The sequence below is a fragment of the Falco rusticolus genome, chromosome 7 (assembly GCF_015220075.1).
Source record: "Falco rusticolus isolate bFalRus1 chromosome 7, bFalRus1.pri, whole genome shotgun sequence".
Taxonomy (NCBI): domain Eukaryota; kingdom Metazoa; phylum Chordata; class Aves; order Falconiformes; family Falconidae; genus Falco; species Falco rusticolus.
In genome coordinates this window covers 1,769,445-1,838,579 of record NC_051193.1, presented here as the reverse complement: position 1 = coordinate 1,838,579, position 69,135 = coordinate 1,769,445, and the positions used below count along the sequence as shown (strand labels likewise).

The following is a 69,135-nucleotide window of genomic DNA, read 5'->3' as shown; positions in this document are numbered from 1 at the left end:
AGCAACACAACTTGATTTGCAGAGGAGCAACCCCGCGGTTTAATCTCAGTCCATCCTCATGGAGTGAAAATGGATTTTTTTTTTTATTATTCTTTTTTTCTCCCATCCTGTAGGTGAGACTTTGCATTTAGAGGAAAGAGCAGATTGTAGCTTTTAATTAAAAACTCTAAGCCTTTTCCTGCTTTGAGTTGCACTAGAAGCAATCTCTACACCACGTTCAGCAGAGAGGAAACAGCACTGACTGCTGCTCTGCTTTAAAAAAAAATAATTAAAAAATAAAATAGCACAAGCCACAGAACAGGGAGTTCTTCCAACAATCTGTTTTCTGTACCCTGGAAAATAATAGCAACCCATATGGAAAGCCCACACAGCTATTTTCCAGGTGCTTTGTGCGACGTGAAATCCACGGAATAAATTACCTGTGTAACAGGGGGGGGCGACGACACTGGGGCTGTGTTTATTTGCTGCATCTCATTCCCTTCAGATGCAAACATGCGGCATGGTGCAGGATTTCCTCCTCCATGGGAAATGTCACCCTAAATATCAGCAGCATGGGGCATCATCACAGCAGAGCCCTGTTTCCAGCCCAGCTGGGAGTAGTCAAGGAGGAGGAAAAAGAAAAAGGCTGAGAAATATGTTCCAGGTATATCTGATCACAGAACTGTCAAATGTAATGTTTTTCTCCATGTTGCTTATTTGAAGTGTTTATGGGGTGCCTGGATCCTGCAGCTGAGCTGGCATTGCTGGGTACCTTTATGGGGCTGGGGCGAGGGAGAAAACCTAGCACTAAAAGGGACACTGAGGCACTGTGACAGCAACAGATTTGCTTCAGGACGATGCTTAAGTCACATACATGAAGGAGACCAGAGCAGCCAAATAAGTGATGAAAATATTCCAGTTGTGGAGATGCCAGCAAGATTTTTGGCTGGTCCATGAACACGAACCTGAAGCCCCTTGCAGGCACGTTCTCACATCCAAAAAAGCCCCTCAGCACTCCCCTGCACAGCCAACCAGCCCTGCTATTCCATGAGGAGATGAAGGACGTGGGGACATGCTCCCAACGAGGATGCTCTCCTTGGCTGGACATTTCCCAAACACCTTGGAAAGCTATTTTCACTCAGAAAGCACCAAAAGGCATACGGTAATTCTGTTCTTCTGTCTCAGCTCTTAAACCATTGGGGTTTTTTTATTATTTTATTTCTTTCCTGGCCAAAACAACATCAGTTTGGGTACATGCTGAGGCTGTCTGAATCTCCCCTTCAAGGACATGCAGGACCTGCAGCAGGTCCTGGCATGGGGTCACCACCTTCTTACAGCATTGTGCACACCCTAAAAATCCTCTGCATCTCCCTTTGAGCCCCCTAAACTGCCTCTGAAAGGTGCAATCCCTTCTTCCTCCTGCTTTTAACCCAGAGCAAGCAGATCTCCATGGCTGGAGCCTCCAGGACAGGCTCTGCTCCAGGTCCTGGAATGATTTCATCTCCTGGACATCAGACATGTACGGCAAGGACAGAGCCAGGCTCCCACATCCCAAAAATTTATTAGGGTTACCCCCACAGAGACTGCTCCGGTGGGATGCAAAATATATGTAATTAAACGGGAAATCAAAGGCTTTTCAACCCAATGGGAAGAAAAATAAGCCTTGCTTTCTGCAGAGCAGGTGCCAGCATCTTCTCAGGTGAAGATGAATGAGATGGTTTGATTTCTTCCCTTTCCTTGAAAGCAAAGCACCCAAGAGACATCTCAGCAAAGACCTGCACAAACTGAACACAGAGTCTTGAGCTCCCACTCCTCCTCCTGAACTGCATCGACATGTTTTTCCCACCTCCCCACCCTTAAGCCGCTTACTTACAGAAAGATGTAAGCAAATCCAGACAGAAAATGAAAATGCTGTAAAAAAAAAAGTAAGACTAATTAAAGCTACAATCATTCCACGCTGCAAAATCATTTCAGGTTTTCCTAGCCGATAAATCAGAGGGGGATGGTGCCTGGGATGCTCGTCCACCTGGTTGAGCTCTTAGAGCCATTTACCAAGCATTGCAAAGAGATTATGTGATTAGGAGGGAATAATTAGGAAGCTGGACCATAAACTTTTATAATTTATGAGCTCTTTTCCTCCCTTCATGTCTGCTTCTACCTCAAAGGCATCGCCCAGTGCTACCTTTGATCCCATCTCCTCAAGCCCTGGATTTTTCTTTTAAACTCTCTACCCCTGGCCTGATAATCCATCCTTGCACCGTGTCAGCTCCGTTCTCACCCTCTGCTGTTCTTTCAAGCCTTCCTAAACTGCAGGCAGAAGAGCGGAGCAGGTGGTTTTGTCCCTCCTTCCCCTCCTCATAGGATATCACAGTCCCTGCCAGGGCTAAAATGGGGGGGGGGGGGGCATGCGCAGCTCCAGCATGTCCCTCGGGCCATGCTTTTGGGGAGCCCTATCTCATTGTAAGGTCTACAGGGAATTAACAAATCCTCCAAAACCTGGCCAGCAAGGAGGGTGTTCTGCCTCAAAATGGGGGCAACTATGGGTACCCCAGTTTGTTGCAGCAGGATGCTTATGGGTAGGATGCCAAGCTCAGCCCAAGCCAGCCTGGTCCCTCACCCCCATGCTGCCTGCGAGCGGGTCCTGCCCCATCGTGTCCACCCTCCCTAGATCCTTCCTGCCACAGAGGCACAGCACCCAGCACCATGAGGAGCATCCCTGCAGAGCTGGCACAGGGCAGCATCACCCTGCTCTGTGCCCACCCTGACTATCTCAGCCCAGCAGGCACCTGCTTAAGCAGGGACCCCACTCCCACAGATCCAAATTTGGGGTCCAGTTCCCATGTCCCAGTCAGGAAAGCCATGCCCCAGAAGTACTAATAAGCCCCCGTGCCTGGCAGCAGCCACGTGTGGGGGATGTTCATCCCCAGCCTGCTCCCCAGGGAGATGTTAGTAACACTAAAGGGCTCTCTAAGGTCTTCAGACCCCCCCAGACAGTAAGAAAAGCAGGTTACAAGGTCAGCCCACACCCAGATGGAAGAGCAGGGCGTTCCAATGCATCAGGGTTTCCCCCCACCCCAGAGGAAGGGATGCACAGCAGCATCAGGACAAGCCACAGAGGGGGACATCCCATTCCAGGGTAGGGCTACTATCGGGGATGCCCAGCAGCCTACAACCCACCACCACCCCCAACCCAACATGTCCCCGCACCCCACAACAGCCAGCACCAGCCCTGCCCCCCACCACCTACACCACACTCACCACATGATGTCCTGGCTTTAGGGGATTGGTGATGGCACATGGGGGGTGGGGGGTGGTCCCTGCAAGGACACACACTCCTGAGGTCACCATAGCACTACAGTTCCTCCAAAAATACAGCTGCCCCCAACTTCCCCAGCCCTCTAATTAAGCCTCAGCAGCACCCACAGGTGCCAACAGTTGTGGTCCTGCCTCAAGCCCACCCCAGATGCCCTACCAACAGCAGCAATTAGAAAACCCCAATTAGAAAACTCGATTTCAGGGTATTAAGCACACCAACAGGGATGTGGTGGCAGTGGGAAGAGCCTGGGTCTGCATCCAGAGAGGCAAAGCTGAGGGATGCTGAAAGCCCTTGCACGAGCCAAGGACCAGACCAGAGGATGGACAAAGACTAAGTTTTCTTTCTACTAAAGTGACTTTTTCTGTTCTTGATGAATTGAAAATGTGTGAGTGCTGGTTTTTTAAACACAGGCAAGAGCCTGTACCAGCCCTGAATCCATGTGGAAAAGGCTCAGGTGCATCATTTTGGGCACCACCCCTCCCTGAAATGTCTTCCTTTGGAGCCATCCTGCTGTGAATAAGCAGCACCCAAGAGCCATTTCTCCCTGAGATACCAGCTTCTCTCCTAAATTTGATTAAAATCAGGCAGTTGAATAACCTCCCAGATGGGAGGATGGGACAGACAGATGGATGTATGCAGAGCACCCTATTTCTTCCAGAAGTCCCCCAAAAAAGCCACTAAGCAGCCCCTGCTCCCATCACCTCACTGGGGACAGACCAGCACGTATCTTCAGGGTTAATATTATTCCCATTTTTGGGTGCTGGCTACCAAAAACACATTGTTTGAGCCTGGGGGGACCCTCCAAGCCCTCGCCATGAGCAGACCCTAGGGAAGACGCTCATCTCCAAGTTGCCTGTCAGCCTCAGCACCGAATTTACAGAATAAAACCAGCCCAGGGTGTGAAGAACTGAATAATACAAGCTGTTGGATGACAAAGCCTGGAGAGTAATATCCATATTATGGTTATTATTAACTCAGAGAACTTCCTATGTTTTGTCCTGCCTGTAATTTAAACAGATCCTTGGTTATATTTGGGTCCTTTCACAGGGGAAAAAGCCACGAGTTATACCCAAGGAACCACTAGAAGTGTCTGATGAGCAACATTTCTCTTTCTAGACCAAAATCTAAATATGAAAAAAATGTATTTAAAATATTATATAGGTTTTTTGCAACCTCCTAGCACTGGCAAAGGCTTTGCCACCACCTTGCTGGGTGTCCTTGGCCTGGCAAAGCAGGCATGTCCCCATGTCCCCATGCAATGGGACATCTCACGTGGGGAGCGGACAGTTTCACCAGGGGTTCCCCTGAGACATTTCAGTTCTCATCTGATGGAATTTCTTTCCTTTTTTTCTGTCCTTTCAATGTCCCTGCTTATTTGCTCAGCTGTTGCTCCTGAGTTCTAATGGCTGGCAGCATTTGATGAATGCCACAGAGCTCCTTCCTCATTAAAATCCGAAGTTCTAAAGTTTAGTACCAAGGAAAGAAAAAAAAAAGAAAGAAAGAAAGAAAGAAAGAAAGAAAGAAAGAAAAAACCCACCTCACCGATTCCCCCAACTTCAAAGCGCTTTTGAAGATCAGTCGGGAGAGCACCAGTGGAGTTACAGCCTCTCCCATCAGCCTTCCCTCCTGGGAAGCAGTCAGTCCACAGAGCCGGTGGATGATGGAGCCAGATCAGGGGGTGCTCTGCAAGGGCCACAGGGTGCGGGTTGGGCTGGATAACATCACGCGACAGAGCCTGAAGTCCACACTTGGCATTTGCAAGGGCTTCGTGGCTGGCTGTGTTTAACTGTACCTATTTCACCTTCTCCAGTACCAAGGATGCTGCTTCTCATGGAGGGTGCTGCTGCAAGGAGCTGGTCCCCAGCACTTTGCTTTCCCTGAGCGGAAAAGCACTCTAAAATTCAGTATTCCATGCAAATACTGTGCAAAGACTGCAAGGAAAAGGGAAGTTTTCTTTCTGGATCACTGGAAATACCTCACTCACCAGGCCTGATGAGGAGTTGACGGCCGCTGGCTGCAACGGTGCAAATGCCTGAGTTGGGCAGCTGACCAGGCTGGCCCTGCGTTCCAAGCCAAGGGTCAACACCATTCCAAGTCAAGGGTCAACACCATGCGCTCTGGCGGTGCTGAGTTAGCAAAGCAGTGCTGAATTAGCAAAGTGGTGCTGAGTTAGCAAAGCCGGGCTCAGGGCAGAGGCCACAACTCGGCACAGGAGCCGGTGTGACAACAGCATGACTGTGGCCAGGGCTATTTATAGAAAAGCTGAACTTGGCTCTTCCCTGGGCAATTTTGCAGAGGGGAAATAACTTCTTGGCTTCGCTGCCGGGTTTTTCATGGGGAATATCAAACAGTGATGTGACAGCTGGGTCGGAAACGGGGCTGGTGGTTCTGTGCTGAAGCAAGCTGCTGCAGGGGACCACAAGTGAAATGAATTGTGTTGGGTCCATGCGATTCCCAGCACTGGATCGCCTGTCCCGCTAGACCCTGGGGCTTTCACACCCCTTTGGGGGAGTGGAGCCCTGGGGCTGGACCGTCCCCAGTGTCAGGGCTGGGTTGTTCCCACTGGGATGTCTGAGACAGCACAGACCAGGTGCCACCCGACCTCCGTGGTGACCGAGGTGCTCCTGGCCTCGTGCTTCAGTTTCCCCTTCTGCTGCAATGGTGCAAGCAATGGAGGGAGTCGTTGATACAGGAGCTCAGCTAAGCAGGAACCATACCAGGGGAATGATGCCTGCCTCTACACACACCAAAATAAACCTTAAAACACAAGAGGGGACCTAAATAAAATTAAATGGAGATGCTGCATGATGAAACCAGGTGAAATGCCCAGCTAGGGTCCTTGGGCAGACTGAGAGCCAAAGCTAATGGAGCCCTTGGGCTGGCTCCAAGGCTCTCTGAAGGGACTGGAGAAAAGCAAACAACTCCCCTCGAATCCCTACACAGCACTTTGCAGGATCAAACTACCCTCCGGAGCCAGGCCTGCCTCTCTGTAAAACACTCAGCTCTCTCAGCCCACCAAATTTAAAAGAAGAAAAGAAAATATGTTTCCCAGTAGGTGAAAATGAGTTTGCTTCTGGGAGGTAGGAATCACCTTTTCCTGGTAATTATGAACAAAGAGCATCATTTACTAAATGCCTGCAAGGTGGTTAATTAGCAGAGAAGTGAGTGTCTAGCAATTAAGAGGCATTTTTCCAACGATTCAGGGTGGCAGGGTCAGGAAACAAGAGAAGCAGAGTATCAGAGAGAGCACTTGGCTTCAGCATTCACAGCTGTGCAGGGACATGGAAAGCTCAGCCCCAGGGGCAGCCCTGGATCCACACTCCAAAAAAAATAAAAAGCAGAGTTATTGCATGATTTTGGGTTGGAGAAACCATCTCCATGCAGTCCTTATGCTGCGGGGCTGCCCTGTGCCTCAGTTTCCCCACCAGCACCGATAACAGGTATAGATGCTGGGGACATGATGTGTTGGTGCTGGTCCTGACTGAAGACCATCTGCTTTGAGATATCCCCTTCCCCTCCCTGTGAGCACCTCCAGCCTGACTAATCCCCCCCCACCGAGGCTCTTCCCTGGGGACACAGATGTCACATCCTCTCCTGTTTGTCCACAGCATCCCTGGGGCTGCCTCGGTAGTTCAACAGCAGATGGATTTCGGCAAAGCCCCAGCTCTCCACACCACTGGGGCCATCCCTATTTAACGGGTTATTTGCTTCCCCTTTCTGCTTCACCACATTTCAGCATCTGCAAATATGTCCAGCACTTATTTTATATCGTTTTTCAGCTCAGTGACAAATATAGCAAAGAGCAAGAAGAGCAACACTGACGATCTCTCCATTAACCGGCTTTTAAACCATTTAACACAGGCTGCACAGGGCTGGTGCAGTGCTGGATTTTTATCAGACTGGGATGCATGATTAAGTCAAATGCCTCACAGAAGTCAAAGTGCATTAAGTCAAGTTATCTTTATCAGCTGACCTGATGATCTAATAAAAAAAATAGTCTCGAGGTTGCTTGGCAAAAGCAGGCTCCAGCATTGCTGCAGGTTTGAGGTAGCAATAACCCTCCGTCCTCCCTGCTCTGGGATGGAGAAACATGTGCTATACCCTTGCCTTCATCCCATGATGTGTTCTTGTCATTCAGCAGCATCACTTTAGCACATGGAGAGGATTTAAATAACCCTCTGGGGAGAAAGGAGCCTTGGAAAGGGAACTCCTTCGGCCCCATGGACCAGGTATTGTTGAGCCAAGGAGGTCCAGGATGCTGGGAGAGGGCAGCATCCCTGGGGGAGCCCAGGAGGGGACCAGATCCCCTCTCCTCAAAGCCATACAGGCTGGGGACAAAAGGTGGGTGGCAGATGGGGACACCTTGGGTACAAGAGGAGGGCACAGTGCTGGCGGGAGCTGCTGGGGACGTTCTGCAAACACCATGGGTCAGGATGCTGTGCTGCCCATTTGGGATCTCCGAGGATGTGTAAGGGGTACCGGTGAGCACACGAGGGGGGCCGTGGCTGCAATTAGAGCTGACTGTGGGGGCACTACCTTCCCTCCAGCCTCCCCATCCTTGCTGGAGCAAATTGAGGCCAATTCTTATGGAGGATCCCACAGCACCTGCCCGTGAGTCACTGGTTGCCAGTCTGTGAGTCACCACATCCCCAGAGTCAGCAGCCACCCATTTCCAGGGATGCACAAGGATCCATTTCCAGGGTCACAAGGGTGACCATACCAGCCTTGCATCCCCCTCAGGAGCCTCCAGGTGTGGCTGCCCAAAGGGCCTCATCAGCTCTAAACCATTCTGACTGCCAGGACTCTCCTTCCCCAGGCTTCCCAAGCCCTGAGGATGGCCAGAGCAAGGAGAAGGGGAGGGATGAGAGAGAGGGCAGGCTATGGAGGAGAAAGCAGGTTTATCCTGTTGGATAAAGCTGGGAATGATGAATATTCAGACAGGAGATGGGGACACCTTCCCATCCCAGAAGGCTAAGGTTTCTGCTCTGCCCTAAGAAAACAACACCAAAATGTGTTGTTCTGGGTGGTTTGAAAGTATTAAAATTATGAATAAACCCAGGATGCACCAAAGAAAAGAGGAACAGCAAAACCCATGCACTCTCAGTCACGTTTCTCCAGCTTCATCTCATTCCTATGTCATCGCTGATACCCTCCCTGAAGTCCTCCAATCCCCAGGACAGAGCAAGGACCAAATCCCTAAATCCCTTTTTTGCATTTGTCATCTCAGTCCTGCCCAAGCACCCCCAGCTCCCTCCAAGCACATTTTTGCTGGTTTTGACTTTTTTTGTTTACTTTTTCATAAGCTCAGTGCAGAGTTTAAGCTCAGACTGTCAAGAGCAGGAATTAGGGGGGAAGGTAGGTACCCTAGCAGCCCTACCTCGGATGGCATTCTTATCTGATCATAATAATTTGAAACAGATAAAAGTTGATGCTTGGAGTGTGACAATGACCCTCTGAATGATTTTTTTTCCCCTTCCCTTTTTAAATATTCCACTTTAAGGAAACATGTGTGCATAATGAAATCAAAACAGCTCTGCCTGCCCATTGATGCTGCGATGTAGCTGTTCAGCTGCAACCGGACTTGCTCCGATGGGCCTCTCCAGGGCTGGGTACCACAGCAGCGGATTTGGGCATCTCTGTGTTGGGTGGTCTGGACTACTGTGGGTCCTGTTTTCTATCTGAGAAATGGGGACAGCATTAATTTTTCACTCTGTTATGGGGGAAAAATTGGTTAGCCTGCTGTTTCCAAAGTGCTTGCACGGCTGGGTGCCTCCACGTGCTAAAGGATGCTCAATCATCGTACGATGCAAGCAGTGCTTTGAAGACCATCAACATGCAGCCAGCATCAACCTCTGAACCAGCTTTTAGTTCTTTCTTCCTTCACCAGCCAGATTTTCTGTTCTCAAGAGCCCATCACGAACCAGAGAAGGTCTCACGCTGGTCCAGCATCAGCAGAGAAACCCGATTGCAACCACTGGCAGCAAACAAGCCGCTCCTTCAACCCCAGCAACCCTGGCTGAGATTCAGAGTCTATTTCCCCTTGCTTGGTCCTTGCAAGAGCATGGTGTGGGACTCTGCACAGACCTACCTCAGCAGACATAGCCTCCTAGGTGCTCCTATGGCTTGCGGTGGCTCTGATGCAGACGATGGATGGATAGTGGGAGCTTGAAGAGCAGAGTTTGAACATGCAGCATGGTGGGATGCACAGTTGTTCTTCATGTTGTTCAGCTGGGTGACAAAAGAGAGAAAGTACCAGTGAAGGTCTGTGTCTGCCCCTACATGGAGCAGGTAACAGCGTGGAGAGTTAATTCAGGGAACAAAGCAAAAACTTGAGAAAAAAAATATTTAGGTTAGTGCAAAACAGAAACTTTTGTAGAAAGCTTCAGCAAAATCAAAGAGAAAAAAAAATGGTTTGAGGACAAGCAGAGATATTTTCTTTGCCTTGGAACAACGTGTGCTTTTTGCCCCAGCATGGCATGTGTTGTTTCAGGCTTTTATATCCTCTATCTAGATCCATTTTTAAATTTAAAAAAACCCACCAAAATTTAAAAGGCAAAAGTCAAACCAGTTGTTTTGGTTTTTTTAATTAGCAGCGTGCCAGGATGCCTGAAACAAAGATATTTCATTAAAAAGAAAACAAAAAGGCAAAGTGAAAGATCTCAGAAGTTCCTCCTTCACTTCCCCAAGGGGGAAGGTGGACCCAGTGCTCCCCACACTCCTGAAACACCAGTGCCCACCTACCATACTCATGGAAAAGCTGCATGGATGGCCACATACAGGCTTTTCTGAGCATCCATCCCCGGGGTGGGACCTGGCTGGGGGGACCACTGCGAGGATGGGCACCCAAGCGGCTCCCAGATCCTGCTCCTTGGTCCATATGGTTCTTCTAAATTGTGCCACCTCCATCCAGGCTCAGGTTTGCAGGATCCTCATCCGAGCAACATCCAGGCCCCCTTGGGAAGGGCCCAGGACATCACCTCTGCTTGGTTTTGGGGTAAACCTGGAGGAAGCCCCTGCCCTGGAGCAGGGACTGACTCCTCCGCTGGAGGCCTGGCAGCTGGGAGGGACCTCACCCCTCACAGGGACGGCATCTGCATCTCACCAGCTCCCTTGTTTATCGGTGAGTTTATTGCGGGAAATCTAATCACCATTTTGGAGTTAATCCCTCTAACAAACCCTTGCAAATCCTTTCATCCAGAAGTTTATTAATATTAGCTCCTCTCGAGCAGAAGTGAATTAAGCGCCTTTACCTCCCGTTTGGCTTTTTGTTCCTTTTCTCCTCGCCTCTGTTAACGGGAGCAATTCAATTAAGGAACAAACGATTTCCCAATAAAAATCCCTCCTTGCCGCCTCCTTCCTCCTTTTGCTCAAAGACTAATAATGTTTAATTGGGGAAATGAGCTTGGCTGATGGTGCTGGTGGGGGTGAGGACAAGCCCCGGCAAGTGCAGCCCCCGCAGGCTCTGGGCATGGGGCAGAGGGGCTCAGCTCATCCCAGGGAAGGGGAAACACCTAAAACCCCATCATTTGCAAAAGAAAGATCTCCCAGCCCCAGAGAGGCTCTCACAGTGCCCAGCTGATGCCAGCCTGCTTGAACACGATGGTTCATGGAGAGGAAAACACTTGAAAGCCGAAGAAAATTGGGACTGAGGATGGCAAGCAATGCTCTCCAGCTGCCCAGCATCTCACTGGTGTTCAAAAAAGCCCTGAGATTTCCTCCACTTTGATGTAAAACCCCGTCCATCTCAGCAGGCACTGCTGCAGGTCCACTGGGATGCAGGTGTGAACCCAGCACCGGTTGAGCTCACTGCAGTGGGGGGCTCAAGACCCACGTCCAGCACTGAGCAAATGGGGAAAGGGGATAAAAGCAGCAACAAGGCTTGAAAAGGGGACAACAAGGTATGGGTGTAGTTTGCACCCTGTATGCAAAAGTACAAGCCCCATCCAAGGGGGGCTCCAAGGGGTTCCAAGCCCCCCTCCAAGGGGTCCAAGCCTGCCTTTGCTGACTCCATCTCCAAGCATCATGCCACTGCAGGCACGGTCCCTGCCGAGCAGCGCTGGAAGAGGAGGCTCAGCCTGCCCAGGGAGTCGTGCCGCCCGTCAGCTCAGCTCCATCGCAAAGGCCACGGCATTTCCCGGCTGTCAGAAAGGATTTGTTCAGCACTGCACACTCCCTCCTCCACCTCCTGCAGTAACAGAGTGGCTCGTCCCTCAGACCTTTGCATTTGAGAAGGTTTGGGAAGGCAGGTTGCATCTCTCTGTCCAGCCCAGGCTCCTTCCATGCATTCGGCTTGTACCCATCTGCATCAGTGGCAGGAGGACAGGATGGACCAGAGATGCTCAGCCACAAGCTGAGGTACCACCTGCAAGAAGACACTTGTAAGCAGGGACACGAAGCAGATCCATGGCACAGAAAATGCATCAGCCTGGGAGAGCTGGCTTGGGGGGAAACATTAAACACCAGCTCCACTGATATATACCCATCATCTCCCTAGACCTCCTGCTGAAGCTGAGGACAGCCAGACCCAGTGACCCCCCTCCCTTTTGGGCTGCCTCTGCCAGGCCCACTCCAACTGAGACCCAGGAGGCTGTACCACACCTTCACCAGGACTGAAGCTTTTTAATGAACTGATGTGAGAAAAGTCATGGCATGGTCTGGGGTGACCTCTTGATGTGCTCCACTCACACATCACCCCAGGGCCTGCCTAGCAACCCAGCAATGGAGACCATCCCCACGCTTTCATCCACATTTTCCCTTGGTTTTCCTTCCAAATTATCCCCTTTCCCACCCTTCTGAGTCATTCATCACAATGCTTTCTTACCTTGCCCAGGGATGTGTTGAGCAGCATCCCCCTGCCCTGACTGCCAGCAAGGGAGGATGAGGGACGGGCACCCAGCCTCACTGGTGGCCACGGTTCAGCAGCAGCAGCTGAAGTGATCCAGGAATCCCTTTGGGAAGAAACGTGCTACTGAAATGTCAGTGGCAGTTATCCTAATGGGGGAGATGGGTCTGTGGCCAGAGGAAGGTTCAGACCAGGATAGATACCTGTGGGGTTTTGACAAGGGCGTTTCAACCCAAGCAAAGATCTGGTCCCAGTCTCGGGGCTGGTGGCCCTGCACCCTTACCAGTGGACTTTGGGCTGGCAGAGATGGTACTGCCAGCAAGGAAAGGGCCATGGGATGCTCTGGCAAGGGTCGCGTCACCTGGACTGAGCCATCTTTAGGCAGGAAGACAAGCAGAGCTGCACAGCTCCACCTCCAGCTTAATCTTGTTGACCAGGGACCCTGCCTCTTCTTGGAGCTGCTGGAAAGCCTCCAAGACTGGGCTGCAGCAAGGACAGAGCTGCTTTAAGAAGATGATTTCCATGAAGCAAAGTGGATTGAGCATACTAGTGGTGAAAGAGGTTTCATTTCCCCTCCCTGCTTCTTTAGATTCCCCAGAAGTCACATTCACAGTGGTCACATCATCACCAGGATCTGCACCTGGGTCTCCCCCAGACCCACGTTCCTTCCAGACTATTAAGTTTGGACACCAGAGTTACCCACACAGAGAGGGTCCCATCCTTATTCCATCAGGGTTGTTGCATCCAGCCCAACCCTCCAGTAAATTGGGTCGGTCTCACCTTAGCATGGTCAAAGTGATGGAGTAGCAAGTGTGCTCATCCAGGAACGCCTGCACAAGGGTCATCATCTGAACAACAACAGAAGCTTGAGATTAATACGCCACCAAGCATACAATGGCATCCTTGGGGGGATGGGAAAAGGGACTATCCCACCTCCTGAGGCTGAAAACAGTAAAAAAAGCCCCAGGGATGAAGCTCTCTGCAGGGACATTTTTTTTCTCCCATGCAAGTAGAAGACACCAAGCTGCTCCACAGGGCAGGTAATACAGCTAACAGCCCCCCCTTGCCCCTCCTCGGGCTTTGCTGAAGGGATAGCTGCTCATTAGTGAGTGGCATTAAGAGGAATGAACCTAATTTGCAAGAGTGGAGCGAAGAGCCTCCACCTGTTCTCCTTTGCACCTGGAAGCAGCTTTGCAGGGGATTATTCAGCCACTGCACCATGCTGAGGGCAGTAAATGCTGGACACAAGTATGTCCCACCTAGGGTGAAACAGCTCCTCTGGGGCACACAGACACTCGCAGACCCAGATCACAGGAGTTTCAGCAGAAAACAGACTTTTTTTTTTTTTAATAACACTCACAGAAAAGCACAGTTGAAAGTCTTTCCAAACCTTGATGTGCCTGCCTTTGATTTCTTCAAAACAAAATGAGGTTTCCACAAATAAATTAATTTCTTTTAAACAAAGAGTTTCTTGTCAGGTCCTCTGACACCTGCTGACCCAAAATGTAAACTCTAAAAAATGTTTTTTCCCCCAAAAAAGATTCAGTTCACATTGACCCAGATTTGGAGCTTATTATTAATTTTTACTCTGGACAGTGAATGGAAGCATCCAGCACTCTCCCATCACCAGAGGACACCCAGCTGATGGTATCAAGCATTATGAGAACAGGAATGTTATAAAACTTCCAGGTGGGATCAGTAATTCCCACCTCCAAAGAAGACCAAGAGGAGATGTGGAAGCTTGCAAGCAGCAAAACAAGTGTGCAGAGATGTTCTTCCTGGATTTGGACACTCATTTCTGGCTTTTAGCATGCCCTGGGCACAGGGATGCCAGAGGCTGAACACAGACAGTGCTTAAAAGCCCCTTGAAACCTCTTCTCACAAGCTGGCAAAGCCCATTTTGTCCTCCGGAACATCCTGCAGCAAGGAGTCCCACAAGTGAACATCCCATTGCAATGAAATGGTATGAAAAATCAGGTGATTTGGATTTTCTTTTAAATTAAATTAAAAGACAAACCAAGTTATATAGGACAAGCTCAACCTTGGACCTGCCAGGGAGCTTGGCAAGACCTGGCTTGCAGATGCAAATGGGGAAGGAGGAGAAAGCTGAGCCACCAGCGGTTCCTTGAAGCTCTAGATTTCACCTTTAATGTATTTCAGTGCATGATTCAAGCACATTATCTGCATGAAATGCTGCATTAGCATCAAAATGAGGGGAGTTCTGTTCAATATATTAAAGTGTCTCTGATGGGTTTGAAGGTAGCTTAGCGCAAGAGAGGCATTAAGGAAGTAAATGCCACATTTGTATTCAAAAGAGCTTTCTTTTTTTCATTTAAAGCCATTGATGTAAGAAGTGGTGCTTAAGATGGGCTTATAAAAGCAAGAGTGCATCTTTGCTATGAGACAAAAAGCTGTGTTTATGGCAAATGGTAAAGGAAAGCAAATAGCCCATTTAGAAAATATATTTCTTTGGAGTTTTGTCACATCAGCTGGAGGAGGGAGGGTTGGCAGGGACAGGGCCTTCAGGTGGCATCTCTGCCTAGAGCCGTTTTCTTCCCTGCTATCTCCTGTGATGGCTTTTTTTGGTTTGAGCTTGGATTTAGAAATGGCTTGTCCAGGCTGGCCACCGCCACCATCCTTTTTCCTGGAAGGAAAAAAAAAAAAAAAAAAGAGATTTATTGACCCAACTTCCTGGCAAACACCCAGTTTGCCTTTTTCTGCTAAATTTCAAACAAAACAAAAAATAGGGCCTATTTAGGCATTTTATTATTTTTTTTAGGATGGCTTTCTGCTTGAAAAAACAGTTTCAAACTTTTCATTTGAACATTAGAAATTGAAGTCCCGTCAATGCAAACAGCATATCAACTAGGACAATTTCAGTGGTGTTGTTCATCAAGAATTTTAACAAAATAATGTTAATTCTGCTTCAGAATATTCTTTATATCTTTATGCCACTGAACTAAAAAAAAGTCTATATTGCAACCAGCTCTGAGAAAAGCAGGTTTTGCTCCCCCACCCCTCAAATAAAAATAAAATAGATTAAAAATGTCAGACTCCACACCACAGTCCTGCTTAGACCACAAGGAATCTTTACTTGCTCTTAGTGCTAGATAAGGAGAATTTTAGCTAAAACCACCAGGATTTCTGCTAAGTTTGGGGGATCAAACTGGTTTAGTTTCATTATCTGAAGCAAACAGAAACTGTACTGAAAGCTCAGGGCAAGCGTTAACTGGCTTCATCCATCTTTGCCACCTCCAAGGGCAATTAATAATCCCTTGTCTTTCCAAATGGAGAAAGTGAGGGGTTAAATTAATTGCTTCTGACCACTTAATGAGTCAGGGAGAGACCCTGAGAAGCTTGTCTTGCCACTGCCTGCAAATCGGCCGGAGGAAAAATATACTTCTCTTGGCCGAGGAGCATCACCTATAGAAATATTTATGCCTTGGAGCTGGCACAGGCGCTATCACCCCCCCAGACATGGGTCTGCTGGAGGTCGTCACCCTGTGAAATTCAACCACATGTGGCTTCCCTGGCCCTCGAGGTGAACTGAATAAATCAGAATATTTGTTCTGAGGGGAGCTGTGAGCAGCACGGCTGGGGAAAGCTGCTGGCACTGTGAGATTTTGGGGTTGTCCAGCCTAGAACACACCTGAGGCTGGATACCCACCAGGACCTCCAATGACCACGCTACCAAACCTGTCACCAATGTCATCCCTCCCTGGAGAGCCATGCCAAGAGGAAAACATACCGAAAAAAAAAGCTGGACATCTTGCAAGTCTTAATAAATTAACAGCCCCTTCCTGCCAACGGCACTAAATCACAGCCTGGAGGATGGTTGGTTTTAATCACTCAGCCTCCAGCATTCCTCCCTGCACCCATCCCTCCCATTCCTCCATCATCCTACAAAGCAAAACTAGGTGTCTGGGGGACATCTCAGCACTCCCCACCTTTCCATCCAGCTCCCCCAAACCACAAGCTGTCCCAGTGGATACCCAGCCCATGGAGCATCCCCCGAGCCCACCCATGAGGATGGGCTGTTAGCTGGAAAAGCATCACCCAGTCTGGGAGGCAGACCCTGCTCCCACTCAGGAATCTCCCACTCCCAACTTTCTTTCCCATCACAGCTCATTTTCTCCCTCCTCCCCACAGCAGATTGACATGTCGCAGAAGAAGGGACGGAAACAATGCAGAGAAAATTGATAAGCATGGCTTGAAACCCAGAGAAAGGGAACATTTGCCTGGGAGAAGCTGTGATTAGATCCGTGTGTGTGTGTGTGTGTGTCCTTTGCCAGCACTCCTAAAAATAGAGCTTGGCTGCACAGACTGTCACACGCATGCAGACATGCTCCCGCTGCAGCTATATTTACCAGTCTCAGAGACAGCCAGATTCCCATATATGAGCCGTACATCCCCCCCAGGACTGTCATGCAGGGTTCACGCAGCCAGGCAGAGACCACAGTGGTGGTAAGGGACGTCCCCGAGCATCCCTGGGAGTGTGGGGACACAAAGAGAAGTGAGGTGGAGAGCACAGGAGTGGAGAAATTAAATTTCTGGAAGGTCCTCAAGACCATCTAGAAAAGCAAAGATCTCAATTTGGAGTCACGCATGTGGGGCAAACACCAGAAGCCACCCAGATGGCCAGCATGCTGGTCTTACCCCTCTGCAGAACTCCCAAGGAAGCAGCCCCCAAGAGAGGCACCTATACCCCAACCCATCTTGCCATATCTGCCCAAAAGCCAGCACTCATGGCCCAAAAGCCAGTGCTCGTGGCCAAGCCCTCCAAGCCTGTTCTCTGGACAGCACAAATATCTACAGCCGTGGGCTGAGGAAGGTTCCGTGAGCTCCACTGCTTCTCCAGTTCATGCTGCCGCTGCTCGGTGCCATCAGGCACGGTGCTGCATCCCCGGGTCGGGGACTGAATAGGTTTGGAAAGAAGAAGGTCCCACAGCTGCTTACTGGAGAAAGAAAAACTGGAGCACGACCTACATCGCCTGCTGGAAACCAGCTTCTCCGCCCACCACCACGCTCATTAGCCTCGTGATAAAGCAGGGAGTGTTTAAAGGGACAAAAATGATGCATTTTAGTTATATTCATGAGTTCCGAAGAGGATATTTGAAGACCAAGGTATTATTAACTACATATGTCTTCACAGAGGTTGTGTGCAATTAACATTATTCAGAGATGTGCAATTAGCATTATCCAGAGATATGTATTTTGGGTGGGAAAATAATTGGGTTTCTTCCTGAACTTGTTTTGTGCTCAGTTTTCTCAGCTCCAAGCATTTTGGTTCAATTGGAAAAGTGCCAGCTGACCCAGCTTGCCCCTGGAAACAGCCACCAGCAGCAGAGGATGGTCCTGTGACTGTGGCTTTTGCTTAACTAGTGAATTTTGGACAAGCTCAAAGTGCCTGCAGATCCAGTGGGCACCTACGCTACAGATTGGCCCAATGCCACCTGCAGCATCATCCCCTGGTGACCAGCACCACATCCCCAGTAGCTTTGCTCCCCATCCTGCCCAGTGCAGAGCATCTGCCCCAGTCCTGTGCTGTCTCCGGGAAAATGAGTCTCATCTTCAGATCAAGGACCCGAGTCATGGTTTTGGTCATGACCCCCACCCTCTGGGGGTGATGCTTGGGTGGACCTGGGCTGCAGGTGGGTCCCCATGGGGGGAGCAGGAATGGCAGCTCCAAGGGTGGGTTCATATTCATGGCCTCTTACCAAAATAAAACGATCTTCCCACACACAGAGAGCAGCAGATGCCTTCTGGGACTCATCTCCAATTTTCAATTCAAATATCCTCTGTTTAATCAGATGGTTGTAATATCATCTCGTGAAATGTTGTTAGCAGAGGGTGAGAGGTGAGCTCCATCCTGTTGTTGAAATGCGGCCATGGAGGGGTGGCTCGTCCTGAGCACACAGGTGTGGGTGCCTGTGGGCACAGGGAGAACGTCTCCCCACCAGCCTCACAGCACAGCACTGAAGGTGGCAGCAGAAGAGACTCTCCAACAGGGAAAGATCGACTAGGTTCACTGTGCTAACAGCCACTGGGTTTGATAGCGAGCTGCAGTACCCTAAATCATAACAATAAACACTAAAACAACAAAAAAAAAAATCAGCTTTGATTTAGCTTGGTGAAGATCTGAGCTGTATATAAAGAAGCATTGTGTAAATCAGGAATTTGAGGGTCATTTAGTGAGGACAGCTCCATAAATCTAGTCTTTTCCCCCCCTCTAGCTTTACATTTCAAAGCCTAGGCAAGGGCAAGGTCTAGACCTACCCAGATACTCCCAGCACAACTTCACCACTTGCAGGAGTTGTCCTTGACACGAGGGCTCCGGACAATCACTCACTCCCAACCAGGCTACAGACACCACCTGTCTCACCTCAGGTAGGTCCTTCCTCCATCACTGACAGTTTGGTCCCTCTGAACTGCCAGCTGGAGATGTTAGTGCCCTCAGGAGCTGACTGACCCCGGCAAGTGATGTTTCACAGAGCTTTTTTGGGTGCCTGCCTTAAAATTGCTTGAAGGGACCAGTCACTTGGACATAGCAGAGTACCTTGATATATAGCAGGTGGCTTGAGATGGGACTGCAGAGCACAGCCCAGGAGCACCCCCCGTCACAGCCACGCAAGGCTGTGGGAGAACTCATTCCCAAATCCTCCCCCCATCCTCCTGGGAGGCGGGTTAGCCTGACGACACAAGCAGAGAGAAACCGCAAGGTTAGACATGGGCTGATGGCCAAGCCAAGAGCAGACCCCAATGCCCTGACCCCACCACGAGCTCTGAGAGCAGCCAGGTGCCACTGCACATCCAGCCCTGCTTCTCAGCTCCAAGGGACCACCACACAGTCCTGGTTTTCATTTCAGAAAGAGCCCAGCCCTGCAAAAACACCTCATTTGTCACCAGCAGTGCTTGCTACAGGGCATCCCATGCCAGGTGGCTGCATACTGTGCTGGTCCCCAGTGACACTCCCTGCTCTCCCTCACTGCAGCCAAGGACCTTTACAAATAAATAATGTTCCACTCCAATCTGTTTGAACAAGCTGGCCTCCTCGATGCCACCGGGGAGGGTAGCAGATGAGAAAGAGTGGAGAAGCTGCATGAAAAACACCTGCTTATTGCCCAGAAATGCTTGTAAAAAGCAAACAGGCTGCCTGGGTGCTCTAAAAATATCAGAAATTAGGAAATCTTGACATTGCATATATTGGCGTTGCAACCAGCACCAGCTTCCAAAACTTCGCGGCAACCCCAAGAAAGACGCCAAAGAGCCCACAGCCTCCTGCTAAGGGCATGAAGGCTTTCCAAGGGCTGGTGGCTCAGGGTGAGGGGTTGCTCGCAGTGGCTGGTGGCCAGAGGCAAGCGCCAGGATGAGTTCAGCCCTGCTGCAGAAGGAACTGTTCACTCAAGGCAGCTCCAGGCTGGGCAGGCGCTCGCTCGGTTGAGCACAGATGGCTTTGCATCCATCCTCAGGGCTGATAAACCCCTTCATTTCCCCAGCAAGAGCATCACTTAAGTGTAAGCTACTAGCAAAGCCACAAGTGGGCTCTGGAGCTAATGCACAAATTATATTTTGAAAGCACTTCTCCCCAACACCAACTATGTAATACAGGGAAATTGCTGTAATAAAAAGCCATGCTCTCTAGATGCAAAAGGGGGCAAGAGGGGAAGGAGGGAGCAGGGGCCTCACTTGCAGGGCCAGCAGCAGGGCAGTCCTTTGGAATGGGATTACAAAGCATCCTTCACCTCCAAGTACCAGGTGATGCTCCCCCCCAGGCACATGGCCAGCACAGGGCTTTCCCAGCATGATTGCTGAGACATGGAGATACAAAACTCTCTGGACAGGAAGGAACCAAGTGTGAGGAACCCGCCCTATTAAAAAAACCCACAGGGTACAGGTCCTATTGCTATACCAAAAAACTCCAGGGTGGGCTCTGGGGCAGCACCCCCAGGGCACAGTTTTCTCTTTAGCCTCTTTCTGCTGTGGGCTTTCTAAATCTGAGGGTAAGCATCTGATGATGCAGGTCATGGCTCTATGGTCACAGGTTAAGCATGTGCGATCAGTGGCAAACTAGCACAAAGCTCAGGCTCACTGAGTCTGAGAGCAGAAACCTGCTGCTGGGCCCTTCATGGTGAACCCAGGCACTCCAGAGCAGGGTTGTCCCAATAAGTCATTTATAAATGAGCACTAGAAAAAGGATTACTCATGCAAGAAGAGTAATTTCCAAGAGCAGGGTGCACTGCTAGTAACACTCACTATCTTTTTTTCACAACAAGGTACAAAACCTGCTGGAAACGAGCTGTTCCAGCCAGGACCCTGAGATGAGAAGGTGCAGGGTGAGACACCTCAACCACTTGTTCTTGCCTGGCCATGATGCCTCACTGCTGACCGCCGCACCCAGCCACAGAAGATGTGAACCACTATGGCCCTCCTACACGTACAACCTAGTGTGGCACATCATCACCCCAGCAGAGCCAGCCCGGGGGAGCATCTGGAGAGAAAAGCAAGCTGGAGGACCCCTAATGCCCACACTCCCCCTAGGTTGACACCTACAAAGGTCACTTTTCACGCTGAGGGCAACTGAGGGGCTGCAAGGACCTGTCACCCATGCTGATAACACCCCCCTCCTCACCAACTGGTTACATGCTACGATTTGTCATCATTGGCACAAATCACCCCACAAGCCCAGCTTCTGAAAAACCACTAGTGCTCAGGAGGGGCTCGCCCTGCCACTCCCCCCAGGCAAAGCTGAAGTGCCATCAGTCTGACATGCAATTTGATATGATCAGGCTGATTCTTGTTCGGGTTCATTTCAGCCCAGAATTGGACACATCAGTGTACAAATTTTCAAGACAATCAGCCAGCCACAACCATCCACCTACCCAGAGCTGGCGAGAAGACACAGGAGCCCCAGAACCCCCCTATTTGCTTTATTTATTTATTTTTTTTGTGCCTATGCACCATGCTCTGCTCCACACACAGGAGCCACGGCTACAAAAGGCTAAAAGCAGCTCCCTGCCCTGACTGCTGCCACTTCCAGCAAAGCAGTGTTTAAACTTGAGGAAGCAAAGAGGAGGATCAAACAGCATCATCAGTGTTAACCAGAAAGCCCCTGCTCCTCTCCACCCTGTTCTCAGCTCATGTTGCTGTGCAACCCCTCTGGTTTGGGGATTGCTCTGCAATCACAGCTGAGAGTCAGAGAGGTGCGGAGAGGATGCAGAAGGCGGTTGCAGCAGGCTCTCCAGCTCCCAGCACCTTCCCAGTAGCCCAATGGAGGAGTTCAAACCCCTTCTACTGCCCCCATAACACATGGGATCCCTCCAGCCCATCCTTGCAGCATTCAGAGATTGTGCTGGGATCCTTGCTCCCAAAAAGCCTGGAAAACACAATGTGGATGGACTTTCAGGATGCAGGACAGAAACCACCCAACATTTTGGCAAAGTCTCCAAAGGCTCAAGAGGTGGAGGAGAATAACTCAGCCAGGGCTTGGCAGAGCAGAGCTGCCCAGCTGCAAGAACAACCAAAGACCCATCTAAAGGCAAACCCATCCTCTGCTCCGCCCCATGGGGCGCAGAATCAGGTCAGCCCTTTCCCCTGTGGGTTAAGGCAAGGCCAGCAGGACACCCCAGATAAGTCCTGCAGGACTTGATGCATGGGGAAAACCTGATGAAGAAGGCCACCAGGGACCCCACGCACATACCAACCAGGTCCTGTGAAAACTATCAGAGAACTGGGTTCTCTACCTCAGATAAAAGCCCAGGGCACAAAAAGACTAAATTGTCATGGAAAAGGGAAATTCCAAAGCTGCCTGAAGGTCGTAGTGGTTCTTCCACCCAGCTCATGCTTCCAAACTCATTAGCCACCATCCAATTCTTCCCCGACAGCAGGATCTCTAATTTTGCACATCTTAAAATAATATTTTCCAAGCAGCACTCCTCGCTATGATTAAAACAATATCAGGCACTAAAAATATACAGCTCCTGGGGGAATCCTGCCTGCCCAAGACAACAAGTTATTTAAGACACATCAAGGAGGAGCTTTTTCCCTATTAAAGGCAAAGCGGGTCCATGGTCCACAAAGGGGAGATTGGGGGGCTGATGGGCAGTGAGGGAGGGACAACAAGGGGTGGAAGAGGTTGCTTCAAGCATGAGATACCTGTGATGGGAGAGCCAAGGCTGGGAAGGGTGTAGTGGACATCCACCAGTGATGAAGCCCAAGACCTGGAGATGACCCCAAGTATCATCTCAGTACTCTCCTATATGGCTCCTGTCTGCAGGTGCTCCCATCGCTTGTCAAATCGCCTTCCCAAATAGGTTACACTGCTAATAGCTCTTGCCAGCTAATGGATAAAATATCTATGTGTAAGCAGTTCGTTATTCAACCAGCCTCCATGTCCAGACACAATTCATCAAGGCAAATATTTGCCTTTTTATTCCATCAACTAGCAAATGAATTATCAGGCATACCTTCTCCCAGTCCTCAGCAGTGAGGAAGCATTTGAGAGCATCTCTCCATTGCCGCAGCTTTACATGTTTGCCAACCTGTCCACCCTCTGTACATTTGCTCCCCGTTTCCAAGACATATTTCCCATTTGGTTTTGTGCCAATATTGTCTTTTAACTTAACCTTTGCCCAGTCCCTTGGTCCTCTTCTTCTCCAGGGCATTTCCCAGTGCCTGTGGGCTGCACAACCTCCTTGGAGCAAACACTGTGTTTCTGGGCCAATGCAAACCACGAGCTGCAAAGCCCTGTGCCCTTCCCCAGCTAAATAATTAATAATCACTTCTCTGATCCTATGATTAGCATGGCTGGCAGCCAAGGTCACACCACAGAGTGCTTTCTGGTGGAGATCAGCCTCTGACGGATGCCCCATCACCTCCGACAGTCCAGACGACAGCAAGGACCTTCTCAGTAGGTGCTGGGGCAGGTCCCTGCAGAGCAGTCCCCACAGTGAGCTCTGGTTTTGAACTCAGCCTGCTTGCTGCTCCCTTTGATCTCCCCTTCATTAGTCTTTCTCCTTTGCTTTCGAGCGTAATTAATACTTCCCTGATCAAAAGCCCCAGTGCAAGGAGAGCTTTAACAACTCTTGTTTCACGGTGTGTTCCCATTAAAGGAGAGCTCGGGCAGAGGGGAGGAACAAGACCTCATTTGAAGCCTCAAAACTGCAGCCGTTTCCCCTCCCTCTGCCCCATCCCCAGGATCTTGCTGCCAGGACTATCAGCAGAGCCGGAGCACACCATGTCCCAGTTCTTCCCAGCACCCAGCCACCGGTTCTCCAGGTGACTCAGGACCTCTGTGATGGCTGCATGGGATCTGGCCAAATACCCACCCAACCCGTCAGCAGCTCCCAGAGGAGAGGACCAGGGAGACGTACAGATTTCCCCCCAGCACCCAGGTGCTCTCACCTCACTCCCAAGCTGGTGGAGGACCATGTCCTACATAACCTTCACCGGATTTCCACATCCAGCCCTGGCCTGCCCCAGTTCTTACCACTCAGCATCAAACTCCAGCCCAAGCTCTGAGTAACGCTGATCTGCCCCCAGCACCCTTATAACTCAATCAACAGCTTTGCTGCTGGGCCACTTGACCCACAATCAGATAATCCAAGAGCCACATGAAAAAAACCCCTTGGTTTAACCTCTTCCACTGCCATAAACCCCCAGCAGACATCCCATAACTCTTAACTGGCTCATGGGGCTGTGAAAAGCAGCCACAATTTTTGACATTGCAGGGGGGAACAGCGAACAGCACAGAGCAGGAGGTGGTTTCTGAGATAATTGAAAGTATTGAGCACTCACAAAGCCCAGCTTGGTCCCTCCATCCCAGCGCAGACTTTCTCTGGACCATTAGATGCTGTTTGCAAGGGCCACAACACATTGCATGTCTCTTCTGTCGGCCACATGCCTCTCACTGACCAAAACACCCACCCAGGATAAGCCAGCGCTGAGCTGCAGCCTGAGGCACCGGGAGGAAGGTGCTGCTCCAACCCCCATCCCTAACTGTGCACTGAGGGTCTCCAGAGCCCCAGCTCCTCCCCACGCAGGGTGAAACAAGGCAAGCTGGGGAAGGAATTGCAGATCTTACATTTTCATCCATCAGGTCTCAATTTTACAGAGAGGAAAAGAAAACAAAACCACCATCCAACTCATGTTCAGCCCTGGCCAGGTACGTTTTCCCCAAGACACATGAATTTTGATAAAAGGGTGTCGCCTGCACACAGCATCCCCTGCCACAGACTCCTCCCCTCCTGCTTCCCCTGCAACTCAAAGACAAAAGGAACCAAAGACATTTTTTACATCAAACGTTGCATTTTGGCCTCGTCAGAGCTTTGCTAACCTGCTCATGTCCCAGCCTTTGCACCAGCCAGGACAGCAGTGCCTCATGCAGGGATCGGCTGCCACTGGAGCCAAGGTCACTGCACCCAAGTGACATTACCCAGCAGGCACATCCAAGGGGTTGGCTTTGCTCCCTGGCACTGTCAGCCTGGCCAGACCTTGCAAAGTCACATAAGGTGAGATTTTCCAAAGATTTTAACTCACACCGTAAAAAAGTCGGTTAAAAATTCCTCCTGTCTGTACATATCCCTGCAGGGAAATCCTGTTCTGGGGGAACAGACTGATTTTACTGGCATTTACTAGGGGGAAGGAAAGGAGCACTTCCCAAGGTAGGAACCACACCAGAAGATTATTTCCTTTGAAAAGGCATTTGGTTGGACTTTTTTTTATTTATTTTGCGTTGCAGCAGACACAATAATGCATATCTGTTCAAACGCAAAAGGAGAACACAACGCTCTGATCCTCTCAGACAACTCCAACTGCCCTTGCCACCCCCTGTATTCATGGTTCAACTTTACTCTCACTGAAAACATTGGCTTTTATTCCACCTGCAAACGAGAAGGAAACCGAGCAGCCAAACACCCGGTGATGCTGACCCCTGGCAGCCCTCAGGCATTTTGGGACTGAGCCTCTGCCCCCTAAGACATGGAATATTTTTTCCCCCTCCTTTTCATCCTTGCAGCAAGCAGGAGGAAGATACGCACTTCAGGGTAAAGAGCAGGGAAAAGACTGAAACTTCTCACATCAGGGAAACTACAAAAAAAGTGTTATTTCAAGATGTTTTCACAACCTCCCCCTTGCCTAAAGCTGCTGCCACAGACACAAATCACAGCCCCCTGCACGGGCAGGCCAGCAACTGGAAAACATGGCTTAGGAGCAAAGATTTTATTTGCCTTGCCTTCGCCTTGCGCTGTTAACAGAAGAGGGTGGGAATGGGGTGATGTGGCACCTGGGGGGTATCTCCTGGGGAGCTGCCTGCCCAGCTCCGGGAGCTCCCATGGCTGGAGAAGGGTCTCGGCGGGGCTGGTCCTTATATTTAGCACAGGGAAGGAGCAAATTAAAAGGAGATGCAGTATTCATGCTGAGGACTGGGGAACTCAAATGCAAAACAAACCCCAAAACATGGAAAGAATAGACCAGCAAGGCAGAGGGGCGCTGGGTGCATGCTGCAGCCCAGGACAGTCTGGTCCTGTTGCCACCACTGCTTGCCCAAACTGTCCCCTCCAGCAGAGCAAGGATCGAGCCCAGTGGCCACAAACACAACTGGGCAGCCAGAATCTCACCCAGCCCTCTTGCCAGCAGAGGATTACTGCAACAGAGGGGTTTTTGTCTGGCTGGTTGTTCTTGCATCCCTGAAGACACTACACCATAGTTCAGATAACAGCCCATACCAGGTTCCAGCTGCTTCGCTCCTGCCTAAGCTCAAGCTGCCAGCAGCAAATGCCTTCTACTACTTAAAAGCCATTTTAATACCACATAAGAGTAATTCAGAGTTACTCTCAACTTCTTTACCAGTGAGGAAAAGTACCTTCTCAAAGAAAGCCCAGGATAGCTGTCCCCATACAGGGCAGCCTGTTCAGCATCTGTCCCAGGCAAATTAGCGCCTGCAGCAGGCTGGAAAAATTCATCCAGCTCTGAACACCATCAGGAAGCATGACCGAAAAAAAACATAGAGACAGATTTAGTGTCTCTGGACAGGGAAAAACCTGTAAAATTTTTTTTTTTTTTTTAATGCACCCAGCAGCAGAAACTGGGGAATATTAAAACAAGTAGACTGAGCACGGGACATTAGGAAGAGTTTTTACAGGCTCATTTTATTACAGTTCCTCTTCTTACTGTCCAGTACATTTATTTCTTGCTGTTCCACTGTGCCTTTTGAAAACAGGGAAGGCATGACCTCAGGATAAATCTCCTACAAGGGATGCACAGAGATGGGGATACAGGCTCAGGGAATAACCATCAGAGTCAGGGCTGGACGCACTAAGTTATGGAGGTTGCGCAGGTTGTGGCTTCCCCCCACCCCCCCTTCTTCATTTTCTAGTGGTATGACATAACCCTCTCAAAGCTATTTTTAAGCCCTCATGACTTTTTTTCATCTCAGGACAGATGCTGATCCTGGTAGCTGGGGGTAATTCCTGCACAGTGGTATTATTCTGGGAGAGATGGCACAGCCTCAGCTGGTCACCTTTTATACATGCCGAAACAGTTTCTAAAAATACCTGAGTTTTTTGTAACAGAAACAAGGGAGCTGGAGAAGAGGTCAGGGGGAATATTCCAGTTTGGCTTTCCTGATGCATTTCCTCACCCCTGAGCTCACCAGAGGACATTGCTGGGTTCAAACAGCCCAATTTCTCCTTCCCAGAGCCCATCCCAGATGCTGTCATTTTGGGATGCATCACCGGAGCTGAGGGTTCTGACCACTTTTGGATAGCAGAGAAGACCAGGACTGCCCCTTTCTTGGGTGCCCTCTTCCCAGGGCACCTCTTTGAGCAGGGAGGAGCATCCTGCATCCAGAGCTACCACAGGGGCAAGAGATGGGCAAGGACAAGGTTCAGGAGGCATCTCACAGGCTTTGGCCCCAGGGTTGCCACAACAGCAGGAAGGGCAGCATGTCCTCTGAGGTCCTCCTCTGCCTCAGAGCTCCCATCTCTCCCCATCACTCTCCCACTTCTTTGCATGAAAGAAGTCTGAGGGATCACAGCCTCAAAAACCACACAGTGAGGGCTGAGGAGGTTTTGTGGGACATTTCCAACCTGTTGGATTTGCAAAGTAACTGTACATTTACATCCTGGGTACACCAGGGAGCGTGCAAATGTTGCTGGATCAGCCACGGTCCCAGCATCAGGGTCCAAATGGAGGCTGTGGCGCTCTGCCCCCACGGCCTCAGCATCCCTGGGGTGTCCCATTGGGCAGATGTGCCTCCAAAATAAAGTCAGCCCTCCTGCCTGGTCTCAGCACCTCCTCTCCCTTCTTACAGCTGGGAAGGGAGGGTTTAAGGTGGGGGTTTCAGGTGGGAGAGCAAGGAAAGAAAACCCTGGGGAGGTGGCAATCTGCAGCCAAAGCCAACCATAAGCACCCCCCAACCCACCACCCCCAGCCAGCACCCAAACCCTGTGGCAGGATGGCTGTCCCCTGTCATGCCCAGGTGCATCCCTCCAGGGGATGCAACGCTTTCAGGAGGGGATGTCATACCAAGGTGCAAGACCCACCCATAGCACCTGGGGCTTTACGGGGTGCTGTGCACACCAAACAACCGAAAACTGCCCAACCACAGCTCCAAAGCCTCAGCACATGTTGGGGGAGACGGGGGAGGGCACAGCCTGGAGCTTGCAGCACTGTCACAGGGCACCAGCCAGCAGCTACACACACAAGGGTTAATTTTGTCTGACTCTCAGTATGAGGAAAGCTGGTGCTTTCCCTTTGCTGTGCAGAAGTGGAACAGATAATGCTGCTACAGGGTGGGGAGTGCATCCTCCAGATGCACCAGCAGCACTGAGACCCCACGGCAGCCGCTCATCACCCCAGAGCTGAAGCTCAGCCACAGCCAAAACTCGAGGTGATCCAAGCACACACACTTGTGCAATTTTACACACCCACCCCACAAGCGGGAGCTCAGACGCTCCAGCAATACATCCCCACCTCACCCAAACACACAGCACCCTCCCTCGCTCCTGCCCACGCACCCGCAAAGCTGTTTAAACAAACCATCTTTTTTTTTTTTTTTTTGTCCCCTGATGAGCTTTAAGGGAAGCAATATATATATATTGCAGTTGCTTCGATACTTAAGCACTTGGCTCTTACCAGAGAGAGGGAGCAAGGCAGACAGCGAGGGGTAATCCCAGCCTTGCAGCAGATGTCTTTGAGTCAGAAAGGTTGAACCCGTGTAACTGAAGGGATGCCTTCTGAAGTTGCAGGCATGGCACATGCATCTCGCCATCATCTCTGAAGCAAAGAAGGTTTCAGGAAAATTTGTCTAATCCTTTCCAAGTTATGAAGATTTAAATACTTCGGATTTCCATCAAGTGTATTCCCGCTCACAAGAAGGAATGGATTCTCTCTAAGCACACTGAGAAGAGTGGAGTCAGGCACGCATGGGGTTCAGAGCACTTTTTCCATAGTGTCCTATCCCCATTCCATCCCTCACAGGACTTTTCAGGAAAAAAAAAAAAAATAGTCAGTCACAGAATTATTTATGTCTATTTTCCCCAAAGCTCAGGAGCAGCCAGCTGTATTTTGTTCAGCCTGTCCCAAAAGGCTCCTAACAAAGAGGAGCCCAAAGCTGGAGTATGTGCCAGATGATTTTGAAAGCTACGAACAATGGCAGCAGGGAAGCAGCTGGGACGTCCCCAGGCAGACACAGCCCACTGGGGTGCCCCATGCCCTGCAGGGTCCCCATTTCTTCTTGGAAGGAGTCATGAAGAGGGAAGGAGAGGGAGAAGAAGCCACATGTTTTTCTGGTGAGCTCTTAGCATCATCTAGACCTGCTCATCCAGCTCTCTATCCCAGCCTCTCCTCCACAGGCAGTGCTGGAGTAAGAAAGGCTTTGAGACACAGCACAACTCTGGCAGGGGCTGTTAAACCCTCCCAGACTCACCAACAGAGGAATTAAATTCCTCCTTCGCACCATTCATGGAGAGCACGCATCCTCAAGCAGCTCACCTGGCCCCAGGAACACCAGCTTTTGCTTTTAAACCAACAAACCAGGGGCAGAAATTCTGGGTAACCACAGCCAAGCGAGCGTCGAGACCCAACAGCAGTTGGTAGGAAGGATCTACTGGTGGAAGAGCTGTAAACCCAGGACAAGAAGCAAAGCGAGTATATTTAAAGCCCATTTTTCTGGTTCCTTGCCAAGCTGAACTCAACACAACCCTGTCTGCACCTCTTCATGTTTTTTCCAATGGGCTGAGGTGACATTCTTTGCCACAGACCTTGCCTAGGAGCACCCCACCAGGGCAGAGGACACCCAAGTGAACAGTTCTTAGTGGAAGGAAGAAGAAAACCATCAACCAAAAGAGGAACTGCAAAAAAGCAGCAAAATAAAAATAATAAAGAAAAAAAAAAAAAAGCCCTTCAGTCAGCTCCTCAAGGTTTGAAGGAACACAGCCTTAATTTTATCAGCTGTGAAAACCTATTAGCATCTTACTAAAGTCCATTTAAAATATTCATCTGGAGGATATTTTATGCAAAACTGCCGCTGTGTCTGGAAAGCTGCTGCAAAACATTAACAGCCACACTGAAATTCCCCCCCCCTGCGGCAGTCACCTCCTGGTGGGTTTAGTGCAAGTGGCAGCAGGGACAGCAGCATAACGTTAGCCAATGGAAGGGACAAGCAGTGCAAGCAGCACCTTGCCAGCTTTGGAGGGATAAATTCCAGAGCAAATTTTGGCCTCACCGATGCTGGTTTTCCAGCCTGGTTGCATCCATGGGTCCTCCCAGCATGGTGCAGGGTGATGTGCAAACCCTGCAGCATCAAAAGGTCACAGCCCAAATCCAAGAGGGATGCACAAGCCCCTTCCTCCTCCTCCTCCTCCTCCTCACCAGCTTGCCGGAGATTTTAGGGGCAATTCTTGGCTTTTTCTTCCCCCTCAAAAGCACCACGGCTATTTATTCAACAAGCCCTAGCTCTGCCACGGCAGGGAATTAGAAGGCAAGAAGTTCTCTGCTGTGGCCTCTGATTAACAAAATATATTATTAGCATCCCAAAGTGAGCTTTGCCAGTGCCTATAAATACAAGCCAGCAGTGACTCAGCTAAGCTGTAGCTATTTCCCCCCTCCTCTAATTTCCCAGGTAGTTGCATCTTGGGGTGTGCATGTGTGAGCAGCCCTGGCTCCCAGGATGCTGCACAGGTTGTCATGGAAACCCAACGCTGCTGAAATCATCCCTACTCCAGGAGAATCCTGTGCTAAATGTCCCCCCAGCCTGGCCAGGGATGCCCCAAGCAGATATGGGACCAGGCTGTGGCATAAGTTGGCAGCACAGAAAGGAGGAAAATGGGGCTGGAGCTTTTTTGTTTAAACTGTTCCTGGTCCTTAAAGCCACCCATGCAGAGGGAAGATTCTCTGTTGTATAAGGCTGTGCTGGGCACCCTGCCCTTGTCCGGCACCCAGCTCACATGCTAAGTCACAGCCAGGGCATATCGTGCCTTTTTTTTTTTTTTTTTAATTACCAAGTTTACCTGGGCAAAAGCAATCAAGGGATATGACATGAAAAAGCATGTTATCACATGGATTTTCCACCGCCGGGCAGTTCTGTCTACCACTAACTAATCCTGCCATGAAACCCAGCAGATTTAATACATCTAGCCCCAAAAGCTATCAAGGAAAGTAACATTTGGGGTTTCTAACAGCCTTTCATAACATCACATTAGTGGACTCACCCAGCCCCAAGGTACAAAATCCTTCCTTGTTACTGAGCTTAAAGGATTTTCATTTGCAAATTCACCATGCTAAGCAGGGCCCTGGAGCAGAGACAGCCAAAGTTTTCCAGGAAAAAAAAAAATCAGCCCAAAACCCCCACAGAATGCTTGGCAACCCCCAAATTTCCATGCTTTTGTCCAAGTTTCAGAGTTGTTTGTGCCTGGAGGATGCCAGCGCCATTTCGCTGCAGCATTTAAACAAGCCGCTGCACAGAAAAGGAGATTTGCATTTGGAAACTCCCTGTGATTGTGCTTTTCCGTTCCTATTGCAAAAAAGATTTAGTTTGAAAGAAATTTTGATAGAAATTTCCGTTTTATCTAACCAGTGAATCACAACTGGAACACCACAGGATGGCTCAGACCCTCCTGGACCAGATGCCACAAGGACAGGAGCTGCTGGGTGGGACAGGAGCAGTAACCAACTCCATTAATATTAACATTTCTAAGTAGGCAGCAGCAGCTTCTGATCAGTGAAGTAAGGAGGAGGTGGTGGCCAAAATGAGCAGCATTTTCCCCCATCCTAAGTCCTGCCCCAGAAGCAGCCACATCCCTGTGCCCGCAGCCAGTTCTGCAGCAGCCCATTCACCGCACTGCCGCCCTCTGGGGCCAGAGGTCCCCCTGATTAATTATTTATCATTGCACACCATAAATCATGAAGAATTTGAAATGGAAACCTTCCTATGCAACATAAGCAAGGTCACCTTTCCCCTGCCAGGGCTCAGCTCTCACATTTAACACCAAGGTACCAGCCTAGCAGGAAAAGATGCTGTAATTACATCCAGCCCTTGTGATGGTCACATATAGCAGCTGGAGGTGTGGTCTCCCCATCCCAGCACCACGATGATCCAAACAAACAAAGAACCAAATGGGATCTGGGCTGAAGTTATCAGGAAACATCAGGAAAGCCTTAAATCCAAGTTGTCTCAACAGGCATTGCTGTGGCTGGGCTCTGCCAGGACCGCTGGTCCCAAGGGATGTGCAGATGGCACTTGCAGACTTGGCCCTGCAAATCTAACTTTGCTTTTCCAGACCCCCTAAATCATTTGGGGTCTTCAAAGTCAACAAGGCAGCACATCCCAAATCCCACTGATTTTATCCTTCCCATTTACAGCCATCTCCCCAGCCTGGCCATGCCAGAGCATCTCTGAGCACTCGCCAGCACAACTTGGTCCCCACAGAACTACAGAAGACGGATGAGAGCCAGAGACTCGGATAAGGTCATGGACAAGGCTTTTAAAAATGTAAATGAAGCCCAAGGAGTCGGCCTAATCCTGCAGGCAGGCACTCTGCAACATGCAGAAATGAGATTAGCACAAGGTCCCCTTGGCATGGGTCAGGTCCATCTGCTTGGTATTCTCCTTGCAGAGGGTCTCCCCAAGGACAGGACCAAGCCCAGAGCTCCCAAGGACATCTCCTGTCCCAGCACTGTACTACCCGGGTGTAATTGTCCTGGCAGGTGTCAAATGGAGGGCGGGGAAAGATGCAGTTTTGGGCCAAATCAGCATTTCATTCACAGAACATCACTGCTGATGCTGCATCCCTCCAAGGGAAAGGAAAGTGCAAGAGAAGCTGGAAAACCCTCTTCCAAAGCTTTGGGGAAAGGCTTATTTTTCCTTTCAGCATTTATTTGGGTAGGTTTCTTTTGAAAAGCAGCTGGAAAAATCTGCTTTGCTGTCGAGCTCCAGCACTGGCCCACAGCCCTTGGCTGCTGCTGGGGCTGCTCCAAGCCCAGCCTTGCTGCATCCCTGGTACCTCCCAGCCCTCCCCACCGGGCAGCCCCAGAGGAGCCCAGAGCCTGCTGAGCCACACTTCTGACTGGCCTTTATGAAAGACTGCCACTTAAAATATGGCATACCAAACTCAAACGAGACAGCCATGTACAAGCTCAGGATGGCAGAAAAAGATGCTTTAACGCTTAATCTCAGCAGGTGCTTTCCAGGGGCTCAAGTCTGAGCCCAGGCTAAGGCCCAGAATAACTTTTATTCACCCCAGTCCTTGGTGCCACCTGCCTGCTGCCCACCAGCCTCTCGATAGCTCCTGTGCTCTCCTGGAGCACTTTCAGTCCAAACACAGAAACCAAAGGGAAACTGAGGCACAGAGCATTGATGCCACCTGCCAGCTCAGCAGGAGGCATCATCCAGTGGTTCTCAGCCCCATGCTCCCCAGCAGACACCTCTACCTCTCTAGCACAGCCAAAAATGTGCATTTTTAAGGCTTCCTATTTGGGGAAGCTGGCACCCCCAGCTCTGCAAGACCCCAAGCTCACTCCCCACACGAGCCCCAGCACAGATGGTGGGAGGTCTCCCTCCTGCTCATTTCCAGTGCTGTTTGCAGACAGGAGCTATCCCTGAGAAGGCTCGGCATCCCTCGCTGGGGTGATTAATAGCGGTTTTGCTAGTAAAACAAAAGGCCATTAAGAACGCTAATATTTGCTCTCCCTACTCCCTGCCTACTTCATTTCATACTTCAGTGCAAGCCCGGCGCACTTTCCCCGACAAGAAATTAATAAGGGCATGAAGCCACATTGATTTCCCCCGCTACGGGGGATCAGATACGTCTGCCTGAACCCAGAGACATCCAGATCCACTGGCTGTTAAAGCAACAATGCTCCTAGCTCCATCCATCCAAGTAACCAATAAATCCCAGAACAAGATGGAAACGATAGGGATGACCTGTCTCCACAACCAGGTTTTCTAATATTAAAAAGAAGAGCAATGTTTCTACAGGGCTTTTAGCTGACCTAGTGATGGAGAGGATCCCACATCCATCCCCATCCCAGCTTTGCAGCAACAGGGAACCCTTTAACATAGAAAAGCTTCATTAAAAGCACCTCCAAGCTGCCCAGAGCTCAGCCTCTACGGTTAGAAAATCAGGATAGAAACCCCAAGGGGCCAAATCCTGGGGAGAAGAGCCCTACTTTGGGGTTAATCACTGCTCACCAGTACCAGCTCCTCCACAGCTTACATGGGGACAATCCCCCCCTTGCCAAAACCCTCAGAACCAGAAGAAACCCCCTTACTCTAAAGCCCTGTAGATGGCTGCTGAGGCCGCTTAAATCCTTCTATGATGGTCCCACCCTCCCCAGGTGGGATGTAGCTGGGCTAAAAGCCCTGGGGAGGGAGGCTGGGTGCCTCAGGTTTATTTGGGCTGTGTTGGTGACTTCCTCTAGTGCTTTGTTCAAGAGCTGGATGGGTCAGTATAATGCAGGCCAACAGCCCCATGTGATAGGGTACATATTTTCCATCAGGATACACAAGTTCATTAAAATATAACCTTTTTCTCAAGGTAGGAGCAGTTTCCCATTTTGAAAGCATCTTTGGAAAGCAGTTGTGGGTTTTCCCATGTCCCATTCCCAACAAATTGGATGGTTTTGCAGATCACACCTACACTGTTGCTCCATTTTAATAGGCTTTTTTTCTTCCTACCCACTTAAGAGCTGCAAGTTGACCTAAAATTGCCTGTCTTCAACACATGGCCTGAGCACTCTGGCTGAGCAAAACCAGCACTGCTCAACACCAGCAACAGTTTCTGCTCCTTATCCTCACCATGGCCAGGCTGTGATTCGAAATATCAGGATGCTCTGCTCACTGGGATCAGTAGCCACTGGGAATTTGGACCCTCCATGACATGACTTTGAGCTGGAGCAAAGTGCTGAGGGTACCAACTGCAACACCAACGCCAGGCAGAGCAGGCAGCACTGGAGCTGCCAGGCTTTACTGGCGGGCAACAGACTGAAGCCCCCCCAAAAAGCCTGTTATGGTCCATCTCACCAAAAAATCCCTAATTATCACTGAGTGAGATGATTTTGATTTCACCCCAGCCCTTGCCCTGGGTGGCTGAGACCCCAGCAGGGAAGGGAGCCCCATTCTCCCCCAGACCATGAGCTGAGCATCAAGGACCACATTTTGGAGCACCTCAGATGAATTTCCAAGTCCCATGTTTCAAATGTCCCAAGGATAAAGTCCATCCAGGAGAAGGATGTTTCATCATGAGCATCCCGTGGGCTTTCCTCTGGAAGTCACCATTTGCTGCCACCAGGAACGTGGCAGGATGGGACTTGTGGGTCCGCAGGTCAGGGAAGGGTGATGGAGATGGGGAAGAAAACAGATCTTCAGACATTGCTCTAAACAGGCTTTCTCAGGGATTATTTTCTTTCTCCTTCTCAGTTACTTACTGTATTCTCTGCAGGTTTTCTCAGGGTGGCTGGGACCCGAGGCGCTCCCGGGCTCGGCGCTGCTAACATGTATTTCTGTATTCTCACATCTCTCCTCGCTAATCTTCAGGGAAAGAGGAATTGACAAACTGGTGAAAAACTGACTGACACTCCAATCAAAATACAAAAGAAACAGAAATAAATGGCTCTGAAAAGAATCGCTATTTAATTAGAAATTAGATCTGTGCCAGTGAGTCACGGCGGGGAAGCGATACATCAGCGGGCTCGGCAGCAAAGGGCACCTGCCAGCAGCATGACAATGGGGACCGGCTCCATCCCAGGGCCATGACGGGAGATTTCAGGGGGACGGAGGGGACTCCCCGCTGTGGGGGTCCCCTGCTAAGCCTTGCCAAGCCAAGAGCCACCCTGCAGGAACCAGCCTGGCACGACCCTGGAAAATAAAACGCCCGTGAGCCTGAAAGCTTTGCAGAGAAATCCCCTCCCGGCAGTTTTCCTGCTGGAATGGGAAAATCCCCAGTAAATCAGATCTAACGAAAAGCATAAATAAAGATTGCAGAATGAGGGAGGGAGTGATATTAGGGAGGTGGGAATAAAACCGCTCCTCTCTCCCCATCACACTTCAGCCGTGTCTCTCCTGCCTGGAAACCCCAACCCTCCATCAGTGGGGTACCAAAGCTAGGCAGCATTTGGGGATCCCCCCCAACTCCTCTGGGAGACCCTGAGGAAGGTGGGATGGGATAGGAGAGGATCTGGAAGGGAGGTGGGGAACACAGATCCGTCACATGGATACTGAAAGCGGGGTGTTCCATGACTCCCCAGACCTGGGCTGTGATGCGCAGGTGGGAAGCAGCATCCTTGGGGAAGCTCCTGTTGAAGACTGTCCTTCACCGAGTTCTTCATGGGGAAGAGTTCAGGCTTTGCAAAACAGCAGATAAAAACAGAAAATAGATTTTAAAAATACCAAACCACCCTGTTTCTAGTCTTCCTCCAGAAATGATGAACCCACCAGCCGCCAGGTTGCCCACCAGCAGCCAGAACATGGTGGCTTTCACAGCAGGACCCAGGCAGGACAGATGGACATCCCCCCCCACAGCCACTGTCTTGTGCCCATAGAGGGGGGGGCTCGGGGCCAGGGGTGCCCCTCAGCACAGGACCAGCTGAGGATGTCCATCCAGGGCGTTGGAACATAGGTAAGCTGGGGCGAAGGGTGAGGGGTGCTGCAGGCTTGGCTTCTCGTGTGTCTCGTAAAGGCTGAGCCTTTCTGTCCCCTTTTCAGGGTAAAGCTGACTGGCACCCCTTTATTTCACACCCTCAAGACACCATCCAGAGGGTTTCAGAAAGTCATAGGAAACATGGCTGGGGCCTCTCACCTCATGATGGAAGCTTTGGACGTTCCTGCAGGGCCATTTCTGCTGCTTAGCTTCACCGTCATGGACAAGACTTTCCAAAACAGGCTTTTGGCAGTGCCGACACCCAAGGTCGGGCTCTCCAGCGCTGGCAATGGGTATTTGCGAGCATTTGTTACCAACTGGCTCAGACCAAAACTCCCTGGGCTGCCGTTACCCACCACAGAGGTGGCGAGCAGATTCTTGTGGGAGAGGGGAAGAGCAGGTCATGGATGGGGCGTGTTTCCTCCTCAGCCCACGTCTTGTCTTGGCCACTCATTTGATCCCCCACTGTAGTTTATTCAGGTCCTCCTCTGGCCAAAATAATTCAAAATCTTTTATCACCTTTCCACGCCAGATCCACTGCGCGTGTTCGGAGACGAAACCGCATCACTGGTCCAAGGTGGATTTCCCAGGAGCAGCACCTCCATCTCAGTTTTACCACCTCCACTCTTTCCCCAAATTACTGTCCTAAGCTCCCTGATGATTTTCGGCTCTGCCTGCTTAATGGCAGAGGCAGAGCAGGAGCTGGCATTAACCTGCTATCAGAGGAAATCAGAGCCTGGGAGCAGAGGAGAGAGTGCCGTGGCTGTCGGGAACCCAGGTGGCCACGTTGTCACCAGCTGAGCTTCGGGTGCGAATTATTGCATGGAGCAGGTTCCTGCTGAAAACATCCCACCAGCCATACGGTTACCCTGGAAAATATCCTTGCAATAAAGCTGTGCACGGCGGGGTTGCTCGCCAGTGTCTGCCACACGCCCCGGCGCTCCTGCCATCCCCAGGATCCACCGCTGAACCCCAACCCGACTGTTCCGCGAGAAGCAGAAGAGCCCCCAAAACATCACCTCATGACAAGCTGCTCACTTAAGGATGAGTCAGTTCAGGTCCATGCCAAGAAGTGTGTTCAGCACTTTTGAACACACCCGGTAGGAGGCAATAACTAACACGTATGCGCACACGCCGCACACGCCGCACATGCCGCCTCATCTCCTGCAGACCTGGGATTGCCACCTATCGTCACGGTTCAACCCTGGGACAAGAATTCCTCCTTGTTCCCAGCGCTGACAGCCCCACGCTGCATCCCTGCTGCCGGCCCATTGCCTCCCCGTGTTGGGGGGCCCCCAGAGCAGCCCCCCACCACACACAAGCACGTACAGGCCGTGGCTACTGTTTTCCTACTGCCCAGGCAGGTCCTGCAGCAGGGCCCTTTGCTGAGGTGCTGCTGCTGCACCCCGGGTGCCGGTGCCTTGTGACAGATCCTGCAGGAACTGGCCCCAGATATGACCCCCAGGACCGGGAGGGGCTTCTGCGTTGGGAAGGGACCAGCCTTAATAAGGCTATTATTTTTTTGTGGGGGAGATTGGGGAAACTGAGGCAGAGACACCCCCCCAGGCAAGCCCCTCCCCCCCCGGCGCTGCCTCAGTTTCCCTCGGCGCTGCCCCCTCCCCGCTCCGCGCCGTGCAAAGGGGCTCCCGGCCCCTTTAAGCCCCCCCCGCCCGGCGGAGGCTCGGCCCCTTTCTCTGACACAGCAGCCGCCGGGGCGAGCCGAGCCGGGAGCCGCGGGGAGCGGGGAGGCTGCGGCCGGGGCCGGGGGCCGGCGCCCACCGCCGCTCCGCCCGCCCCATGGCTCTGCCCGGGGCGCCGGGCGCCCCCCGCCCCGCTCCGCCCGCCCGGCGCCCAGGGGGCGGCCGGCCCTGAGCCCGCACCGCTGCCGCCGGTCGGTCCCGGGGGCACGGGGGAGGCTGCGGGGGTGCGGGCAGCGGGGGCACCGGGGAGGAGGGAGGAGGGGGGAGGAGGAGGAGGAGGAGGGGGTGATGCGGGCACCGGGGAGGGAGGATGCGAGCAGCCGGGAGGGAGGGTGCGGGGAGCGGGGATGGAAGATGCGGGTACCGACATCCTCCATCCCCGGTGCCCCGGAGGATGCGGGTACCAGGGATGAAGGATGCGAGCAGCGGGGATGGAGGATGCGGGTACCGGGGATGGAAATGTAAGCATGCCAGGACCCCCCCTCCCTGTGCGCACCCCTGAGCTGAGGGGATGCGCCCCCCCAGCCACATTCCGCCTCCACCCGTGCTGTTTGCCCCCCCCTCGCGGAAAGATGGGGGGGGCATTTGGGGGCAAGGTGGGTTTTTCCCCCTCCTGGGCCAAGGCGGGGTTGGGGCTTGAGCCCGGGAGGAGGATGGCTGTGGGAAGGCCCCTGCGGGGGGAAGAGGCTGCCTGACCCCCCCTCAAAGCAGAGGAGTCCCCCCGGGACGTGTCCCCCATCCATGGCAAGCTGTCACCTCTGGTAACGTCTCACCCCTTCCAACAGCGACCGAAGGAAAGTGGCCCCCGGACTCCTCTTGTGCCACACAAAACCCTGAGGGAGGAGGAAGAGGAGGAGGAGGAGGGGGAGGAAGTAAGAAAAGAAGAAGGGAAAAAAAAGGACAAGGAAGAGCTTGGAGTGAAGCCAAGGGGGGTCTGGATCGTGACGGTAAGTTCCTGAGCCGCCACGGCTCCCTGGCTGTCACCTATCCACCCATCTGGCTCGGTGAGACCCCACTGTGCCCAGTCTCCAGGTCTCAAACTGGGGGGGGGGGGGGGGAGAGAAAAGAGGGGGTGCCAGGAACAGTGCCAGGCTCCATCCTCCCCCCCCTCAACTGGGGGGGAGCACTGTGGGGGTACCTGGGGGCTTGTCTTCATGCTGGGGTTGAGATCAAGGCAAGGCAGGAGTGGGCAGAGCCCACCCCAGCTTTCTGGCTCCAGAAGGGATGGCACTGTCACATTGCCTGTCTGTCTGTCCTTGCAGGAGGGGACTCTGGGCTCCTCAGGACACCTGTGGCCAGCTGGGAGACACCCACCCCCACCACCCAACGCTGGAGCTGGTGACCCCAGAGTGAGGGCCCGACGTGGGGGGCAGCATCACACCCTGGGGACATCCAGCCCCGTGTACCCCTCCCCAGCACTGGGGAGCAGGCAAGGCGTGACCTGCTGGATTTTATCTTCCTGGGACATCCAAGGGACTCTTCCTCCTCCTCCTCCTCCTGCTGGCTTGACCAGGCAGCACTCGCCTCCTTCGCTCACCCCATGGCCACCCCACATCTCCCCACTGCCACTGGCTAAGCCCTCTTTGCAGCACTCCCAGCTCCGCATGCTGCATCCCAACCCTGCTCCCCGCTCCGAACCAGAGCCCCCCGACCTTGCAGGGAGGCAAGCGTGTGGCTGGGACTTTCTTGGAGGCAGGGGAACGTTAAGATGTTGAAAGCTCCCCAGCCGAGAGGGGCTGCGTGGACGCCAGGCCACCCGGCTAGAGGGGAGCAGGATGGACAGAGCTGTTGGGGCCGGGAACCGAGGCCGGTAGGGAAGGATGGACTCCCGGACCTGCCAGGACAGGCAGCCCAGTGACCACCCCAGCAGCAGCAGCAGCAATTGTAGCAGCAGCAAGAGTAATTGTGAAAGGGAAAGGATCCGGAGTCGGATGAAAATGGTGATCGGGCAACTGGAAGGCATCTTACAGGAGCTCAAGGAGGTGGCCAAGGAGCTTCGGGAGGTAGGAAAGCCCTGGGGGACCATCGCATCCCTGCGCGGGTCGTGGTAGCTGCTGGCCCCAGAGTGGGGTGCCCTGTCCCTGTCCCTCTGCCTGGTTCCTGCCTCCACGGCCAGGCTGGAGGAGCAGAGCCAGCTCAGCACCCGCAACCCATCAGCTCCAGGAGGGACTTGGGGTGGCAGAGCCCAGCTGATATGCAATAGGATTTTCAAAAAGAAAGGGGAGAAAAACATAGACATGGTTTGCAGAATTGCTCTTGACCTTGACACCAGGGTTTGCTTGGGGTCAGGGGGACCGGCCGAGGCATCGTCCCTGTGGGTGCTGGTGGTGGGAGAAGCACCATGGGATCACACACTGGGGCTGGGGGAACTGGTGCCATGGGCACCATGCCACAGTCAGCTCTGCTCTCCTTTGGTGGGCTTGGGACTGTTTTTCAGGCCCCTTTCAAACAAGAGGGGTGGATGGAAAGGGGATGGTGGGTTCCTCTGGCATTGCAGAGAGCACCGAAAATATGGCATCAGCCTTGGGTGTGATAAGGAGGGGGGTCCACATGGTGCAGAGGGGGCCAAAGCGACTGGCTGTCCCATAGCCTGGCTGTCAGGGTCCATTACTCCTGGAAAAAAAAAAAAAAAAAGTATATATTTATATACACACATATAAAGTGTGGTTGGAGTTTCGTTCCAGTGCAGAGGATGGCAGAGTTGGTTTGGTGGGGAATTTAATATCTCTGTGACTCAAGTGTTTGGGCCACACATCTCCAAGGTAGGGGGCAAGGGAACCTGGCTGGGGCTGGTAATTTAGGACATCTCTGCAGGTGGTGGGAGAAGTGATGGGTGGGAAGAGCATGGTTGCCTTGAGTGCAGTGCGGCAGCTCGCTTTTGCAATAGGGCAGGAGGGCATTTGCGTCCTTTCCGTGGCCTGAGCTGAGCATGGAGTTCTATCCAGAGCCACGTGAAACCTTGTCTGCCCCCAGGAAGGGCAGAATTCAGCGGAGGTTTTGCCACGGGGCCACCATGGAGCAGCTCCGCATGGGTCGGTGACATTTGCCTGCCGAGAGTGCTGATGCAGGGGGACCAACGTCATCCTCAGTGCAGACACGGCAGTGGTCAGGGAGGTGACATCTTCTAGCCTGAAGCATCCCTTGGGATGCTGTGTCCTCCTTTGGGATGGCTCTGCTCTATCTGGGAGATTTTAGGGGGGCCATCCCACCGGGAAAGCCAGCACCAGGCAGATGCCACGTCCTGCCACACTGCCCCACTGGGTTCCCGCAAGGGCGCAACCTGATGGTGGCATCCCTAGAGATTTTCCTTTCTCTCATGGCCTTGCCGGTCTTTCCTGCAGCAGAAAACAAACCTGGCCACCCAAAGCAAAAAGCCCCCCCCCGATTCCTGCAACGCCAATGGGGGAGCCCAAAACCCCTTTGAAAAATCTCTGCTGGATTAAATAGTCATAATGGTAATAATCAGGAGGCAGAGCTATTTTCCGTTTAGCCCAAGATCACTTCGTGCTCCTCCAGGAGCCTAAAGAGGGCTTTAAAATGAGGATGATGGCAATTGTCCCCCTTTATTGGGCCCATGGATTTAAGGCCAGGTGGGACCACTACGAGCATCCCTTCTGCCGAGGATGTGGAGGGATAAGGAGGACTGGGATGGGGTAAATCTCTGACCGTTTCACAGAGAAGGCTGGGTTGTTCTTTCCAGCAAGCTTCAGGTGGCTCTACAAGGTCCCTGTCCAGGTCCAGCTCTTGAGGCCAGAAGGACCTTGAGCATCCCTGCAGCATCCTTGGTAAGCTGCCCAAGTCAAGCTCTACCAGTGTGTCTCAGAGCAGAGAAGAGGAGCAAGTGGCCTGAGGGCACAGGGGAGGGGTAAAGGGCTCCTGGCATTCCCTGGGGACGGGTTTTGGGAAGCAGGTTCAAAAGAGGAGTAATAACTTTGGAAGGTGGAAGGGCTGAGCTGGGCACAGCAGGACCCTGTGCCTTGAGGAGCAGAGGGTGGCCAGAGGACACCCATCCTCTGCCCCTCACCCTAGGGAGACCCTGCTCTTGTGCCAGGGAGGGAGTCCATGCCCCATGAGACCCCCACCGTCAGCTGGGTCCTAAACTTCGACCCTTCTCAACAACTCCTACAACATACCCGTCTAACTTTGCAGCAATTAGTTGAATTTATACAAAACGGTGTAGAACTCAGTACAAGAGCAGGCTCCAGAGCTAAAATGCTGCTCCAACCGGGCTAAACTAGGCTCCAGAGACTCCAAAGAAAGAGAGGTCCAGTTTTCCCCAAACCAGGGACGTTGGGTGTTAGAGGCTTTGCAAATTCAACTCCTTGTCCTCTGGACCCCTCAGAGCAAGCTCGATGGGAGCACGTTATGCATAACTCTCTTTCAAACCCACCCGGAAAAGAATGTAGCAGACACCAGGCTGGCAAATCGTAAGCTTTAGGATATCGGTGAAAGAGAAGTAAAAAAAATAATCCCTTGTGGCAGTCTGCCTTGCACGTGGTGGTGCTTTTCCTTGGCTGGAAGTGCGGGCTGGGACATGGGGACAAGGCTGGCTCAGGCAGCCCTAGGCAGGGACTGACGGCCCCGAGCTTAGGTGGGATCATGGGTGGGGGTACGAGGTGGGGCTGCTTGGGGCCATTGATGCCCTTCAGTGCCACCAGGGCCCTGGCACTTGTGACGTTGGTGTATTCTCCAGTGGAGCCACCACGGGGGCTTTGGAAATGTCCATCCCTGCGGCCGTCTCCTCTGCTTGGGGCTTTGCCAGTGGGTTGCGGCATGAGGTTGGATGTGCTCAGGGAGGACAGTGGTGGGCCCGATCCTGCTGTGTCAAACACACCCATGGAGCTGGAAGACCTTCACAGGATAATGCTGGAGGGCACTGGGTGATGCTGGACCTGCTCCTTCCAGGTTCTGCTTGCAAGAGGAGCTGGGTACTGAGACTTTACAGATCTGGAAGAAGGAGACAGGTTATAACCACCCTGACAAAAATAACCCCCAAAGCCATCAAAATCCCTGTGCAGGCACAAGGGCTTTCACCCAGGGATCATTCCTGCTCCAAAACCAGTCACCAGCTCCAAGCACAGCCGGCTCTAGCTCACATAAGGCTTTTCTCTCCATGTTGTCCCTGCTCCAGCAGAGATTTTGAGTCCCTGACTCAGCCGGGATTGCAGGATGCTCAGGGGGGTGGTTTCAGTGGGGGACCCCAGGGCATTCCAGCTCTGCTGGCCCATCCCTGGGGATGTGACATGGGAGCAGACCCTGGTTCAGGCTCCATCCCTGGCTCCCTGGAGCAGTTCCCACCTGAAGGCTGTCATTCCAGATGTCCGTTTGATTCAGGATGCTGTTTTACCAGTTTCTCTGCTCCCACTCTCCCTCCCTCCCTCTTTCCCTTTTGTGTATATAATTATTCCCCAGCACTCCAAGACAGGGCTGTATTATGTGAGGGGAAAATGATTATTAAAATCTTTGATTGAAATCACACACTGGAAGTAGAAATCAGGCAGGAGGTAGGCAGGGAAGGCGCTTCCGCCAAGCGCTTGCCACGCTGCCTGCCCTCCCACGCGCCTCCTGCCAACCCTGCCCTCTTCCCAGGGATAAGGATAATGCCACAGGGAAGAAAATACCCCAGGAGATCTTGGCCATCTCACTGCAAGGCTGAGCTCCTTCCCAACCTTGTGTGGGATTAGTGCTGGGGGTCAGAAACCATCCATGGGTTATATTCGGAGGTGGGAAACAAACACAAGTATCTGTGCAAGTGTCCCTATGTGCAAACCCTCCAAAATCCCACGGGAAGGGTCCTATCGCCCCTGCATTTCCTGACATGGGAGCAGTGGGGTCCCACCACCAAGGGAAGCAGCACCGAGGGGTCCCCTCCAAGCCTTAGGCAGGAATAAAATCCTCCCTGCAATCCTTTATGATTATAAATACCTTAATAATGTTGTAATCAATAGGTGATTAGCTGGGAACGCTTGGGAAAGTTCACGGCGAGAAGGCAGCTTATTATTCTAATAATAACATGTTTTAGAGATCTGTGCGATGATTTTGAACTATTTAGCAGCTGATGATCTAGCAAATGATCCCGAGATCCACGGCACGCTCATTTATAAGCATCAGCTCAGGGAAGAGAGGCCCCTGTAACCCAGCTTCACTTTGCAAGCTCTAATTAATCATTTATTCCTTATTAAATATTTACTCACCTTGCCTGTGCTGGGAAATGGTTTGGGAGATGCAGGAAGGTCCCTGCTCCCGGAGTGTTTGGCTGTGGGGTCGTGGGGTGGCTCTTTTCCCCCATGGAGGGAGGAACTGATGTTCAAGGAAATGGTGTCAAATGCCTTCGGGATGATTTGATGCTTTGGGAATAGGGTTGGGGATTTTTTGCATGGGCTACATGGTCCCGTTGCACATCCCCTCCGTGCATGAGCTGGTAGCAAAGCACAGCGCAGGGCCAGGCGGGTCAGATCCAGCAGCTGCCTAACATGGGAAAATCCCTGGACCCCAACATGTGCTGCTGCAGGTGCGCAGCGGGGCGCTGGGGATCCAGCCAGCAGCTGAGGGAATGTCGGGTCTGGGGAGGATGCACGAAAATCCTCACTCTTCTCCCAACCCGGCTGGGGATGAGATGTTTGGCTCTGGGTGGAGAAAACAGTTGCATCTTGCAGGAGGGCAGCTGAGGGGACACACACTGGTTTCCCTCCAACATTGAGGCAAAGACAACCCTAGGCAGCGCAGTGCCCCATCCCCCCACTTTGATCTTCCCCCCCTCGGCCCCCCCTTCACCCAACAGTACCTGCCCCGAGCACCGATCCGCTTCGCCCATCTGCTTCAAAGGCCGCGCTGGGATGAAGGGGCTGTTAGATTGCACCACTTTGATCCCAGCATCTTCCAGCTCCTTCCCCAGCCTCGGGAATATGCATTACCAATTACTGGCCACGAAGCCTTTGATGTCCCCATCCTTCGCCTCTCCAGCATCTTCTCGAGCTTCCAGGAGGTTTCACTCCTCGATAGGAAACAGCATGGCCAAAATGTGGAATCTGGAGCCACCAATCCCAACCCGGAGCCAGGGATCTCGGTGCTTCATTTGCAGCCAATAACCAAAAATCTCATTAAAAAACAACGATGTTCCAGATGTTCAACATCTGCCTTAGCTGGGGAGGTAAACATCTAATTTGGGGCACCCAGGCTTTTATCTGAAAAGCTTCTGGCTGCCAGCAAACTCCACGGGTGTGGGTGACCATCTGCGGAGCAAGGGGAGCACCCAGCACTCCCAGCTGGGCTGAATGGTGGGAGCTGGTTTTTCAGGTGGGGGTGAACTGGTCAGTACCGTGGTTTAGCACATCCTTGCTCAGTGCCCACGTGGATGTGGGCCCATCCCACTGCATCACTTCAGTTCATCCACTGGCTGCTCAAAGCTCATCCCTTCAGGCAAGAGCTGAGAACCCTTGGCCACCCAGCACTTGCTTTCAGGGCACCTGGGCACAGCAGGATGAGGCCCCTCAGTGACACCCCACACGAGGTCAAGGGGAATTATTTTTGCTCCCTGTTTCCCTGCTGCCAGGTATTCCTGGTTTGAGCAGTGATGCTCTGCTGTCACCAAAAAGGTGGCTCTTCGCACCAGGGTCAGACCTAAAGGTGAGGGAGGATGGGGACACGTCCTCTCTTGGTCACCCCTGTGGCACCTCCAGCACATGCTGAGGACACCCCAACCCTCCTCACCTGCTTATAGAGGGACAGAGCCATCCCCAGTTCATGGGAATGATGATGGCAGCATCACCCCACACCACCCGATCCCAGGTCTGGTCCATCCCTCCCACTCTTACCCCGGCTCCCTCTGCCAGCAGTGATGGCCTCAGCTAAAAAAAGCTTTGACAACCTGCCTCGGGAAAGAAAAAAGTCCAAATCCTACTTTACATTGAAATCCTCAGCGGGTACCAAATGTCACATAGGTATTTAACACCCCATCATCCCCCCGCACCACCACCACCCGTTTAAAATAGAAAGCATTCCTAAAAATAGCCCGGAGGGAGCCACCGCTGATGTGACACTAATCCCCATGTGCTGCGATGGGGACGAGGACCGGGATGGGGATGTGCCTCCTGCTGGCACCAAGCAAGCCCAAACTGCAGCAGGTCCCTTTAATGAGGATGAGGGAGAAGAAGAGCAGGGACCCTGGGTGACAGAGACCCAACTTGAAGGCCAGGGAAATGCTGGCCCTGAACCCTGTGCTGTAATCACCGAGCCTTTGTGAAAACAGAGGTGATCTCATTTTAGCTGAGGGTTTCAGCAGAATCATTTGCTGCCTTATTAAAAAATAATAATAGCCGGGTGTTTCCCAAAGACAGCTCTTTTCCTACCCTTTTCCCTAATTCTTTCTTGTCACTGAGAAAGAAGAGCTCACATCTTATTTTTTCCTCTTTTCCTTGAGTTCCGCCCTTTCTCCCCAGCCAAAGAAAGAAAAAAAAAAAAAGAAAAAAAGAAAAAGTGGGGGGGAGGGGGTGTCTGGTGGTGCATTAGGAGCAGACAAAAGCATTTTTTCTAATTTCAAGACTTTCTCACGGATGCTGATGCAGATGCTTCCAGCTCACCTTCTGCACCCTTCAAAGCCAAAGCTCAAAGGATGGATGGGTCCCTGCCCACCCTCCCTGGAGGCCTCACGTGGGCAGAGAAGCAGGAGCAATAAGCAGGAGATCATGGGCAAGGAGCTTAGGCAAAGCCCATTGCCTTCTGCTGCCTGAGGTGAGAAGCGCCCAGCTCACCATCCCTGGCACTCCTCTGGGGACCCAAAGTCCCTCCAGGAGACAGGGACACAACGTAGGCACAAGGTCTATCCTGCAAGCAGGACCAGAGCTGGGCTTCAAGGGGTCCATCCAGAGACAAACAGCCCGGGGGGGGGGGGGGGGCACCGCATGGAGCTAGGGACACACTGTCAGGCAGCACAACTCAGAAAGCAGCTTGCATCTCAGGACTGAGCTGATATGGGCTCCTGGGCCATGGGTGGGGTGGGGGTCCCAGGTGGGGCTGATCAGGGCTGTTAAGCTGTATTAGTGTCCATCCCTGTCTGCTCAGGTCTGATGGTGGGAGCACTCGTTTCTCATTCAGCTCTTTTTCTCTGGAAAGTTGTTTTTTGTAGTTAACGTGTCCAACATGCTCCTGGGCAGCAATCCCCAGCCCTTCCACCTGCATTTTCCTGGTGACACGATCTGGTCCCATCTCAGAAAGGGTCTCCTCATTCACAGGTGTCCCTGGTTGCTCTGCTCCATGTTTGCATTGGGCAGCAAGTGTGCACATCCAACCCCACCACCCTCACCCAAATCCCATCAGACCCCTGTGCCCCTTGGAGTTGTGCCCCCATGGAGGTGACACTATTTTGTCCTCCAGAGTTGCCCATCCTGATTGTCCCCAAGTTGTCACACAGCATTTGGTGGCCCAAGAAATGGTCCTGTCTGCAGCCAGAGCCTGGAGATGTCCCACAGGGATCTGCAGCTGATTTAAAAAGGAGGGTGCTGAGTGCCCGTGGCTGGAACCCCCTCAACAAGCAAGTGGGGGTTGGGGTCCCTCATCCTTGGTGTTGTCTCCTCAGGAGCTTGGCAGGAGAGCTGGATGGGCAGGGTTGTCAAAGAAGTGAAATTTGGAGCTTGGATATGGGAATTTTATTAAAATTAGGACAGCAGAATGTAACAGAGCAACTTTGGCTGCTGGCAGCATAATCATCCCCGCGGGCTCCTGGTTTCAGATGCCCAGACACACTAAATTACCCTTAACTCTGCCCACGCGTCCTCACCCACAAGGGCTTTGTGAGGAGCCTGCTCTGCTGAGCTCTAGTTTATGGTGCCTTTAGTGATTTATAGCGGTGACCCACACCTCTGCACACCAGCATCCAGCAAAGGGATGCAGAGACCAAGGGCAACCTAGCACCGTGACAGCAGCTTTGAAGTGCCCCCCCTCGGTCACCCCATAAGGATGGGATGAGGTGTCCGGGCCTGAGGACTCAGTTTCCCCCAACAAAATGGAACTCAAAAAAATGGAGTTCTAGAATAACAGCAGCATAAAAATGACAGAGAAGTGCCGTGCTTAATTATGCTCGGTGGCTGAGGAGGTCCAGCACCCGTTGATGACCCGTGGGACTGGTGGAGATATGGCAGGTCTTTCCAGTGGCATGAGGAGAAGGGAAGGAAACATGTCTGGCAGGATGTTGCCCATTGATTTTTCTTCTCTCCCTCGTTTTGGGAAATTTGTGGCCGATTTCCACGAGGAAAGGACATGTGGAAGAGCAGTGGAAGGAAAAACAGGTAGAAAATGGCAATAATGAAAAATAACCAGGAAAAACCATTTATGCATGGAAAAACCACCTGGAAAAAAACAAGCAAAGGGGAGATTTTTGCTCCCAAATGCTCTATGTGCAGGATGCGGGGGCCAGGGGGAGGTGGAAAGGACACAGCCCCGGGGTGCCACAGGCACCCATGGCCACAGATGCCCATGCTGAGGCGGGGGGGAGTGGCACAAAATGCATCAGTTGTACAAGGGGTATTGAGGGGTTCCCCATAGCCCCCCCCCGCCCCGTGTCTGCCGCTGCCCACCTCCTGCTTGGCAGCACCGGGGCCGGTCAGGCCCTCTGCCAGCTCCCCCAGAGAGGGGGGGAGGCAAGCCAGCAACCCTGCCAAAAATACACACTTCCAACTGCTGCGGAGTTGAATTTTTGCATCGTGCTCTGCCTCCCACATAAAATAAAGCCACACACACCCCCGCACACGTATATACACGCAGAAACATCAGCCAAGAAATACCACAGGGAAACAGTGATGACTCCAGCTGGATGCCACAGCAATGGGTGCTTGGGTGGGATTGGGGTACCCTGGGCAGGATTAGTGCTGTGCTTGGTGCTGGGCAGCTGTTTTGCTGGATGGGATTAAAGACTTGAAGGTGGGTGATGAGCCTCTTGGATCTGAAACCTCAGCAAGGTCATTAGAAGTAGAACATAGGAGGAAGGAGACCCTTCCTCCCTTCCTTCCACCCCTGCCAGTGGCTTGAACATCAGCTAGGACATTACATTTCTTATTTTTAACTTTTTTAAGGGCTTGTTTTATTCATGCTCCATGTGGTGTCCATCCCCTGCAGTGTGCCGGGGCCATGACCCTGTCCCCAAGCCACCCCGGGTCTTGACATACTCAACACTTTGGAGGAGATGAAGGATTGGGGACCAAGCCCATCAGCATCCCAGTCAGGGCAAAGATGTCCCCACAGACCCTGCACCTGCTTGTGTAGTTTGTCCCATGACCACGGGACATTTTCCACCCCCTGCCTCAGTTTACCCACCTGTGGAGCTGCCTTTTCCAGGGGGAGGAGGTGGCGGTTGATGGTGGGTCCCCATGGCCAAGTGCAAGGGACCAAAGGACACCATGTGCATGGGGATTTGGGGTGGCATTCATGGCCCCAGGGGACAAGGCAGACCCCAGGGCCACCCTGGGGAAGGCCCATCCTGCTGCATCGAGCACCCAGGGGCACCCAAGGCTTCACCACCTGCTTGGGACCTGTGGGTGCCGTGCCGCCGGGTGGGCTTTTGCCCCTGCCAAGGGGCTGCCAGAGCAGTTCCGTTGAGCCGAGCCCTCCCAGCTCATCACACTGGTAGTGCTGGGGGAAGTGGCAGTTATTTAGGGATGTGGTGTTATTGCGGAGCAAAAGCAGGAGAGCCCTGCCCAGCAGCTCCTCTGCCCGTCCATCCATCCGTCTGCCCGCAGGTGGTGAGCCAGATCGACCGGCTGACCTCCGACTTCGAGTTCGAGCTGGAGCCGGACGACTGGACAACGGCAACGGCCAGCAGCACCTCCAGCAGCGAGAAGGGGGGGGGCACCTTTGAGCTGGGACCCCTCGATTTCACCACCTCCGACATCCTCTCCGACAGCTGGGAATTCTGCTCCTTCCTGGATGCTTCCACCCCCTCCGACCCAGGCGATGGTCCCGAGCCCCACCGGCCGCAGCCGCAGCCCCCACCAGCTCGCCAGCTGGATTACCGGCTGATGAACGGGGGGATCCCCATCACCAACGGTCCCCGGGGAGGGGGGACCCCGGATTCATCCAGCGAGGAAGCCTTCAGCACGCCGGCCAGCCAGAAGGTCTCACATCACCGGCCGGCTGGCACGCGGGAACGGGTCCGGTTCAGCGACAAGGTGCTTTACCACGCTCTGTGCTGCGATGACGACCGGGACGGTGACAGCACGGCATCCCCCGGGGATGATGGCCCTGAGGAGCCCGGGCGTAAGGTGCTGGCGGGGCCACCCTCAAAGCATCCTTCCATGAGTGGCGGTGGGGGGGGCGGGGGCGGACCCCCAGCACGGCGGCTGATGAGGAACAGCAGCACCCAGACCGTAGCCGATAAAAGCACCCAGACGGTGCTGCCTTATATCCCGGCCAAGCAGAAAATTAAAAATAAAAACTGACGCTGGCTCCACCACACGGATTTGGGGAGGGTGGGTGGATGGGGGGATTCCTGGGGAGGGACAGAAAAGAAAATATATAAATATATATAAATATATATTTAAATAAATCAATACTAATAATAAAATCAACATGAAAAGGTGGCAAGAAGACAAATGTCCGAACTACCTACCCGTCATTTTTGAGGCTCAGGGAATTTTAAACTGGTTTTTTTTTTTTTTTTTTTTTTTGTGGACAGACGCTTCAGATCAATAAACCGTCCATCATGGAGAAATAATAATAACATATATATATAATATGTATATATGTACCAATAGAGGGAAGCCTATATGAAGGGGAGAACCAGTGCCTCTGAGGTTGTGGCTGGGAGATGGATGGGGACATGGGGATGCTGGAGAGGGGAGGTGGCTGGACCAGACAGGACAAATGTCCCTCCCTGGGACATTTGATTCCTGTTTGGCTTAAAAAGATCTGGTGTGATCTGGTTTGTCATATCTGATGTCTGAGTGGAGCGGGGATGTCACCAGGATTGTCACTCCCTTGGCCAGCATGTGGCCCCTGAGGGCTGGAGAGGGGCTTGGAGGGAGCCAAAGCACACCAGTGCCAAGGAGCTGGGGTGGGGACCTGCTCCCACCCCCCAGTTTCCAACCTTTATACCAGGTCCAGGGGAAACATTAGTGACCTCCAAGTCTTGCAATCACCTTAAAATGATGCAGGAAATGTCTCCAGCTTTTCTGTAGGTACCCACATCTGGTTTTGCATTTCAAAAGCCTCAGCCCCGATTTGGGTGTAAAAAAAAATTAAGGAATCTGAACCTCCAAATCCACCCTTGGCATTTTTGCAGCTTCCAGGTTTTGCCGAAGCCTTCAGCATCCAAAGGGGTTGGTGCAGCACCTGGTCCTGGAGGCAAACACCCCTGTGTCCTCCCCATCGGCTTTTCTTCCCACAGAGATGCATTTGCACCGCCAGCCCCCAAGCATCCCTGGCATGACAGTGTGTTTTTCCAAGCCTGGCAGCCAAACAACACCGCCTTGACTCCTTTATTTTCAATCCAGGTCAGAGATGCTCTGTTTCAAGCCTTTTCCCACAGTCACCCTGAGTGCCTGCCCGGAGGCAGGACCCTTGCTGCCTCCCAGCATCACTACCATGGGCAAGGGATGCTCATGAAAAATGCCCACCAAAGAGGAAGTGGCAGTGATCAAAACACTCTGAATCCAACCCAAATCATAGTAGGAGAAAAGTCTTTCACCCAAATCATGGGTGAATTACTTTTTTTTTTTTTTTTTTTTTTTTTTTTTTTTAGTTTTTAGGACCCAAGGGACATGGCATCACCTGGGTGATCAGCGTAGGATTCCACCATGTGCAGAGCCTGGGAGGGTTCAGTGCTTCTGATCCAGACAGCATCCATCCGGGTCCCCACTGCGATAACCCAGCTCTGGACAAAGCTGGGAGAAGGAAGAGCTCTGCAGAAGGGACTATGGGGGGGGAAGATGGTGTTGATGATGCTGATGCATCATCTTCCTCTGCATCTCTCCCTACCCCAAGGCTGGGACCCCAAGGGGAGCACCAACCCCTGGTTTTTCACAAGGGATGGGATGTCCCCATCCCACATCCCAAAGAGGGGGCAGCCAGACTCACCCAGTACCAGCACTGAGGGATGTGGGATGGGACAACTCCTCTCCACTCCCTCCATTACCCTGCATGTCAACAGCTGGTTATTATTTATTTTTATGAGCTTTTTACAGCCTGGCCCCATTGTAAAAGCATGATTAATAGATGTAGCTTTGTTCCTTAATAACTCCTCCCAAAGGATGCCAGGAAGAGCACAAAGCAAAAATTCAGAGCAGCGGGAGCTGCATGAGGAGATGCTTTTCAGCTGATCCGGATTTGGGGCACCTGCAATGCCTGCAGCCCCAGAATGAACTGCAAAAGCAGCCAGAGGGAAAACTGAGGCACGGCTTGGGGATGCAAAGCTCCGGCTCCTGCACAGCTCAGGGCAAAGCCGCTCACCTTGGGGCCAGGGATTTAAAGCCAATTGCTGTAGCCAGGGCCATACGGACAAGGGGTAATAGCTTCTTCCCTCACATTTCTATTAAGAATGAGTTTACAGCCGTGCGAGCTTTATTTCCTACTCTCTGATAAATCCAAGTGGCGGCAGCAGTAAGCACTGTATGAACCTTGCGGGCCCACGGATAGAAAACCTCCATAAACCAGGGGTAAACAGAGATGGGGGCAATTCCTCCACTCCCCTCTGCTCAGGGTAAGGGGTAATAAACCCCAGCACTGATATATGGAGAACCACGGATGCTGCCCTTGCTGCTCCTCCGCACACCCAGAGGGGTTTTGCTATTATTATTTAGGGGGAAAATCTGCTGGTTTGGGGTTTTTTTAGTGTAAAATTCAAGAGGATGGGAATAATTATTGACACAAATACAGAGAAACCCTTCATACTAGTAAAAGCGGCTTTGTTACATCAGTAACAAAGTTATTAATTATGTTATTAATTGTACCACCAACAGAATTATTAATGATGTTGAATTAATGGATTTTGTTCTTGCAGGGACAAGATCCAGCTCATCAGGGTTAGCCCACGGCTGCGGGGAGGGTGATGGGGAATAGAGCTGGAGCTGGCCTGGGAAAGCACCTCATCTTTCTCTTGACATTATGTAGTGAAAAATTAACAAGGCTTTCCCCCACAGCATCCCAGCAATGTCCCTGTCCCCCCGCCCCAAACCCCTCTCTGGACCCCAAAACCTGTTTAGCAACACCTGGAGTGGCAACCAGAGAGCCACCAGAGCTGGCAGAGGGCTTGTGTTTCCTCCAAGAAGCAATTAAAAGAAACCATCAGCAAATAAAAAGAGGACACAGCCCTGCCAGCAGCCCAGAACGGCTGGTGCCTCTGCCACGCACCCTGCTGATCTTTGGCTGGGAAGGATGCTCAGCGGCTGCTCCGGCCGGGGCCAGGGTTCGTGAGGTTTAAAGCAGAATTTTGACTTCACATTCGAATCCTCCAGCTCTTACCCTCCCCACAGCTCCTGTTTGAGTTGACCTGAATTACAAGAGGCTCTGCTGGGGTTTGTGTTTTAAAGAAACTCCTCCGAGCTCACCCAATTCCTCTGGCTCACTAAATCCAGCTGGGAAGTTTCCCCCCAGATGAAGACATCTTGCTACATCTTGCTTCATCGAGGGCTGAAAATAGACCCCGAGTGCCTGGAGACTTCACTTCTGAGCTCGCTGACATGAAAGGCAGCCATCAAAGTGGGTAACGGGATATTATCCAGCCTAAGGAAAAGCTCTGGCTCCAGGTCGGGCTTTGGGAAGACCAGTCCTGCAGGGGATGGGATGTGCTCAGGAGCCCAAACTGCACCTGCAGGTCGCTGTGCCCCCCCCCAGCTGCCCCAGGAAGCCAAAATCCATGTCCCCATACACAGATGCATCTTCTTTGCTCAAATCTATTACAATCTGCTCCCAGAGGACTGCGGCAACCTCTCCCCCCGCAGAGATGGGCTTTATTTCACATAGCCCTGGCTCAGACCAGGCTACAACCAGCCCCCTTGTAGCTCATCAGCCAGTAAAAGCATCCCTGGGCTTTGGTTGCCCCCCCTCGCCCCCCGCACTGCTTGGGGCTGGTTGCTCACTGCGGCTGGAAGACAAATGCTTTGTTTTCAAAGGGAGAGGCTATGCCTCCTGCCTCTGCTAATGTACAGCATCTTGTCTTATTTGTTCCTCACTGTTCCACAGCTGAGTTACTGCAAGCGATGTACCAGCGCTTCATACGATGCTGCTTCTTTATAGCTGCAGGAGGAGTGCTCCTTCATCCTCAATTTCCAGCTTTCAGGAGTTAAATCCATCTTGTGTCCTGCAAGGGGACCTTGAAGGCCCTTCCCACCTCACCTTCATCCCTCTGGCCAGGGTGCTCCACTCCATGGGGAGAAAAGGAGCATCTCCCCCAAAAGCTACAGTCCCCACGGGCCAGTGCAGCTCAGCTGCATCTTCCCAGCTTGATTTTGCTCCATGGTGCAGTGAGCAGGGGGTCGCATCCTCCCTGCCTCTGCTTATCTCCAGCCTCGAAGCCAGATAACTTGCTGGCGGCGCTTATCTCTTTGCAAGAAAAGGCTGCATGGGGAGGAGGCAAGGAGCTCTGCACCAAGGAGAGCAAACCCAGCTGCTCACAGCACCCTGAAACTCTGCCCATCCCAAGTGCAAACCCAGCCCCCCTTCCCCGGGGTGTTACTGCAGCATCCTGCAGCATCCCACATCCTTCACCTTCCTGGCCCTAGCCCAGGACATCTCCACTGGAGGAGAAAGACAGGTTCAGGGGCACCCCTGAACCAAGGGTCAGGGCACTCAGTGGCTCAGCGCTGGGTTATGGATTCACCCCAATGCAATTTGGCAATAAAACCCCAACCAGGGCAGCTCCCCTTCTTGTGCTCCTCTCTGGGCTCTGCCAGGCGAGCCCTGACGGCAGCCGCGGGATGGAGATGTATAAGCCGAGCCTGGCCAGACATGGGCCTGAAACAGGTGCTCATGGCCATGGAATGCTAATTAATCCTCATTTGTGCCTGGCGCTTGCCAGCCTGTAATTTCACAGCTTGCTGGAGGCCTCCATACCACAGGATGGCTGCCAGTCACTCCTTGGCCTGGGCAGATTCCCCATGCTTATGGACAGAGCGGTGGGCTCCAAACTTTTCCAGGGCTGATAACCCAAGGATGGAGTAGTGTTGGCTGGACACCTGAAGAAAACCTCCTCTGCCAGGAAAGAGTTGGGGAACTGGGATGGATACTCAGCTGTGGGGCAGGAGCTGTCACCCCATTCCAATAAGGGGGAATGAGGGGCTGCTGGTGTCAACAGGGAGCTCAGAGCATCAGACAAGGTGGTGAGGATGAGGTAAGTCCAAGGCAAGGTGGGAATAAGTTTGTGGTCAATGGTTGGAGAGCAGCATCCCTGCAGCACAGCTTGAGCAGGGACCGATAAACCCAGGCTGAGCTTAAAAGGGCTCCTGGGGCCGTGCATAGGGTGCTGGTTGGGGTCCTAGGTGAGGCTTCCCAGGCCATTTAATGTCCCCAGGGTGGTGGGAGGCCAGACTCAAGGTAAGGGTCTCTGCCTGACATGCTGAGCTGTGCTGCAGCTCTACCACCTCCTCCAGCCCAGCAAAACCCTCTTCTCCAGTGGCCACCACTCCAGGAGCTCAACCCTCCAGTACCTGGATATGGCCCTTGCCATGCCAATGGGAAACATATATTTATTTATTATGTCATCTCACCTTATCAAATGCATTTGGCCGGGTGCTGGCTGGGTGCTCTCCCACCACTGGGTGGCAGTGGGCACACACACGTACACGCATGCACATGCACATGCACACGCGTGCCCCACGCAGGGGCTGCCTCCGTCCTCGCTCCCCTTTTGGAGAGCGGTGCCAGGCACCGAGGCCACACTGGCCCCACGTCACATCACCTCTGTGGGTAAATGTTGTCATCACCCCATGCTTGGTGGCCGCTGAGGACATGGGGACCGGGCAGCCGCAGCCTGGCTGCATCCTGCTCTCAGGAGGAGAGCATCCACCCCAAAATGCAGCCAGAAAGGGCAAATTCGAGACCAAAAGTACTTCTTACCTCCATACCCGGAAGGCAGCAGAAATCTGGGTCTTGTCTTGACCCTGGGACAAGGGGTGCTTTGCTGGAGCACCCCCTGTTTGCAGAGCAGCACCCCCCCCAGGAAAGCCCCAGGCCCCCCAGAGCCGTCGGGTCCAGCTGAGCCTGCCGCAATACAGCCGCGCTGAAGGAGCCCTGGAGGTACTTGTAAGACAAGGGATGACATGCTTGATGGGACTTCTTAATTAGATCTTGCTAAACCAAAATGTACCGGGGCTCCCCTGGCAGAACAGCGTCAGACAAAACATTAATCACGCTCCAAATAAATAATTAAAATGTTGGGGCTTTTAGAAGGGGAAAAAAAAAAAAAAAGAGAAAAAACAGGAAAAATCAAAAGCATCGGTGCCAGCCCATAATAAGTAACATTGTGGCTGGGTCCAGCAATTCCCTGGCCTCAGGGAGGAGTGGAGCTGTGTCCCCAAGACCACTTGAGCCAGGTGGGACCCAACATGTTCATTGAAGTCGGTGCCCAGAGTCCCAGGAGGTGTCAGGATGAGGTTTGGGACCTTGTAACCTTATGCCTGGAGTTGTGAGATTATATTCCTAACTCAGCTTTGCATTAGTACGTGTCTTTTCACAACTAACACTGATGGACTAAGCAATGGATTAAAAAAAAAATTATTTCCCCACTGGTTGGCTCGTGCAGTGCCCTGAGACATCATCCACCTTTGGGTGGTGCTGGACGATGCCCAGAACTTGGGCTCTGGCAGGTGCCTGGTGCAGCGCGGGAAAATCTGTTCACCCAGCACTTAGGAAACACTTTAGGGAGAAAACAACACAAAAAAAGGCTTGAAAAAAGAAAGCTCTCCCTCCCCATCCCCCCTTAGCCATAGTGGAAATGATTACTCAGTGTAAGCAACACAAAGCTTAAATTATGCATGGAGTCATTTGCATCAAAGAGCACGACTGAGGCAGAGCCGGTCCCATCCCTCCCAGCTCCCCGGCCATGAGGCAGGATGGCAGGATGGCTCCTTGGGACTGAGCATCCCCCATCCCAGCATCAGCCTTGGCCCAAGCCACTGGGGCAAGTTTATGGAGGAAAGAAGATGAAAAAGAAGTGTGAGGGGCTGCAGAGCAATGTTTTCCCCTGCATGGCCATCAAAGCCACTTGGGTACCAACCTTCAGAAATGTGTCACCTGTGCTCTGCTTTCTTCTTCTGTACCTTTCCTACAACGTATTTATTAAAAAACAAGCTGCATTTACTAAAAAGCAAAGCCAGGGCTGTGGTGGGATGGAGCTGCTCCCCTTGCTGTGCCAATGATCCAGCAGCTGATGATGGATTTAATGCAATGACAATATTTTTAGGTTCTGGGTTTCCCCCCTGTAAGACTGCAATACTTCAGGGAAACGGGGTGTTTTCTGCCAAGGACTGGGCAACCACACAGCCCTTGGACGTGGTCACCAAGAGATGATGCTCCTCACCCAGAAGTGGATGGGAATAAATCCTCACTGTCGGGCAGCATCCCTGACCTTCCTCCTCCTTCTCCTCCTCCCAGCTCTTCCCCAGCACATCACCTGGGTGCAAAGCTCACTGGGAAGGAAGGACTCCACCAAAACCTTCTTTATTACATTAATATTTGCCAGTAATGAAGCTACCTAGCACTGAGAGTTCCAATCAAATTAGGAAAGCTATAATGAACAAGAAGCAGTGCATTAATTCATTAGCAGGGAATTACACTAAATTATCTCAGCAAATACAGCAAAACTTTAATTTACCGGCGGTGTTTTCAAATGGCTTTTGCTCCTTCGTCTCCATTTACACCATGGCGTATTTTTTTCTGGCAGCAAAAACACGAGAAGTGAATTAACTCCAGTTCCTTGGGGAAATGCTTTTGTCTCTTGGATGCAAATAAATACCTGTAAGAGATACCACAAATTTTCCTTTTCAGCTGCTTCTCTAAGTCTGCACAGAGAAAATGGATATTATTTACAATAAACAACTTAAGTGCTCTGAAAACACTGTTGCAAAGGTCACTGCCTGTAAAAGCTCCACCAGCAGCAGCCCAGGGTTTAGAATAACGTGCTGCTTTGCTGATCATCACAGAAAGGGGAAAAGGAGAAGAAAACAGTATAGCAATTTTCTTGAACATATGCAGGCAGCATCCAAGGTTTAGAATAATCTTCTGCTTTGCTGATCACCACAGAAAGTGAAAAAGGAGGGGGAAAAAATGTGCAGCAATTTCCTTGACCATGTACATTAATAATGTACATCATTGGGAAATTAGCCCTGATACTCAACTGCCAGTTCGTACATGCTTAATGCATAAATTTGGGCGGCAAAGTTTAATGGCCTCTAATGTCTGCATGCAGAGGGCTGAGAAAGGCCACAACTCATGTCACGTCCTCAGCCTGACACGACTCAGGAAATAAATCCCTGGACACTTCACATCCAAGCACATCACACCTGGGCGGTGCAAGGGGCAGCCCCCCCCCCCCCCCCAAACGTCAGCAATGGAAATGCCCCTCTCACATCCCCTCTTCCCAAACCTCTTGGCTTTAAGAAGAAAAAATGAAAGATAACTTTTTCAAAACACCAGAAGGTGTTTTTCCTGGTTTTTTTCAGTACAGGGAATATTTACTTCTTTTTGATGAGCCCCCTGTGTGTTCACAGGACTCCGGGAGCTGCTGGTGCTACCTGTGCAATAGGAGAGCATGGCTAAAGCTACCGAGCTGGGGTCAAAGTGCAGCCAAAAAAGCAAGGTGAGATCCAGAGGGCATTTTGGGGCAGAAGTAGCATCCTTGGGACGTCAGGGAGCTTATGCACAGGGGTAAAATGAGGGTAGAAAGGAGCCCCTTACACACAGGGCATGGGTATCAGCAGCCTCCTATTTAAATAGCCAGGTTGACAGTGATACACATGAAACATTTAAGGGAAGAGGGCTCTTGGATTGGGGCAGGGGAGGGGGTGGGGTGGGGAGGGAAATATAACCAACTAATAAATAAGGCTGGGAAGTCCCCGGCCTGGCAGCTGTGCCTGCCTGTGGCTGCAGGGCTCCGTGAACCAGGTTGTGTTTGTGTTTAATTGCAAGGCAGCATCTCAGGGGTAACAGTGGAGGCTACTTCCCTTCAAAACTGGAAAATAGCCCCCTGCAATGACACCCTGGCCGCAGCGCCCCAGAATTTTCAATCAGGTTTGGAAATTTTGGCTGCCGCTTTTTTTTTTTTTTTTTTTTTTTTTTAAGCTATCTACATTATGGACCAGGAGTCTTTTGTAGAACAGTCCCTCCTGCTGTAGGATGGCTGGCAGCGCTGTGAAGGGGACAGTCCCATGGAATGAACTGAAGCACCTCGAGTCTTGCCACATCAAATACCCTCCTTAAAAATAAACTGCAGCCCTTGGAGCTGGAGGAAAAGGATCAGAGAGAAGGATGCCTGGCTGCACAAATTCTGTGGGTGCTGTAAGAAGACATTAAGGAATGGCTGCGGTGAACACCTCCTTTCCCCTCAGTTTTCCCTTTCCCTGGTTGCTGCTGTATCTCTAAAGAAGGTCACCTCCAGCCCACCCTCAGATGCCACAGCAGCACAAAAATCTTGTGCACCCCTCCCTGGTCACCCAAGCGCCTGCATCCAGGCTGGTCCAGCACTGCTGCTGTCTCTCCAAGATCAGTCCCGTGGGGATGTGGCCAGGCCACCCACCAAGGCACAGGCAACAGGACCCCCAAATCCACCCAGACCCCCTGCAGGCTTGCAAAGGTGAGCTGTTACAAGCCTCAGCTCACTTCTTGGGAAAGTCTTCCATGAATTATTTGGCCCTGTCTTTAATTGTTCTTACTGTCTAGTAACAGATGGGCCATGCCCAGAGAGGGACAGGGCAGAGCAGCTCCTGCTGCACAGAAAGGAGGCAGGCATTGATGTTCGTGCCACTTCCATGGGACAGTGCAAATTTGCAAATGAAAATACCAGGCAGCTCACTTTTACCCTGAAACTCCTGTGAGCACCACTCGATTGCTCTCCTATGTGGTAAATTATTTTTCTTTTCCTTAATTGCCTTGAAGGCCACGTATAGCATATCACCAACATCTCCATATAATGGGACACTTACAGCAAGCTGGAGACACATGTGAATAACCACGATGCATCCTTGGTCATATTATTAATTCCCACAAATTGATTGTTCTGCCAGCATGTTACAGCTTTCTAATTATGTCTTTACTCAGATGCTCATGTGTGTGAAAGGAATGAATGCTAATAAAGTCCAGAAGCAGTAGTTACAGGACTGGGGTTGATGAGGCTCACAGGTGGGGCAGAGCAGGCAAGTTGGCATCCCCACCAGCACATGCCATGCACTTTCTCTCTTCATCCATCAAGGAATTGCACAGGGCTGTGTTAAACCAGGCAGGAAAAGTGAACCAGCAATATCACCTACTACAACTCCAGCAAGAGGTCTCAGTGCCCTTGAGGACAGTAGAGCAGCATCTGTCCCTGCCCAACTCTTAAGAGCATTCAGTGGCAAATTCCTGCCTGGTCCCATAACCTGATAACACTCCCTCATGCTCCATGAGACACCTTTCCTTCCCTGGCTCCTTAATCCACCTACAGCCATCCCAGTTTTGGGAACCTTAGCTCAGGGCTGGATATCTGGGAATCATTTCTCCACTGAGACCATCTCCTCAACCCTCCTATCAAGTTTTTTCCTGGTATATAAGGGAAAAAAACAGATTGCTTTAGGATTAATAATTTATTAAAGAATGAATAGCCGTTTCAAGGTACAATACTAAATTCCACAGATACGTTGGTTACCACGGGGGAAGCCAGTGTTATAAGTACAACAGTAGCTGATGTGCAGCCCCTCCTGGGCTGGGAAAGGGGTTGGCAGGAGGGGAGGACAGCCCAGAGCACAGCATCTCCCAGCACAAATCCTTCCTGCTGAAAATAGGCCTGGAAGGAGGATCTGAGCACAGGCTGGGGGAATCAGTGCTCATAGGACCAGATCCAACAAGGCTCATAGCCCAAGTCAGGCTCCTCTCCCCTGGGATGCCCACCGCTTGGGCTGCTGCTGGCATCACAGGCACAGGTCAACAAAAGGCAAAGAGGGTTCAGGCTTTGGGCACAAATTACCTGCCAGCTCACTAATGAAGGTTTGGCTTTTTTGACTGTGATGGAGAGAAAACAACTCAAGAGGGCATTTCCAACACTGGCCAGACTGAATGTATGGGTCAACAAGCATCACACGCAGCCCTGCGTTTGGCACAGCTCAGAGCAATGCCTTTGCATACTGGCATGAGCCCAGCAGCTCCTCAAGTGCTCCCTGCACATAGCATTTCTGGGAAACCACCATGGCAAAGGAGGACTTCCATGCCTTAACTCAGAAAACCCAGCCACATTTCCTCCACGCATCCTAGCCTGGATACTGAAGTCCTTGGAGGAGAGAGGAGACATCCCATAGCTGATGCCTGCCTCCTTAGAGCCTGTACCACAGGGGATCACAAGTCCATACCTTGAATTAACAAGAAATAACCACAAAAGTTGACTTGTTTATTAAGCTCCCTATGGGTCTGGAAAGGGTGGTGGCACTGGAAGCACCTGCCCAGCATGGGACTGGGCTGTGATAGCTGCAAGAACTTGCAGGAGAGATGTAGTACCCAGAGAAGCACAGGTCTCCATCAGACCCCTGTGGCACAGGACAACAGCGACGGGAACAGCAGAACCTGCTCGGGGGCAGATTTCTTTAGAGGGTGGGAAGAGAATGGCTTTGTAAGTGAATAAGCCTTGAGACAGATTGTTAGAAGATGACCATGTACGTGGGACTGCCTGTGAAGGACAACCTCCAGCTCCCACCCAGAGGACACTGCTGGGTCTCCCTGCCCTTGGGAGGAGCACCAACACCCTTTGGGAAGGGTAGCACCACAGCCTGGCCACACACTCAGCCCAGCCTCACCGTGCATGTCACGCTGTCAAGGTAAAAATTAAGAAAAAAGGAGGTTTTAATCTTCTGTAGCTCCTTCAGGAAGGAGCTTGTGCATAAAACATGAAGGCTGACAGCCTGATCTGGGAAGATTTCAGCCAAAAAAAAGCTTACATGGCTGCCTCATTTTTCCACCTGATTATTTCAGCTCAGCTGCTTAATTCATTGAAAACAGAAGCAGGAAACATTTGCCCTAGGCACATCATCCCTGGGCTTTCAAACCGAGCTTGCCCGGGGAGGGGGGTCCTGCTCCACACCCTGCCAAGCCCACGGGTGCCAAGCTGATTTCTCAGTCAGGGAAGGGCCATTTGCAGCACTGTAGCTGCACACAGGCTTTGTTGGAGTCCGTTGCAAGAAGAATCAGCATGGCTAGATTGCAGCCTAATGGCATGGGGATTGCAGCCCAAGGGCTTCAGGGCAGAAGTGCTGCTTCCAGCCTTCAGCTGCCAAACTTTGGTAATGTCTTTAACAGCATTAGTTTTCAGAGGACACAAGCAAAAGCAAAGCACCAAACATCTGAGAATTGGGGCTGCTGGCATTGCTTAAGGTCAGCCGTACTGCTTTTCCCCCTTTTTACTCTTTATCTATGGCCAAGTGCAGTTTCCTTCGCTCAGAAAAAGCGGTTGCAAACATCAGCTCTTTAATTTCTCCCAGGTTATAGAAAGTAAGAACATGAGGCATAAGGTCACTCATAGAGTAACATGCTGGGGGATTCTCCCTGCAAAGCCCACAAGGGGTACCAGCACCAGCCAAGGCACATTCATGCTTTGAGGAGTCCGAGCCCACTGCTGTGCTCACCCAGGGGTGCGGGGTCCCACACCACACAAACAAAGGTGATTAGCCCACCCAGTGCAGAGCTATGATCTTTATACCAGGTAATGCCTCAAAGCACATGGCCCTCCAGCCACAGGGTAATGAAATCCTGCAGCCTCCAGGTTGGTCTGGAGGTGACCACTGCTCCCTGGGGCACATGGCTGCAAGTGGCACACAGCCCCAGGTAAGCAAGCCAGGGAGACAACTTTTGAGAAATACTTGTGCTACTCAAGCTCCCGAGAAGTGCAACTGATGTTCAACTTGCCACATCAGGAGTCAAGACACCAAGAGCCCATACCCAACTGGAATTCCACCAGGCAGAAGACATCCCAAGCCTTCAGCAGCCTAAGCCAAGAGGTCAGGATAAGCCTATGTATGTAGGAGGGAAAGCCACAGAGCGAGAAGAGCAATTTAACACAGCTTTAAGGCCCACCTCATGCCTATTGACTCTCAACTTAAGCATGATGAGGACTCCTGTGCCCTATAGCACAACTCCCCCAGCACAGCAGGGACAGAGCCCCCGAGGCTGCTGCAAGGGGAGGTGATAATTTAGGCAGGCCTACTGGCTGAGGACACCCACACTATATTTAAAAAAAAAAAATATAGATGTTTGGGGTGGGTGGACCAGTAGCTTTCCCTATTTGTCCTTATTCCCTTGATTAGGCACTAGTTCCAACTCCCCACCCAGCCATTGGCCCCTGCTCTCCATACAGCTAGGAACAGCATCCATCTTCAGCCCATGCTCACCTCCAACACCAAGCTTTTCCCAGTTCTCCCAGCAGCAGAAGCCATACTCAGCCCCAGCACCCACAAAAACCCCAGAGCTAGAGCAGCTGTGTGTCCTTCAGGAGGTAGTGCCTCCTCACCCAGGCAGCAACAAGCCCAAGACAGACCTGTGTTATCATGTCCTCCAGCATCACCCCCACTAAGAAGGGGTGAACAGGACTTCCTGAGCCAGGAATCCATTTAGCATTTGCTCACAGCATCAATTCTTTCCTCATTTACCTGGAAGCAGGAGCCATACGTTGTTTGCAGCCAGGATTTCAGATTCCTTGCTGTCAGGCACAGCATTGCATGCCAGGCGTACGACAGGAGCCTTGACAGCAGTGCTGCACATTGGGAAAGTCCTCCTGCAGGGAGCCACCTTCCATCCCCAGGTGCCATGGCTTGGGAGATGCTCCGCATCTTTGGTCACACCACCAGCAGCTTCCCAAGGAGCTGTGGCCACCCCAAGAGATGGCTTAGTTGGGAGATTGTGCACAAACACAGCTCAAACTCCCATCCAAGCAGACCAGAGCGAAGGCCTACCACTGTCCCTCCTCCCCACTGAGGGCACAAAGGGAGGACAGACACGTTTCTCTTTATTAGGACTGGGAGTTACAAGGACACCCCAGGAGGGCAGCTACATTTTTCTGCACAGAAGAAACAGCCCCAGAGCAGTTAAGCTCAGCACAGTGGCTGCTGCAAGCATGGCAGCTTGGACCAGCACAGGAAGCCCTTCAGCAGCACCTGGAAGAGACAAGAGCCACTTACCACACATTTAACATCTTTCCACCATCTGTCAGTGAACAACCTTGCAGGCAGCTGTGGAAGAAGTCCCCCAGACTGCCTTTTGGTGATTATATCAGAAGGTCTGTCCGGGTGTGAAGTCATGGGGGGGGATTCACAACCAGATCAACCTGGAGTCACCTTCAATTGAGACCTGAAGACAGTCAAAGACCCCATCACATACCATGTGATGTCTTCCCTGCTGTTGCAAAACCTCCTGAGGAGCTCCATAATCCCTGAGCTGGATCAAGGATCAGTAGCGGCCCAACTGAGACTTCAGCCTCTGCTGTCTTTGAGGACCCACCTAAGAAGAGATGGACATGAGTAGAGTTCACAGGGGGAGGTAATTCCTGCTTAGTCCAGATTTCAAGGCTTACAGAAAGGTGGACTCTGCAAAAGCAGCTTTCTAGTAGTTTTAGATATAAGGACACAAACACAAGGACATTGGAGAAGAGGTGGACTTGCCCTTAAGACGAGATGCATTCGCTCAAGACCCTCCAGCATCTTTGCCATCCCAACCTGGAGGGCCACCCTGCCCTGCAGGTACATCTTGGGCACAGAGCCCTACCTTGCTTGGAAGGGACGTCTCTCTTCAAGCGCCTCCCTGACCACCTGGCCAGAGGATTAATTCTTTGTGAGTATCTTCCATACAATGGACAGTTGCCTGTCTCACAGCAGCTGCAGATGTCTCCAGTACCCTCCACAGGAGCCCACCTGAAACAGAATTATCTGTAAACCCTCTTCTCCAGGCTGCTCCCCTCTCTACATGCACCAGCTACTCACAGGCTGCTGGCTTTGTTGAAGGAACAAGCTTTGTTCAATGGATTTGGGGCTTGGTCAGCTGGGGAGACCTTCAAGTGGCAGGTGATGTAGATCTGGAAGGGAAATTAAACCAGCATCCAAGGTTTATTACATCTCTTAATGCAGAACAGCTTCTGAACACACTGTGGGAGGAGGGGTGGGCACCACATCTCACCAAATTTCTGTCATCTCCTGCAAACTTGAATGCATCAACCATGAACTGCAGTGTTTCCTGCCTTGGCCTTGGAGAGATAAAGGCTGAAGTGGTGTCATCTGATCTCCCATCCACCAAGCACCTGGACGAGGGTCAGGAGTCAGGGACACCCCAGGCAGCTACAGCAGCAGCTCCCAGAGAGCACCACACCCCTTACCCGCTGAGGTCAATCAAGGCATACTGGGGAGAGGACCTCCTGCCTGGACTCAGAGTAGCAACACACTCATCCACAAAGAGCCTTAGAGGTACATGGTTCCCAGAAGCAACATCAGCCTGGAGGTGCAGGCTTTCCCCCAGCTGGAAGCCATTGGAGAGTCTCTCAGCACTCCAGTCATCTGGAAGGTAGACCCAACACTACAGGTCACTTTGGAGAAAAGCACACAGCCCTCCCTTGCACGTGGGACCTCTTCACTGAGCCAAAACCCCATGGGTCCCTTCTGCAAGATTTGCTTTCAGCTCAGACTGTGGCTCCATCTGGGCTCTCAGCCTGTGGCCAGAAGCTGGCAGGAGCAGGGACCAGAGGGAAACAGGGCTGCACCCACCATTCATGAGGCGCAGGGAGAACATCAACTTCTCCTCTGCCGACAAGGTGGACTGCAAGGGAGCCCACGTGGGCTGGACAGCATTGCTGCTCACATTGCTCTTTCTAAATAAAGAAAAGAGCATTAACAAAGATGCCACCATCACCTCAGGTCCGTAGGAGGAGAGCAGAGCCCCCATTTGCTTACCTGGGATAGTGACACTCTATGGGAACCACAGCTGGGCTGGTCCTTACAACAACCAGGTTGGCAGAAGGAGTAGGCTTGTAGGACAAGCTTGTTTTGTAGATCAAGGATTCTGCTGTCACCTGAAAGAAAGATTCAGGAGAGCTGATGAGTCAGTAAAACAAGTCAACCAGAAGCTCAGCACGATCAGATACCCAGCACTGATTATGCTGGGACACACAAGTCCATCAGCTGGAAAGGCACAGGCTGCCCTCCACGTTCCCAATCCAGTGCATATAGGATATCAGGAAGCTTTGTACTGGCATCCCAACAAGGTGCCAGACCTGCAGGAGGTCAGTATCAAGGACTTTGGCACACCAGCAAGTACCCACACCAGGTGGTCAGGGGCTGGAGGACAGTAGGTCTGCAAACCTCCTCCCCAAGGTGAGCTAGAGCACACCAGCTCCAGGCAGCCCTTCTCTCCTGCCAAGGTGGTTGTGAAGTTCCCTGCAAGTCCCTTTCTCTGCTTCCTCAGCAAGTCAGTGCAGTTTCAAGCTGTGCCCAGTTCTTCCATGGACAGATGCAACTGGCTGCACATGTACAAATCATAAAACCACTACAAAGCCTTGCTCGCTGCAGAGCACGCACCTCATCTAGGGCTTGAGGATGGTACCCATACCACAAAGCCTAGCTCTGCCCTGGTCACCCCACTCCTCACCAGGCAGCTGCTGCAGCTAGATGAGCCCCTCACCCCAAACCCTGATGTCACCTTCACCAGGTCACTCCTAGGACCGAGAGCCTTCCCAAGATGAATGAGGCAGCATGACAGCACATTGCTCTTTAGCTGTTAGCGCTGCCCACAGTAATTCCCATTTACCCATCCAGCACTGCTCAAAGCCCATAGAAGCTCCATTCTCTACAAGGGATGGAGCAGCCCCTCACCCCACCTCACCTGCAAGGTGCTGCCACACTCGTGCAGTCCAGCCACAAAGGTCACGGTGCCCTCAGCAGCACTTGGGGCCACAGGCAGGCAGCCAGCCGAGCCCAGGGTCAGCTCCACAGCCCTGACCAGCCGCCCCGTACCAAAGAGGTCCCTGTGCACCGTGACCACCACCTGCGCCTCCTGGCACTGCACAGCCACAGGGTGCAGCGGGGCCACAGCCTGGAGCTGGGACACATCCACCCATGCCCAGGGGGAGGGCTGGGAGAAGGAAGGCACACGGGGCCGGCTCCAAGCAGAGTCCCCCCAGACCCTCAAGACCCCCGGGTCCCTTTGAGGGAAACCCCAGGGGCTATAAGATGCTGCTTCAGCCAGCACCCAGCAGACTAGAGCAACACCCAGGCTGCCTCCCAACCCCATCCTGACCCCAACAAAACCAACTCATACCAAAGCTGCTGCTCAGGAGCCTTTTATACCAGCCCAGGTGGGGCACACCTGGGGGCTGCAGGCAGGCCCCCACCCAGCAAGGAGCAGCTCAGGGTAATGGGACCCAGCTGGGACTGTCCCTCCCTCTCCAGGCGCTGAGGGTGATTTCCCTGGACCTGATACCTGGGAATTGCCCTGGAGCAGTTTGTCCCGTGTCCCTCTGTCTTGCTGTTTGGGGTGACGCCAGCTGTGGCCACCTCGGTGGCCAACTGGCCACAAGCCCTCTGCTTTGTCCCTTGTACCTCTGCCTATGTCCTCTTTTCTGTATGAGATGGAGCCAACTTTGGCCACCAACATGGCAGGGGAGCAGCCGGGCTGCCCCAAGCATTTCTCCCCTGGTCTTCCCCACGTCAGCAGCATCAGCAGTTCCCCAAAACTCAGGTACTGAAGCATCATTTGAGGTGGCACATTCAGAAATGCAGAGGACTTTAACTGCAAAATCCACCTGGGCTCTGGCCCGAGCGTGTTGGCAATCTGTCCGTGCTCAATTTCATGGATATCTGTGCTGGGTAATTGTATATTGAGTAATGAAGGCATCATAACTGGCCTATTTGCATAGAAAGCAGAGGTACAAAAGCTGATCTTCCCATAATAGCAGCTGATAAGTGAATGGCAGGCATAATCAAGAGATTAATTGGCCCTCGTGTGTTAATTATGTTAATTGGTATAGCTGCTCATGTGTATAGTACGATGACTAATGGCTCTACATCGCCAAGCTGGATGAAGAGGTCGGGGGTCACTCAAAGCTGCTTGCTGCAGTGGCAGGGCCTGGTGAGTGGGGTCCCCTTGACATGGGGGTGATGCCCTAGGCATACCCGTTCTTCAGTGGTGTGGCTGAACAGTCTGGGAGGGTTTTTTTAGCCTGAGTGATTGTATTCATGGCATGTTTCTAATGGTGCTTTACATGGGTGTCCAGGGAAATGGGGTTTATTGACTGAAGCATCTTCCACCTGGTCTGCTAAGGTCTGTGGGATGGGTTTGGGGTGGGGTGACCTGCACTGTTTGCTTGTATGGGAGACTGCAGCTATGAGCTGGATGAGCAAAGCTCCCACCAAGACCATGGGGGTGCACCCAGATTCCTGGTGGGATCCCCTTTCTTTGCTGGCCCATGCATTAGGCATTGGCTGCTGTTTCCCCAAAGCATGAATAATGCTACACACGCACACCATCCTTTTCTGGCATGATCTCCATGTCCCAGCCTTGCCCCTGGTATTTTTATGAATGATGAATAAATGATACAACAAGAAAAACCTCTCTGGCGGCTCAGCCTTCTTTATTAATTCAGCAAGCAGCAGGTTATCTCCAAATCCAGCTCATCCCTGTGCTAGGTTGGTGTCTTTTACCCCGCAAGCCAGGTTTGCTCGGGGTGTCCCCTGCCGCCAAAAGCAGGCAGGAGGATAGGAGGTGATGCTTGTGCTTCCCGCAGCCACACCACCCGGGCTGGCAGTGGGACAAGACACTGAAGGTCCAGGGGTTGCTTCACGCAGCCTCCTGCAAACCAGCTCCGTGGGGAACCAGGTCTGCACGGATGGGTGCCTGCACCCCACACACCCCTGTTCCTCTTCCAAAGGGAGGGACGCAGCTCACCTAGACACCCAAGGATCCACGTAAGCCTGAGGCCCATGCTTCGTGCTAACACAGCCTGAAGTTGCTCTGCTCAAAGGTGGGTTTCTCACA

General features: G+C 52.0%; 2 protein-coding genes and 1 long non-coding RNA gene across 5 annotated transcripts; 1 reads left to right on the top strand and 2 right to left on the bottom strand.

Annotated features, from left to right (window-relative positions):
• Positions 1-437: 437 nt before the first annotated feature.
• On the bottom strand, positions 438-5,359 carry LOC119150683. Of its 2 annotated transcripts, XR_005105183.1 has the most exons (5): positions 5,280-5,359; positions 4,833-5,172; positions 3,238-3,296; positions 1,853-1,890; positions 438-590 (listed from the first exon to the last, which is right to left on the bottom strand). It is a non-coding gene; the product is annotated as an uncharacterized LOC119150683 (long non-coding RNA). The 2 variants fall into 2 exon arrangements; XR_005105182.1 differs by having other exon boundaries at positions 4,833-5,331.
• Positions 5,360-38,077: 32,718 nt separating this feature from the next.
• Positions 38,078-50,417, top strand: INSYN1 (inhibitory synaptic factor 1). Of its 2 annotated transcripts, none has more exons than XM_037396138.1 (4): positions 38,078-38,159; positions 38,754-38,915; positions 39,231-39,971; positions 49,698-50,417. In XM_037396138.1, the coding sequence occupies exons 3-4, from the start codon at positions 39,789-39,791 to the stop codon at positions 50,394-50,396; spliced, it is 882 nt and encodes a 293-aa protein (XP_037252035.1). In that variant the 5' UTR covers positions 38,078-38,159; positions 38,754-38,915; positions 39,231-39,788; the 3' UTR covers positions 50,397-50,417. The 2 variants fall into 2 exon arrangements, with proteins under 2 accessions (XP_037252035.1, XP_037252034.1); XM_037396137.1 differs by lacking the exon at positions 38,078-38,159 and adding an exon at positions 38,302-38,429 and having other exon boundaries at positions 49,698-50,396.
• A 13,750-nt stretch (positions 50,418-64,167) lies between these two features.
• LOC119151396 (zona pellucida sperm-binding protein 3-like) lies at positions 64,168-67,392 on the bottom strand. Its single transcript, XM_037395255.1, has 9 exons — positions 66,985-67,392; positions 66,057-66,175; positions 65,871-65,974; positions 65,486-65,663; positions 65,290-65,410; positions 65,097-65,188; positions 64,882-65,027; positions 64,498-64,617; positions 64,168-64,274 (listed from the first exon to the last, which is right to left on the bottom strand). Exons 1-9 carry the CDS (start codon positions 67,390-67,392, stop codon positions 64,168-64,170), a joined length of 1,395 nt encoding a protein of 464 aa, XP_037251152.1.
• Between the last annotated feature and the right edge of the window lie 1,743 nt (positions 67,393-69,135).

Excerpts from the sequence above, each read along its gene's own strand:
- INSYN1 (XM_037396138.1), top strand. The coding sequence starts at position 39,789 with ATGGACTCCCGGACCTGCCAGGACAGGCAGCCCAGTGACCACCCCAGC. Across the intron at positions 39,972-49,697 it reads TGGCCAAGGAGCTTCGGGAG|GTGGTGAGCCAGATCGACCG; the intron begins GTAGGAAAGCCC and ends GTCTGCCCGCAG.
- LOC119151396 (XM_037395255.1), bottom strand. The coding sequence starts at position 67,392 with ATGGGGTTGGGAGGCAGCCTGGGTGTTGCTCTAGTCTGCTGGGTGCTG. Across the intron at positions 66,176-66,984 it reads AGTGTGGCAGCACCTTGCAG|GTGACAGCAGAATCCTTGAT; the intron begins GTGAGGTGGGGT and ends TCTTTCTTTCAG. Across the intron at positions 64,275-64,497 it reads AGCAGGGAAGACATCACATG|GTGCTGCTGAAGGGCTTCCT; the intron begins GTATGTGATGGG and ends TGTCTCTTCCAG.